This window comes from Akebia trifoliata, chromosome 1, assembly GCF_017979445.1.
Source record: "Akebia trifoliata isolate Shusen 1 chromosome 1, ASM1797944v1, whole genome shotgun sequence".
Taxonomy (NCBI): domain Eukaryota; kingdom Viridiplantae; phylum Streptophyta; class Magnoliopsida; order Ranunculales; family Lardizabalaceae; genus Akebia; species Akebia trifoliata.
In genome coordinates this window covers 31403308-31460072 of record NC_141375.1, presented here as the reverse complement: position 1 = coordinate 31460072, position 56765 = coordinate 31403308, and the positions used below count along the sequence as shown (strand labels likewise).

General features: G+C 34.1%; 6 protein-coding genes across 46 annotated transcripts; 2 read left to right on the top strand and 4 right to left on the bottom strand.

Annotated features, from left to right (window-relative positions):
* The first annotated feature begins 8775 nt into the window (after positions 1–8775).
* Positions 8776–13505, top strand: LOC147411750 (nudix hydrolase 2-like). Its single transcript, XM_086452017.1, has 8 exons — positions 8776–8992; positions 9781–9846; positions 10021–10158; positions 11372–11449; positions 11538–11588; positions 11706–11740; positions 12347–12455; positions 13091–13505. Exons 1-8 carry the CDS (start codon positions 8804–8806, stop codon positions 13271–13273), a joined length of 849 nt encoding a protein of 282 aa, XP_086308143.1. The 5' UTR covers positions 8776–8803; the 3' UTR covers positions 13274–13505.
* A 3996-nt stretch (positions 13506–17501) lies between these two features.
* LOC147411749 (Galactose oxidase/kelch repeat superfamily protein) lies at positions 17502–19750 on the top strand. The gene is made up of 2 exons (XM_086452005.1): positions 17502–17654; positions 18469–19750. Exons 1-2 carry the CDS (start codon positions 17619–17621, stop codon positions 19411–19413), a joined length of 981 nt encoding a protein of 326 aa, XP_086308131.1. The 5' UTR covers positions 17502–17618; the 3' UTR covers positions 19414–19750.
* A 1496-nt stretch (positions 19751–21246) lies between these two features.
* FLA1 (FASCICLIN-like arabinogalactan 1) lies at positions 21247–22672 on the bottom strand. Its single transcript, XM_086451992.1, has one exon. The coding sequence runs from the start codon at positions 22603–22605 to the stop codon at positions 21394–21396; it is 1212 nt and encodes a 403-aa protein (XP_086308118.1). The 5' UTR covers positions 22606–22672; the 3' UTR covers positions 21247–21393.
* Positions 22673–25316: 2644 nt separating this feature from the next.
* Positions 25317–34360, bottom strand: BAM4 (beta-amylase 4). 2 transcript variants are annotated; one of them, XM_086451973.1, is made up of 10 exons: positions 34111–34360; positions 30431–30559; positions 29283–29529; positions 28602–28822; positions 28449–28526; positions 28215–28374; positions 27307–27560; positions 26787–26856; positions 25977–26045; positions 25317–25770 (listed from the first exon to the last, which is right to left on the bottom strand). In XM_086451973.1, the coding sequence occupies exons 1-10, from the start codon at positions 34281–34283 to the stop codon at positions 25618–25620; spliced, it is 1554 nt and encodes a 517-aa protein (XP_086308099.1). In that variant the 5' UTR covers positions 34284–34360; the 3' UTR covers positions 25317–25617. The 2 variants fall into 2 exon arrangements, with proteins under 2 accessions (XP_086308099.1, XP_086308107.1); XM_086451981.1 differs by having other exon boundaries at positions 30465–30559; positions 34111–34126.
* An 11227-nt stretch (positions 34361–45587) lies between these two features.
* Positions 45588–46963, bottom strand: LOC147411746 (nuclear transcription factor Y subunit B-3-like). Its single transcript, XM_086451962.1, has 2 exons — positions 46776–46963; positions 45588–46518 (listed from the first exon to the last, which is right to left on the bottom strand). The coding sequence occupies exon 2, from the start codon at positions 46476–46478 to the stop codon at positions 45831–45833; it is 648 nt and encodes a 215-aa protein (XP_086308088.1). The 5' UTR covers positions 46479–46518; positions 46776–46963; the 3' UTR covers positions 45588–45830.
* A 1605-nt stretch (positions 46964–48568) lies between these two features.
* LOC147411745 (DEK domain-containing chromatin associated protein) lies at positions 48569–56544 on the bottom strand. 40 transcript variants are annotated; one of them, XR_015180917.1, is made up of 14 exons: positions 56527–56544; positions 56006–56087; positions 54962–55543; positions 54837–54870; positions 52406–52485; positions 52153–52228; positions 51889–51948; positions 51751–51820; positions 51077–51678; positions 50884–50959; positions 50122–50557; positions 49789–49974; positions 49285–49315; positions 48569–48984 (listed from the first exon to the last, which is right to left on the bottom strand). XR_015180917.1 is itself a non-coding variant. In XM_086451817.1 (14 exons), exons 8-11 carry the CDS (start codon positions 51639–51641, stop codon positions 50501–50503), a joined length of 288 nt encoding a protein of 95 aa, XP_086307943.1. In that variant the 5' UTR covers positions 51642–51678; positions 51751–51820; positions 51889–51948; positions 52153–52228; positions 52406–52485; positions 54837–54870; positions 54962–55543; positions 56006–56196; the 3' UTR covers positions 48569–48984; positions 49285–49315; positions 49789–49974; positions 50122–50500. The 40 variants fall into 40 exon arrangements, 1 of the variants encoding a protein (XP_086307943.1); XR_015180916.1 differs by lacking the exon at positions 56527–56544 and adding an exon at positions 56398–56415; XR_015180928.1 differs by lacking the exon at positions 56527–56544 and having other exon boundaries at positions 51077–51289; positions 51570–51678; positions 56006–56200.
* Positions 56545–56765: the final 221 nt, after the last annotated feature.

Sequence of the window (56765 nt, the reverse complement as noted above, 5' to 3'; positions counted from 1 at the left end):
TTTAAAATTAAAATTCAACCTTGAATATTAACATTCTTTTGTCTTCTTTTCTTTTTTTTATATATATTGTTTTTCAAAGTAAAAAGAAATTTTTTTTCTCTACTACAATCATGTGACATCAGATCATGTTTCTGGATGCCACAAGTGAGCTCAATGACCTTAGGTAAGAGTCAAAATCTAAGTTAGTAAGGTTAGTCGAATTCAAAGTTATTTTTTAAAAAAAGACTTCACTCTTTTTTGTCAATTTTTTTTTTGTTGACCTAGGTAGTATGCTCACATTGGTGGGACTAAGTCTCCATAGGGACCTGTGTTGAACCCGCAACCCCGTGTGCCAATTTTATCCAAATGCTGCACTCAATTTCGAACTCACGGCCAAGATGAGCATACTCTTGTCGCTACGTCTTTTTTGTCACTTTGCTATGTACAATCAAATAGAATTCATTTTTTTTAATTAATTCAATTCTTATGACCATTCTTTAAAAAAAAAAAAAAAATTACATTTCCTTGAGAAGGAATTCTCCAGCAATCATAACCTATGGGAGATTGTGAGCCATAGATACAAAGAAAGATTTCAATATTGGTTTCTCGTCTCATGTAATCCACTGAGATTGAGTTATTTGATGTCTCATTTTTCAATGTTTTCTACAATGCTATCAAATCTCGTTGGATCTTGTAAAATGGATGCGTCCGAGAAATGTAAAAAATAGTTGTCACTTATAAATATACTCCGAATGCGTCCCCCCCTCCCCTATATATATATGGAGAGAGAGAGAGAGAGAGAGATATGTTTGCAACCAATGTTAAGTAATCACATTGGCTATCAAAATTTGTCCTATACGGATTAAAAGTTTTTGAATTGGTCTGACTTTTTGGGAGGGTAATCTCTATGGTGAGGAAATCTTCACAAAAATAAATAAATAAATAAATAAAAATCAATGTGAAACTTCTAATCACATCAAAAATGATTCAAATGTTGAAGAATTGTGGATCGTTAATTTGTAAATCACTTTTATTAGGTTAAAAGTTTTAGAATAGATTGATATTTTGTGAGGATGACCTCCTCACCATAAAGATCATCCTTACAAAAAGAAAAAAATAACAGCTCAATTCCAAAATATTTAACCCAAATAGGACAAATTTTAGCTCCCGACGTTGGTTGTCACATTCAAGGGCCATATAAGAAATCAAACATTTTTAAAGGGGCTAAATTTTGTTTACAATTATTCAACTTGTAAATTGTGGTTAGAAGTTTTATTATGGGCTGTTTTTTTTTTTTTTTTTTGTGAGGATGATCTTCTCACTCATAGAATCATCCTCACAAAAAATCAGTCAATTCTGAAACTTCTAACCTATATATTGAAAAATGTTTCAATATTTGATTTTTTATATAACTCTCGACACAAGCATCTTCTCGAGTTAAAGGGGTAAAAACAAAAAAAAATACAGTTGATTTGTGTAAATGTGGCAATCTGAACACGACTAAAAAATAACACAAAATTAGTGGATTTGAGTCAAGCCTAATTAGGTTTGCGGTATTATTATAAATTTTTAAAATTTAAGAAGTAAAAAGAAAATATAGTAAAATTATAAGGAATAAAGTATAGAGAAAATAACGTGGATCCCACAAAAATATAGTTTAATGGAAAGTTTAAGGGGATAAAAGTGAAAGAAATAAAATTGAAAATGATATTACTAAAGAATTTTGATGTTAAAGGGATAAAAGATGAAAAAAATAAAATAGGTAAAAAATGAAATATAATGAAAAATTATGAACCATTAATTTGTAAATCATTTTTTATAGGGTTAGAAGTTTCAAAATGAGGTTCTTTATTTTTATGAGGTTGATTTCCTTGCCATAGAGATCACCCTTACGGAAAAAAAAAGCCCAATTTGAAACTTTTAACCTATGTAAGAAATTTGTTGGCTCCCAACAAGATATTCCTAATGTGGGCTGCCGAACAGGACCATATATATGGGTCAAGCTCACCAGCTAATGATATAACAACATGTTTGGTCCTATGCCGATTGGAAATTTCAGAATTGACTGAGTTTTTGTAAGCATCATATCTATGATGGGGGAGATTATCTTTATAAAAAATCAGAGATTAAAGACGATGCCGTTAAATTTGTCATTTCTCCCTGCCATACGTATGCAACTATGAACAAATTCTTGATTCATGAAAATGTGGATTGACTTAAAGGGCCTCTAGAAAATGAAAGTTGTCATATTCTTTCTCACAATGTATGGTGGGGTACAAATTTTGTTTTTCATTAATTATTCTACAATATTTGTAAATGTTTTCAAAAAAATTTTTTGCATTATTTTGAGTCTATGTGCTACCCATTTATTCGTCTCTTACTCAGGTACAGATTACCAAAAAAAAATTAGAAAGTTATTAAAACAATCTAATTAAATTAATATTTTTAAAAAAATTGAATTCTTTAAAATTATCAAGAGGAACTTAAAATGTAACTTCAAGTGACGTTTTTATTGGGAATTATAGAATTACACTCATGAAAAATGCCACTTAAAGTGGCATTTTTTCACCCCCACTTAAAAATGCCAATTGAAGTGCCATTTTTTATTAGGTATAATTTTTTTTTATTTCGATTTAACCGATGAGTTTTTTTAATTTTTTTTTTTTTTAAAGCTGTTGGGTAACCATTTGAATTTATACTTCACCCTCATTTCTCTTTATACACATATGCCACCCCTCATTTTTTATTATATCTAATTCTTAACCTCACTCTCTTGTTACGCTCGGTAGTGGAAATGCGCGAATGTTACCTACATCACTAGCAATTAAGGTGGTGTTTGTTTCCACTTCAAAATGCGGATTTCAGTGCGTTTACGCTGAAAATCTGTGTTTAAGACGAAAATCACCGTTTGTTATAAAATTGCGTTACGAAATTGTGTTACAAATTTGCGTTTTTAAACGCAAATATGTGAAGCAGATATTAGCCCCTTTTTTACGTGTTTGCGGGAGAATTTAACATCGAATAAACGATTCATATGAGAAGACCGTTTTGCCCCTGCCCTCATCTCTATTCTCTCCATCGACAGAACCTCTCTCTTACTCTATCTCACTGAACTCTCTCTCTCTCTACTTCTCTTCTTCTCTTCTCTTCTCTTCTCTTCCCAGACAGCTGCGCACAGCTGTTCGGTCTCACACAGATCTCGCACATTTGTTCGGTCTCGTATTTTATTGATTTTCTGTTAGCGATAGAGAGAGAGAGACCTGAATCTCGACTTTGAATTCGTGTTTGATCTTGAGTTCCTCTCCTTGTCCCACTTTGTTGCTAATTTTCTTTGGTAGAAAGACAATGAGGGCTGCTTCTGTTATTCTCATTCTCCTCCCATAACCAATAGGTGGGGATAATTTTTACTTCTAATGAAATGTGTATAAAGAATGAGCTGCCATGTGTCTTAACAGAGACAACTCATGACACGTGTCATTCACCCAAGAGAAGGGACATTGAGCCTTGACTTAAGTCCCTCATTGTTTCGAGTACATTCAGTAGGATAAAACTAATTTTTTCTTTTACTTTGAAAAAAAAAATTGATATTGATTAACCGGTCCATTGATAGTATAATGATACTTTGTTAAAAGTAAATATGTGATTGATGGATTACTGTGACACAGAAGGAGAGTAGAAAAGTGGCACTTTGTAGTTTATACCATTTTGTATTTTTGTTAAGAACAATAATTTTTTGATGCCCTTATGACATATGCTCGTCACATAATTATAGATCATTTGCCTTGGAATATGTGGAATTATAAATCTTTTTCTTATGTATCTCGATAAAAATTATTAATGATTTTGTAATGAGGGCGTATGTCAGAAGGGGGTATCAAATTATCATGACTCGACTTTATTTTTTCACTTTTACCCCCCTTAACCCAAAAGAGATGTCCCTCCTATAATTTTACTATATTCTCTCTTTTGCCCCTTCAACTTACTTTATTATTTTTCATCTTTTATTAATTTAATATCAATTTTTTAATAATAATTTTCCTTCAAGTTATAGTTTCAAATTTTATAATATTTTCCTTCTAATTTTATTTTTTTTCTCTTTTACCCCCCTTAACTCGAGAGAGGATGCATGTGTAGTAGGCACGGGTAATTTCTACTTGTACTATATTTTTTAATTGGAATAATTGTATATGACACAAACGTCTTACCATACCCCTTTTATCAAATTATAGTTTCTTGGGACCCACTTTATTTCATTTATTCTCCACATCCCTTAATTTTATTATATTTTCTCAATTATCCATTTTATCTATTTTATTATTTTTCATCTTTTACTCCTTTAATCTTCATTTTAAAAAAATTATTCATTTTTAAGAGGAGATGCTACAAAAATTTCTATAGAATTATAAATTTTTAAATTTTTTTTATAGAATTATAACTTTTTAAAATTAAAAAAATTATTTTTATAAATTTTTTATATTTATATATATTTAATTTAATTATATATTTATAAAGGTATTATGATAATTTTGATGTATTTTGGGTGCATAATGTTGGATTGGTTATTATGCAGGTATTTTGTTTGTTAAGAAAATTTCATATGTCCATTTTTAAGAGGAGATGCCGTCAAAATTTCTATATAATTATAAATTTTTCTATAATTTTTTTTAGAATTATAAATATTTTAAAATTAATACAATTATTTTTTAATTATTTATATAATTTTATTATATTTATATATATTTAGTGTAATTATATATTTATAGAGGTATTCTGATAAATTTTATTGTATTTTGGGTGTTCTATCAATCTTAAGGGTATTTTGATCATTTTACCCTAATATAGTAGATTTAAAAAACTGTATCAAACAATAATTACTAGATTCTGGTTAACAGCACAACATTTTTACAAAGTTCTATCAAACAAATTTTTCAATATTTCAGCTTTTGACAGCAGATTCTGACAGTAGAAACTGACAACAGAAACTGATAACAGATTCAGGCAGTTAAATCAAACGGGACCTATTTGAATTTATTTATCTTCATTGTTTTAATTTGTAATATTCAACAAGAATTCTCAACTAGGTCAGTTATTAGAAGAGAGAAGGACGTGGTGACGTGACAGAAGTGAGGGAGGAAGAAGAAGAGGGGAGGGATGGGAGGACGTGGCAACAACAACAAAAGTAAGGGAAGAAGAAGAAAAAGAAGACGGGGAGAAAGAGAGAGAGGGTGACCGACGAGAACAATATTGAGGTTGAGTGTGACGGTGAATTAGATAGTGATGGGGGTAAGGAAGAAGAAGAAGAGATGAATTCAAATTTTAATTTGGGGGTCAAAAATAAATGTGGATTTCACTATATCATCCATTTTGTTGGATTTTCGAATATGGGTGAATAATAATTTTTTATATAAAAAAAATACAATTAAACACAAAAGTATTATTTTTCATGAAAAATGACTTTTCACGCCCATTTTCCATGTGAAATAAAAAATAACCATAAATACAATGAACATAATCAAGAGCAGACTCGTATCGTCGCAATGGACATTTTTCAAATAAAAAAAAAAAAAGTTCAAAAGCTGTGTTTTGACTTAAATCCTGATTCCTCACAGGTCTCGCAATTGATCTCATGTGATGACGTATCAGATATTTAGCTTTTGAACGGAGGCTACGTTTGTAATTGCACATGGCCCTTACCTGTAAACAGAGACCACGGGCTGCGCGACTTCTAAACTGCGCACGACGTATGGTGCGCGTTTCAGTAGATGACGTGGAATGACAATATCAGATTTGTGAAATTCCGACATTACCCTTGTCAGAACCGGTTTTTTTTTTTTTTTTAATTTAAATCATTCTATAGTGGGCTGCGCTTTTTCTACTACGAGCACAACTACAACTTGTAGTTCTCGCTTTAACAACTGGACGTGGACCCATAAGGGACTCTACTTTTTAAATTCCTATATTACCCTTAATTATGCCAGAGTTAGTAAATAGTTCCGTATGTCGGTGGGTCTGTTTTTGTAATTTCATTCATCCAATTATCACTCTGTATCTTTCACTCACCTTCGTCTACTCCAGTTTCCAGCCAGTCCACGAAGGATATTTAGAAATTACAAGCTCCTTTACTTGCAATGCGCACCATTCTTCTATAAAAGGAAAATGCTCTTCAATTAGGAAAGGCGTAGCGGGAGTTGGACTAAATAATTGTTTAATGAGTTTGTTTCATTAGTTGTTCAGATAAGTGAGGCCAATGTTCTTCAATTTCGAAAGTTTTCGAATCGAAACCCACGAAAACGTATCAAATCGAAAGAATTATAAATTATAGGGTTGGGATTTCTAAGATCACTTCAATTTTGAAGAATAGGTTTATGAGATATATCTCCCAACCTTTGCTTCAAATCCAGAAATCTTGGTGTTTCTACAAATCAAATCTTCTTTCGACTTCCTTTCCTTTTGGCTTATTAAGAGGTACATCTCTTGATTCTCTCTGTAATTTCAGTTTAATTTCGGCTCATATGTTGCTTTTATCGGGAAATTCTATGCTCAAGTACTGATTTCGTAAGAATTTTTGTTTATTTCAATGAACTCTGCTTATCTTGTTGAAATTGCTGCTCTAGATGCTTCACAATTGTTTGTTTTTTTTTTCTTTTTAACAAAAAAATGTTAATCGTTTTGTTACTTAGCATCAAAATGTTTCTGGTTCACTCAGTCTGTTTGTGCTAAGATGAGCTTTAACTGTTTATTGGTGGAATAAATTGCAGAAACTTGTATAAATTATGAGACATGGTTTTAAAACTCAATATTTCGTCTCGGAGTCGGAGATAAATCGTTTAACTCGGTTTACAATTATTTATATGCAAATAATTATAATTTTTTATTTTTTATTGTAAAATAAATGGATTAGAAGATGCTTAGTGCCTTAGTCACAAGATCATATTTTTATTTATATAATAAATATTTAAATTATAAAAAATATAATTATTTTAATAAAAAATACAAAAAAAACCAGTTGACTTGGCAAAGTTTTTTATGAAACAAGTGATATTTGTTAGAGAATAAGATGCTCTGTATTAAGATACATGAGATACACTGTATTATTGTTAGTGTATCTCATCACAAATGGAAGGTTGTGATGAAGGATATTCTAGAATATATATTGATATTTAGAATATATCAATTGGAATATTCTAGAATATTTATATTAGATAGTTTTCATATATCTTGGTTGATGTAATGTCTATAAATATCCTATTGGGGCTTTTGTAATATTCATCAAAGAAATCTCTATAAAATTCAGAATCTCTATTTGGTATCAGAGCTTAAACTCCACTGAGCGCACATCGATCTTAGTGTGCCGTTCTTCGGCGATGACGCCACCGCCATCGCCGAACCTTAATCATTTTGTTTATATTATTAGTATTTTTTTTCAATAAACCACATTTTTCTATGTTTCGGACCTAGATTTCTTTTATTTTCTTCGTTGTTATTATTCTAGGTTTTTTGTTTTTTCAATAAAAATCACAACTCTTTCTTATCTCTACAAATCTCCCAATTTCACATATTCATGTTACATGATCTCATTTTTTTCCTATCTAAAATCTCTCCAACGAGAGTTTTTTCATTTAAATTGTACAATCCTACTTTTTATGCTTCTGGGAAAGATCATTACAGATTTGGTCTAATAAGCCACCGGCTTCAACAAACTCAAAAAGAGCGGGATGCGACAGTAATGGACTTCATAGACAGATGGTGACCACCAACAAGCACGATGGACACTTCGACGATCAATGAACATATCCATTAATGAGATCAAATAATTCTTCAACAAAATCAAATTTATATTCTTTTTTCAAAGGACCTTGCAATTGCGGGAGGATGTTAGAGAATAAGATGCACTGTATTAAGATGCATGAGATACACTGTATCATTGTTAGTGTATCTCATTACAAATGGAAGGTTATGATGAAGGATATTCTAGAATATATCAATTGGTATATTCTAGAATATTTATATTAGGTAATTTTCATATATCTTGGTTGATGTAATGTCTATAAATATCCTATTGGGGCTTTTGTAATATTAATCCAATAATTCTCAATAAAATCAGATCTCTACTATATTTTCAAAATATGGCCCGAGACTTGAGTTATATCGGTTATCAAACGAGACAATGTGCGAGACAGTTCACATTGAGTATCTCGGTTTGAGATTTGAAACCATTTTATCAGTCTGTAGGACTGACAAATGCATGAATAAAAAGAAGCTAGTAAGGAATTATTTACTCGAATTATCAATTAAAGTATTAGATTAGTTAAAGTGGAAAATTATGTCCTGTAATAATCATGGTTTTAAATATTGTTTGAGACCGAGCCTGAGTCATCTTGGTATCGTCCATGAATGAGACGAATAGACAAGGCATCTCACTAGACAAGCGAGATGAGTCAGACGATATTATGAAAATCTCATCCGAGCCAGTAAAACTTGTCCAAGTCAACTGGGATTTTTATATTTTAATTAAATTTTTTTAAATTTAAATATTTATTATCTAAATAAAATATGACTAAATATTTTCCAATCTACCTTATTTTATAAAATATTATAATTATTTTCATATAAATATATATTAGTAAATAATTGTAAACCGAGTTAAACTATTTATCTCGTCCGAGACAACTTGGTCCCGTCCATGAATAAGATGAGACGTCAAACCAAGTTTTGAAACCATGGTAATAATACTAGTTGTTTGTTCTAAAACTTAGAGAGAGATGAATTTTCTTGTTCTCCAGATCTCAAGGTTCGAGCTGTGAGTTGATTCAATATCAGATCCATGTCAAGTTCAATAAGTTCATCATCAATGGTGGAGCAAGCGGTGACTGAAAATGGAACACTTCAGGTTGAATTGCTTAATGCGGCGGACGATGAACATGAGGGTATTATTGTAAGCATAGAGGAGCCTATGGATTCTGATATCTTCATTTCTTCACTCAGAGCTTCAATGTCTAATTGGAGGAAACAGGTTGTTATTGCAATTAAATTTATTTGTTATTGTTTGACTATTTGAGTTTTGATAACTTTATCCGCTAATAAGAAACAATCATGTAGATGTTGCCTCTGATATGCCTCTTTGCTTGTTATAAACTCATGTGACAAGAAGGTGAGAGGGGTTTTTGTCTATGGGTCAAGGTGATTGAAGTTCTTTAAAATTGGTTATCAAAAATAAATCTTTTAAGTTGGCAGTTTTTAGGCCCATCTATATGCCATATATTGCATGAATTAGTTGACTCAATTTATTTGTTCTTCGAAATTCAAACTTGCATAAATTATGGATGCTTCAAGCTTGAATTTCATGAGTTTATTGCCCTAGGAAATGGATCCAAAGATCACACAAATTCCACATAAATTTTGAAATATAATGATGTTTGATACATTCAAGATACTGGGTAGACTGTCCAAATGGTTTACTAATGCCATAGTTTAAATGTGGTGCTTATGCAAGGGATGGGTCCGACGTGGAAGATATCCCACACCTCTAGGAAGTTTGTTCAAATGATCTTAATCCCCTAAACAATGCATTATAGACCCTTATGTTTTCTTCTGTTCATCCTAACTTTCTCTCTCCGATGAATACAGTGGAATGAATGATACCCAGACTGACTTAAGCAGTCCACTGTTTATTTGCTTATGTCAACACAGTTCAATTTTATTTTATTTTAGCATCGATGATGTTGGAACCCGCAAGAACATTTGAGGGGGCCCCTCTTTTTTTTACGTTGGTTCTGACCCAGTTATCTTTTGGTTTTGTAGGGGAAGAAGGGTATTTGGATTAAATTACCTATTGAACTTGTGAATCTTGTTGAAGCTGCAGTTAAGGTAACTAATTTTCTGAATACTTTTCTTTAATCTATATGTTCAACTGAGAAGATTCGAAAATATTCTGGGTTATTCTATTTATTTTCTCGGTCACATTTTTTTCATTAATGTCATTTGATCTTCTGTTTCATCCATGGACTTGTGTTTTCATAAATCTAGTATATTGGTTTGCAGGAAGGATTTTGGTACCATCACGCAGAGCCAAAATATTTGATGCTCGTATATTGGATTCCTGAAACTGTTGATACTCTCCCGGCTAATGCAACACACCGTGTGGGAATTGGTGCTTTTGTGATGAATGATAAAAGAGAGGTATTCTTTCTTAAGCTATCATTAACCTTCCAAATAACTCAGTGTATTTCAAGCCATAAAGTAAAGAGGGTCACTCAAGTCATTAAACTTAAACCGTGTTTCTTTCGTATATGTGGCATACCCAAAGGATTGGGACCCATCATTCTATCCATTTTCTGAAAGGGGATTTTCTAGACAAACTCCTCGGGTCACATGATCTTAACCATCTGATCTGTGTTGAAGTATGGCTCAAAACATATTGGGCTCGGTCCAAATATGTGTATTTTTGGGTCGGTTTAAGGTAATTGGGTTGGGTTTGTAACTTATGTAAGTAGTCTACTTATATGGTTATTTTAAAAGGGGTTTTGTTTTCTTTTGTTGTAAGAAGTTTAACTTCAAGTCTAAGTCTTTTCTAGAGTATAGAATAGAGCAAGAAAGAAACCCAAGAGAGGAGAGGTTGAGAGGTTTGGGAAGATTGACTTCTATAAGAAGTTGAAGCTAAGTGATAAAGGGAGTCCTCGTATCGATTTGCCCCATTTTCTTCATAGTGAAATTGAACTCCACATACCTCCGTGGATGTAGTCTTTGGGTGAACTACGTAAAATCTCATGTTGTGGGTATTGTGATCTTACTCTTTCTTTGTGCGGTTGTTTATCTTCTTTGCATTTGCTACTATTAGTTGGGTTATCCTTCATTGCCATTATTAAAAAGGGTCTTGGAAGGTGTAGCATATAAGGTATTTGGTTAAGTACCCAATAGGTGTTTGATCAAATTACTAAGTAAGCTTCACAAAGGTGTTCACATTCACAACAATCTGTGTATTCTTTCGGATGGTAAAACGTAAATTATCATCCAATCAACAAGGAGGTCTAAAGATAAGATGGTGGATATTGCCGTCCAACCAACTAGGAGATCTAAAGATAAGATGGTGATCTAATTGTGTCAATTGTTGATTTAGATCCAGCTTGATTATACGTTATATATTATGACTGAGGCTGGGAGGAAAGCTTTCTCCCTCCAACTATTACTTGATTGCTCCATGTGTGTGCGTTTGTGCGTGCTTGTGTTAAATTTACATAAATCTTTGGCTCTTCTTTGTCCGGGGCTTACCTTAACATAAATCTTTGGCTCTTCTTTAAGATAGACTGATTTAGATCTCTCAATACATTTTCTATTGTGGTGACCTTCTTGTGGTAGCTCAGTTGTTTTGTGTGCAAATGCCATTTCTTTTTAGGTTCTGCTAGTCCAGGAAAAGAATGGATTTTTACGGGGTAAGGGCATTTGGAAGTTCCCTACTGGAATCGTTGAGGAGGTATAGGCCATGGAATTGAGGAAGTCTTTTATTTAGTAAAGAATGTGCATATATCTTATCACAGTTAATTGTGTTCTTTCACATACAGGGTGAGGATATTTGTACGGCGGCACTCAGGGAAGTCAAAGAAGAGACAGGAGTATGTGATAAATGTTCAGTTTATAAATTCAAGTGAATTTGAAATTGTGCATGTTTTTATGTCTTCATAAGCTGGTGTAGATGTTGTTAACAAGATTTCAGTTTTCTAATGTCACAGATTGACACAGAATTTGTGGAAGTACTAGCATTCAGGTACTAAATTTTCTTAGTATCTGTAGTTCCTTGTACAAATCAGCTTGTTTTTTTTTTATTATAAAATTTGGTTGTAGATGTGACTCTTTTTATAGTAGTGTTCAACTCAAAACCACTTTGTGTTATTTCCTTAATCCTGAACCAAGGTCCCTGTCTTCTTGAGTTATGTTCTCTGAAATGATATATTGCATAAATGCATAGTGTTAATTAATAATTACCATCCATAAACCCATTATTAGGCTCATTCAATGGGTTTCATCTAAGAGATTTTATAGTTAAACAATCAATGTGATCAGACCAGCTCAACCATGTTATAAAATCATTCTGTTTGATGGTCGTGAAAAAGTGGGCATGTGATGCACATTCCTCAATGGTCCTCTTACCTGAAGTCATCTTTGTTGTGATATTGCAAGCTCTCGAACATTACATTTCTGAGCATTTCTAGATGTGTCATATAGAATAAATGCTAGGATTTAATTCACATCCCATTTTCTGTTCTCAAAAGTATATATGGATCAAGTAAAATATAAGTGTAATGAAAACATCTAGTTCCGATGAGTTCACATTTTGAAGCTTTTTCAAGCTCTAAATTGGTTTAACTTGCAGGCAGTCTCACAAGGCATTTTTCGACAAGTCGGATTTATTCTTTTTATGCATGCTGAAACCCCTATCCTTCAGCATTAAGATTCAAGAATTAGAGATCGAGGCAGCACAGGTAAATTTTGGTCAACAATGGTCGGTTATACCATTTTCTTTCACAATTTAAAGCAAAGATTGGTACATCTTGCGTTAAAAGCACGTAAATGTTTCCAAATCCCATCAATTGGCTAATTACCCTTTACTTGTAGCCTAATTTTGAACAACTTCTTTCCAAACTTATGTTTAACGCTCTTGACAAGAGAACTCCAAGAAGAAAAAGAATCATACGAGTTACACTTGTTAGGCTTGGGACATGTGAAGAACGTGTTCTTCCTGTCCATGTTATAGGACCCCCACCTATGATATCTCCTCAGTGGCTGAGCCAAATAATCAAACTGAGAAGATGGTCTTGACTTTCCTTTATACAGACATTTCTCCTGAGGTTCTAGCTATATCTTGTTACAATCCAAAGGAAAAGAGAGATTGTTAGAACAGGCCATCTGGATTAAACTTTTGACCCAAAATATTTAGGTGGGAATCATCTAATTGTGTTTCCCAAGCGCTTGCATCGTTTGTGTCACATGGCCTCCCATCCTGACACTACTATTTTTCATCGAAGATATTAGAAATTCACTATACTTAACTATAAAAGGTCAACAGTAGCTAATGAACAATCCTCACACTTTTAACTACTTTTTATCGTTTTTTTAGTGGATGCCAGTTGAGGAATTTGCAGCTCAACCTGTTTGTAAAGATGGACTCTTGAAGTACATGCTCAACGTTGGGTTAACAAAGATCGACAAGGGGTATGCCGGATTTTCACCAGTGCTAACAACATCAGCTTTTTCTAATCATCAAGGCTACATGTACCTGAACCACCATGATCTGAACTAGTTTATAAGTTCTGGTAATCAGAGCCTATGAACAAAAAAAAAAAAAAAATCAGTCTTCAATAATTTTCTGTATATTAATTAATTAATCTGTGTACCCTACTGCTTCCTCTTAGGGAAAATTATTAAGTTTGATTTTCTATATATAATTGATATGTTTCTGTATCCTGATGTATCCTCCAAGGAAGAAAAAAATTAACAAATGTAATTTATTAATCATATTTCTTCTTTTTTGCTTGTTGCATTGAAAAAATTAAGTTATTCTAACCATCTGATCTATCGTAAATACTTGACATATATTACGACCATTTCCTACAGTTATCTGCTCTGGGTATAGGATACATCTAAGATTAACTTTAAGAGAAGACAAATTAGTATATCTGATATTTATTTTTTGAGCCTTGCCTCAGTGACTCGGAATTACACTCGAAGTAGAACTGCGTGTGTGCAGAGAACCATCGATTTTGATGAGTGTATTAAGACTTGTATCTTGAGAAAAAGGATTTATCAATTTCTGCACACTTCAAGTATTACTACTTTGAATGTTATTTCAAGTCACTTTAGCATTTTTTATATTTTTTTCATGACCAAATAGTTGTATGAGTTCAATTTTTATTCCCATCTGGGTTTTGTTGTGTTTATTAGGGCTTGTGATGTAGTCCGAGTTTGTTTTCTTCCTCTAGAGAATGACAGAAAATATTTTCTTAATTGTAAAAAAGAATACTATAGGACTTGTAAATGGGGAAAGTAGCAAAATGATCTTGTAGGAGGCAAAAATGACCAGTCACTCATGTTTATAAAATATTTTTCAAAAGAGTCATATAAACCCATTTTGGTATTTATTTATTTTTTGCAAATGGGTATCTGCTAAACTCCACATTTGTGACTTTTCATTTTTAGCGCCTTATGGATCTCTAATAGATGACCATGTTTCTTACAAAATAGAGTATAAACTATAAAGGCAAATTCAGCTAAATGGGAACCTTTTTGGAAACAAATTCAATTCATTAGTATGAATTTGAAAATAAAAACGTATAAAGTTAAATTCCATCTAATGTCCATATAGCAGACATCTTTTTGAGTCATGATGAACTGACTCAAAAAAGGATACTCAAAATTCACTCAACTGATGTGGCATGTGCATGGAGCCATAGATTTGTTTCCTTGGGAAACATGAGGAAAAGATCTATGATCCTGTGCAGTTGAGAAGATTCCAAGTGACCTTTTTCGAGTCAGGTTATCACAATTCTATCTTTTTTTGGCCAACATAAATAAATATCAAAATGGGTATATGATCCTTTTTTTGATAAATGTTTTAAAAACGTGACTGAATCCTTGTTAGTAATTTGGAATATGGCAAAAATTTGATATGCAAAAAATTTGAGTTCGATTTGATTTTGGGTTGAAAAAATCGTATCTAAAATTCGAAAAACAAAAGATATGCAGTATATACTTTATAAGTGTATTATTCAGCTCATTTCAAATATTCAGTAATATGATAATGATGGTGATGATAATGACATAGTGGTGATGGTAACAATGATGGTGGTGACAACGATGGTGTTGAGGTTATTGTTTCATTGGTTTATAAAAGAAGAATAGAGTCAAGGGACAAATTCTTAATTTGAAAAATTAAGATGATATCTCAAATAAATATTGAGGGACAACCAACGATACAAAAAAAAAAAAAAAAAACAATTATCTAGAGAATAATATTTTCATTGAAAAAATAAAAAATCATGAATTTTTCATGAATTAAACATGAGATTCTAACAAGAAGCACAAATCTATTACTCCCAAACTTGTCATGTCATGTAGTCAATTGAGTATGCCACATGGGGTAGTCATATTATCACGATTCTTTTCTGAATATTGAATTCAGACACTTTTTGGTTAGCAGGAAAGTTTTTTTCCGGAAGTCTTTTTTTTTTTTTTTCCTTTAGTAATGAAAATTATATTTTCTATGAAATACAAGAACTAATTGAACTTTATAGACTATAAGTATGATCTATTGATGGAATTACAGTCAATACGTGTAGGGGTGTCAATGGATAGCCGAAATTCGAATTCGAAAAATCGGATATTATCCGAAAATTTCGGATATCGGATTCGGATTCGGATGTCATTTTAACATCTGAATGAGTTTCGGATACGAATTCGGATATTGCGATATCCGATTCGATAATATCCGCTCCGATAACAATATATATATATCATGTATTTATGTTTTACAACGAAACTTTTATATATGTATATATATGTGTTATGTATTCGTTTCATACAACGAAATCTTATTTTTTAAACTTCGTCTTCTCTAACAGTCTAACCCACCTCCACCTTAATGGCTAAAGCCGTAAACAACCGGACGACGTAACGGCAGGTTTCGATCGAACTTCGTAACCAGTATCTTCTCCTGCCGGCGAGCATCAGGTACGTACTCTCTCTCTCTCCGATCAGATCTGAACCGGTCGAAGTGATTTTTCGAAAAAATCTGTGGGTTTCGTCGTTTCAACTGTGCGAACTTCGACAAGTCTTCTCCGTCCGGCGAGCATGCAGGTAATATTCTCTCTCTCTCTCTCCGATCCGAACCGGACGAAGTGATTTTTCGGAAAAATATGTGGGTTTCGTCGTTTCGAGTTCGACTGTGCGAACTCCGACAGTGAGGATGATGGTATTTGTAGGATTTTTATCGAATCGGATATCCGATATATTTTTCGGATTCGAATTCGAATGTTTGTTAGGGATATCCGATCGGATTCGAATTCGAATTCGGATAGTATCATTTATTTTCGGATATAGTACTATCCGATCGGATAGCTATCCGTTGACAGCCCTAAATACGTGCACTTCTGGGGAAAAATCAACTGCACCGGAGCCACAGATCAACCCACACTCGACAATGACATGAATGTTTATCTTTTTTTATATTATATAAAACAAAATTGACGTTATTTGGAACTACCCCCACCATGTTTTTGATGAATATTTGATATACCCATGTATTTTCTCTTAACCTCAGTCTTTCTTTGATTCACTAAAGAAGATGACCTAAATACCCTCATTTTCAAGTTCTAACCTAAATAAAAATGAGTACTGATAATATGATGGACTTGATGCACGTTGATGTGGAAGTACATAAGTCATTAAAAAAAAAAAAAAAAAAGATTTCTCTCTCTTGCCTACTCTTTGCCCGCATATTTATTTTTTTAGATTTCAAATCTTAAAAAGGATCGTTGGGCCCACATTGATTATCACATTGACAATCCAATAATACATACATTTAGATTTCATGAAAATATACATATTAAAAAAATAAAAATAATTATTTTTCGAGCTTGATCCATCGTATTTAAAACGGATGGCTATTGAGGACCTACATTTAAAAATAACATTCAACGATGAAAATAACTACATATTTTTTAAAGTTCATATAATTTTATCCTCTACAATCCCATTTCATCGGATCATGATTTTAAATGTCACAAAGTGATTAGACCTGAAAGTTTTTAATTTTTTCACAATGGACAGGAGAGAGAAAATTTATTTTTCTCTTTTTTATTATTTTAATAAGTTATGTGCTTCCACGTCAACATGTGTTAATTTTGTCCATCAAAAGTCCGTCAAATTATTAGCACTCAATAAAAATTCCTTTATTTTTCTTTCCTTAATTTGTCATCTTCAACTATTGAAAAAAAATCTTTTACCCTCGTACTCGACATTCGATTCTTTATACTTCAACTCAAAACCTTGAGAATGAGAGGATTTTTGAACAATAGAAAACAATGGAATTATTTGGGTAAAAAAGTCAAAAGCTCTTTTATAAAGATCAAGGCAAAATAAAGCATTGAACACAAGGTTGAAAAGGTCATAAATAATTTATCAAGCTCAAGGAGGACGGACATTTTGGAGAAGAATCAATGGTTTTTTTTTTTTTTTGTCTAGCGCCAAGAGGTTGTTGAGGATGAAGAAGGCATTTAAGTCAGTTCATGAGTCTATTAAAAAAGACAAAAGTCAAGGGACATGTCATATCTCATAAGGTTGTGTTTTTTTAGGAGTCAACGGATCCAAACCCATTTTTTATTTGAGTAAAATTTAAATATTAACTTTAAATAGTATTATATGGCACAAACCATGCCCTCTCAAGGAATCCACGTCTTGTATCAAATAAAATATTGAACCAAGCCAGACTACCCATAAACTTTACAACATTTACGAAAAAACCAGTTCGAATTTTCTTCTTCTCCTTGGGGCATTTTGGGTAACTCTGTCTTATATAAGTTCTAGGTTGAGATTAGAAAGCAAATCATCAAATTTCACGACTGAGCGCTTAAGGTGAATCAATCAAGTTTATGGTGATGACGCTCTTCCATGGCAAATGGGTTAAGGTTCGATACATCTGCTCTTTCAGTTTTAGCAAAATCTCTGCTAGTTTTAGTTAAATCACCTCTAATTTTAGAGGAAATTTTATAACAAAATTAACAACTTCAACTGAGATTCTCATAAACAACAACGCATTTAGCGTTTTGTTGTGATTCTTCTTTGATATTTGTGTTTGTTATGGGGTTAATTTTTAGTTGACTTGATTTCATTGAAAGAAATCTTTTAATCTTGGACTTTCTAACCTCAAACAAGGTTTGATGCTGAACGGCATCAAACATACGGCTGCGATTGGAGGAAAAACACAGGTTTCTTAGAGATCAGAAATTGTTTCATAGAGATTAAAAACTCTCCGTCAAACTAACGGCAAAGATGAGAGCATATTCTTTTGAGAATCCCAAATTAAACGTATCTCTAACCCGTATGTTTGACACTGTGCATCAAATCTCGTTTGATGTTAGAAAAGCACAAGGAAAAAAAAACAAAAGTTTCTTATAGATACCATCTACTTAGGGATCTGAGTTGTGATCTTTAGGTATAACATCTCTTTTCAGCCGTTTATTTATGAAGAGCAACGGTCTATAATTACCGGATCATTCAATGATTTTGTAGGCTATGCTGTATAGGATCATAGTCTACGTAATAGATAAAGATTGGTAATTTATTTTATTTTATAGTAAGTCTTTACTATAGTATATATTCCGTCTACTCCTTTTGTCCTACAAGTTTTTTAGAGATTCTATTGGCACACCGAACTTTACTTATAACATACAATCCTTTAAAGTTGGTGTGTTAATAGAAGTTCTCTTCTCCTTGTTTCAGCTTGGGCAGAAAGAGACTGGACCAGGTGCAAGAAGCTCGCACGCGATAACAGTGGTTGGACAAAAGGCTTACGTATTCGGTGGTGAACACACGCCACGTGTCCCCGTTGACAATAAACTCCACGTGTTGGACCTTGAGAACTTTACATGGTCCGTCGCTGATGCGACTGGAGACATCCCTCCACCACGTGTCGGTGTCACAATGGCTGCAGTTGATGGAACCATTTATGTCTTTGGTGGCAGGGACAGTTCCCACAATGAGCTCAACGAGCTCTACTCTTTTGCCACGTGTACGAACAAGTGGACACTACTCTCTTCCGGAGACGAGGGTCCCGTGCATAGGAGCTACCACTCCATGACGGCCGATGGTCAACGTGTCTATGTATTCGGTGGGTGCGGTGTCGCCGGCCGATTAAAAGATCTTTGGGCCTTTGACGTCAAAGAAAAGCGGTGGGTAGGATTTCCGTTACCGGGAGATGACTGTCGAGGAAGAGGTGGGCCCGGTTTAGTTGTCTCCGGTGGGAAAATATGGGTTGTGTACGGTTTCGCCGGCGAGGAAGTAGACGACGTACATTGCTTTGACCCGGTCAACGAAAAGTGGGTCCAGGTGGAGACAACAGGAGAGAAGCCTAGTCCTAGAAGCGTGTTTTCAACGGTTGGGATTGGACGATATATATTTGTGTGTGGTGGGGAAGTGGATCCCAGTGATCAGGGACATCTAGGGGCCGGAAAATTTTCTGGCGAAGTATATGGGTTGGATACTGAGACCGGAATATGGAAACGGTGGGGAGATGTGTCAGATTCCAGTGAACATCCTGGGCCACGTGGGTGGTGCGCATTTTCGGCAGGAAAGAGAGATGAAAAAGAGGGGTTGTTGGTGTACGGTGGGAACTCACCGAGTAACGATAGGCTTGATGATATTTTCTTTTTTACCCCAAACTTTTGATGGAGTTTGGTACCCGTTGATGATGATGTAGGTGGGCCCACTGTGGAATTGGGTGTGGTGATAGAGTGTATATATAGTTATCCTCCTTTAGGTGGGTTGTGCATCTTTACCGTATGTTATCATGACTTTTCAGAGTTTGATTATATGTGAGGGCTTCGTTGTTTTATGGAGTATGATGCGGAGCATTCTATATGTAATATAAAATATAAAGTGTGGGCTAAGCATCATGAAATATGTGGCTTTAGGGCAACAATTTCTTAAAATCGTGGGTTCTTGTTTTTTCACATTCTTATTAATTTGTCCATAAAATTAAAAAAATAAAAATTTTGTTTTTATTTATTATGTTGCACATCGAACCCTCCAAATAGAATAACCCATCAAACTCCTTGGGAATAATATCCTCACATATATCTTGACTTATTATGGGAATCTTGGGACAATACATGTGCGGTTGGGATGCAATCTTGTTTTTTTAATTTAACAAAGAAATAGAAACAAAATAAATATACCCTCAAGACTTCATTTCTAATTGCCATAAAAAGTAAATTCAAAATATTACTTTATTTCCTTGTACTTGTTTCTCCATTCAATTTTGGTGAAGTCTGTCTTTTGTTGGTCAAATTGTTCTCACATGTACTTTCATTATCAGATCAATCCACATCTTTTTCTTTTGTATTCTTGTGATTCTTTTTATTCAGAACTATTGTCACCTTATGTTTTACAATGTATTAACATAATAGTTGGGACAACTATAAACATTTCAAGAATATATGCATTCCTAATTTTACTTTTTTAATTTCTCTAATCTTCCTTCTCAATTTGCTTGTTCTATTATCAAATTCCTAAGTTTTAACCTTTCAACTCCCTTAAATATATATAAGTAAAGTGACCTTATTACTTCCTTATAATTCAAAAAATAATAATGAAAATGAAAATGCCACCTTACTTCTAAAACAAAACAAAAAAAATCATTTCTATGAAAATACCCTCCTAAATTTTTTTCAACCTTGGCAAGCAAAAGATCTCACTTAACATTATAAAAGAGAAAAATTACTTAGTAGACCCTGCAACAGGCACTTCTTTCTAAATGCACCCTGAATTTTAGGATGTTATCTTAATAACCAAATTAGTAAAACCTCAAATTCAAAATTTTGAGATCGATGATTTATAATTGTTAATCTCGATGATTGTAAAATGACAATCTTAACAATTTGAATAAAGGTTTGATCACAATCATTTGAATTATTGATCTCTATATTGTACATTGCATATCTCACCGATCGAAATGATGTGAAGTGTCATTAAGAAAGAAAAAGTTTATACTAATTTTGTAATTTTGACATCCTCTTGATGGCATATGATTATCTAATTATATATAAGGATAGTAATGAATGCACACGGTCTAGATTTGAGGCAGACGTGGTAAGGGAATAGATATCTGTTTTCTATGTATCCCAATAAAAATGATCTATGATTCAGTGTCCTTCCCCCATCAGTCACGTACCCAACCTCAGTGCAATCATCACTACTCTATATATAATTCATCATATTTATATGAGCGTGCTGGGGGCAAGATTTACTGTGATACTCACAATTCTGATGCGAACATTTATACATAATAGTAGATGATTTTTACTCGTATCGCGAGAAAATAAATCTATAATTAAATGGACATCCCACGTCAGACTTGTGAGAATCGCAGTAAATACCCTGTGTCATTCTAACATTTTCCTATTTATATTTTAGTAATTAATATCATTAAAAAAAAAAAAAGCACCGAGAAACTACCAAATAAACAAGGACGATCTTGATTAGCAAATCACACAGCCTCTATGACCAAAATAAGTTAACAATCTTTCACACAATAAACCAAACATTTCATAAATACAAACAATATCAATTAACTAAAAATAAATGAAATCCAGTCTCATTTATTAAAAAAAAAGGAAAAAAGAGAGAGTAAAGTTTCAGAAACAAAACCTAAACCACCAGCAATGATCCCAACCACAGACTCAGAACCAGTAGAATCCATCTCCAACCGTCAGATCTCGAACTTCCATTGTCATCCGCCTTCTGATCTGCTGGCTCACCATCTGGAGCAAACGGCTCAGGCGCAGGTGCAGACATATCTCCCTTCGGTGAATCTGCCTCTTTCTTCGGTGCAGGAGCCGGAGCAGGAGACAGCGACGCCTTAAACAACTCTCGAGGCAACAACACCTTATCGATGGAGTAAATTGCTACTGGTTGTTCGTCAATTAACGTCCCCGTTATCTTTGCTGTTACGATCTTCGTCTTCAACGTCACCATCTCTCCGTCATTTTGCACGACAAAATCGTACTTCTTATCTCCGTCAGTCGCTAATGTGTTCATTGGTCCGTTATTCGATTTCAACATCACCATTGACTCATAAACAGGTGTTCCATGGTACAACAGTAACGACGCTTTTCCATCCGCCGTTAAGTTCTTATATTTCGGCATGAAATCCTTGAAAACATCGTCAGTAGGGCAAAACACCGTTAATCCACCAACAGCGTTGTCTTCAAAGGTGCTCACAGCACCTGTAATGGTCAATAAGTCAGCGAAGACTTTACAACCTTGCTTCGACATCAGAGCCGTTATATTGAGCTGGCTAGGGCCCGGCGTAGGAGCTTCGGCTTCAGGAGATGGAAGGATCTTGCTGATCTGGATTACAGAAATATTGTAAGGGATCTCTTCAAGAGACTTAACGAAGGTGGCGCCGAGGTGACCGCCGTTATCTTCGGCTCCAAAGCCGACTTTTCCGCCTTTAAGATCAGTAATGTTGACGAAACCAGATGAGCCAGGAGCGGAGCCGGTGGCTTGGAACATAGTGGCGGCTAGAGCTGTTCCATTAGTGATCTGGTGTAGCTTTTTAGCGCCGAAGTAGTCAAGGAGGATGTGAAGAGCGAGAACATTTTTAATGGCGTAGATGGAGAGGTGTTTGGAGAGGAGATCTGACATTCCAGCGTTGTTTACTGCACAGACGGTGATGGTTTGACGAATGTTGATCTCTGCTGCGAGATGAGTGATGGTTAAGTATTGGTTGAAGGTTGAGAATTCTGGGTGTTTTGCGAGGATGTGAGTGATATTGTGCGCATTGGCGGCGTAGGATAAGAGTAGGAGGAGAGATGCAGAGAGGAGAGAAGCATCAGTGAAGCCCCGGAAGAACTGCATGGCTGCAGAGAGAGAGAGAGAGAGAGAGACGGTTAGGAAGAGTTGAGACTTGTATATAGAGTGTCAGTCAGTAAGTGAGATCTGGATTTTGGTATTTTTGTTGTAATAAAGACCTGGAATTTGTATAAAATTACAAATGAAAGCCATTACTTTCCAATCATTTAAGTAGGTCGCATTCAATATGAACGAACATAACTCTGATTGATCATGATCACTTGTTAATTCAATCCTATCCCAGTTGGACACGTGGCAATGAATGGGAAATTGGAAAATTTTCACATGGTGAGTATAATACAGAAACGATGATTCCGTCTAATTGACCCAATCAGGAATTTGTACGTGGACATGGAGGATGTTTTATTTATTATTATTTTCATTGATAGAATATCAGTAACCAGTAGTCAACTAGTTGGACTGGTGGATGGAGTAGGAGTTATTTTTATTAAAATAGAAGGAGTTTTTGGTAATAAAAGGTTTAACAGTAACGTCTAAGCGTTACTATCAAGGTGGCTTCGTCTTTTTTTCGTTAAAAAATATATATATTATTTATGAAAAAAGAAAAAGAAAAAGAAAAAAGCGATTGGGATCACGTGGTTTGGCATCTCTTGATCAGGAAATCAAGGCCATAAAGTTGAGGAATAGAAATATCATACCCAACATTAAACAGTACGTGGTGAGTCCCACGCCCTCATAGACATGGCAGTTGGTGTAACGGAAAGTGAATGATTTGATGGTTGGGACCTTGTAAAGAGTTGAAAGCTTCTGCACCAAAGTGAAGCCTTGTTGCATATTTACAATCAGATATCGAATTAAACTAAATTGCAAAAGTGAGGCCAGACCATCTAAGCCGTTGATAAATTTATGATTGGTTTACTATCAGTTCATGAGGTCATTTCGTGGATTACTTGAAAGTACGAGGGGAGTGTTAGTGCAAGTGAGATGCGTCAGCAACACAAGGTTGGATACGTGACCATGGTTAAGGTGTTGCGCCAATCTAGCTCCGCATTTTTTTACCTTGAAGAGAATCATTTTTCTTATTAACTTTCTAAGGTCTTAAGTCTTACTAAGTATTGTTTTACTCAAATGATTACCATGTATTAGAAATCCAACACCACAGTCCTTAAAGTTTCTTCAGATGAAATTACATCACTCCCAAACTTAAATTTGAAACTCAACAGTAAAAAATAATTATTTTGTGGAAGCTTTCAAGTGATTAAATAAATAAAAAATAATTTGAGATGGGCCCACCTTTTGTTAGTAGTAGTTGTGTTTTGTCATCTCCACAAGAGGCCGTGGTTGATGACTAATGAATTCAGCTAGACAACGGATAAGGAGAGAAATCATAGAGTGGCCCAATCTTTATTTTTCTTTCTTGCTGGAGAATTAAATGATGATTTCGAACTCAGCCATTCTAACACGGATTTGATTAAATTCCACCTTTCATTCATAGAAAAGATTTGAAGTATCAAACTACTCTTTCACCACGTTACATTACTTGAGATTTCCATTCACGATTGCAATACTTTCTGATGCTTTGTGATGACTAACAACATGTTTGTCATTTTGATTTTTTTTTTTTTTAATTTTTATTTTAATGATGAAGTATAATATCTTATTTTTACAAGTGCCAACTTAGTTGGTAAAATCTTTGGGTGATGATACCAAATACTTAGGTTCAAATCTTGTCAGTAATGAGTTACTGAACTCATTAAAACTAAGTTTATCGATAAAAAAAATAATAAATAATAAATAATATCCTATTTTTCAAAAAGATAAGTTATTTATAATATAAAAAAATGATGTCATCATCTTAATAAGGATGTAACTTTTGATCTGAAAGTTACTTTGGCTATCATTAAATATGCATTTTGAGAATCTCATAAAGTTCTACACTATTTTTCAAATTTCACTGTTTTATTAATTTTAAAAATAGCAAATTTTATCATTTTTTAAAAGCCACAACACTCAACTATTTTAATACTTGTTTTGTTCATTTATTTATTTATTAGACAAGAAAGATTAGAATAAAAAAACACTTCGAACCTGTGCTGCAAGAAAAACCTGAAGGAACTTGAAAATATTTTTGTTAAATAGAATCACTTGAAAATACTTTAATTAACTGAGAATTATGTCACCTATTTTCTTTCTATATGGTAAGATGTAATTAGATTGAGTCGTGATAAATGCATGCAATTTTGGTACGCTAGTGACATGGCAAGGGCAGAGAACAGATCTTTTTCATCGGGATACACAAGAAAAGATGTGCAGTTCTGTGCATTCATCCTTATACATTTACATTTGATCCAAAAACAAGCATTAATACCTTTTGTATTTAAACTTGAATGATTAAGGTCATTTGTCACTCCAAAACCACGTTGGTTATTTTCAAAATTACAAAAGTATCTTTTTTTAACTTTGTAATCTTCAAAACCAACCTCAACAAATATTTTAAATCACAATTAACCCCTTTCAGATACATGTGCGTTTGCACATGCCACCTTCTGGTTTAAAGTAATAAAAATACCTTGAGTACTTGTGATAACTTAAGTTAGTAGAATAAGAATATTTCTTTTGGAAAAAAGAAAAAGAAAAAGAAATCAAAATCACAAGCAAATGAAAGGTTTATCTATAGAGATAGTGTGGACTCCACATTAACTCTTAAATTGTACATTACAGATGCACTTGCAACCCAAATGCCCAACTAATCAATAAGTGTGAAAAGTTTTTCTCATTAATATATCTAATCTTAATCTGATACAACAACAATCCAAAGATTTGGGGTTGGCTAAAAGAATCCCACCTCTCTTCCACTCTGTTTAAAGCCAAATCCTACGTTATTCGTTCTTTATATGCAATATTTATCAACTGAAAAGAAAAAGATACAAATGTCCGTATGTTGTAAGTTACTGTGAGTATACCCCTTTGAGAAGAAAAAAAATTGAGGGTACAATACAATTATTGTACTTGAAACCATTAGGAGATAAATTAAATGGGTTACTTACTACATGTGCTTTACAAATCTGGGTTCATCTTCATCCCTCTTACAAAAGGAACAAAATTGTTCCAATTCTCAACCCTGAAAATCTTATCATTCATCCTGAAATAAGTAAATGATGTCACGGCTTCAGCCTGATAACAATTCGCAATTATTTGCCATAATCCGGCCTGCAAGTACAACCATCAAATGCAATATTTCAGAAAATAATAGAGAAACTTCGGGGAAGGCAGAAATAACTAAACACATTTCAAGATAGCGTATGAGCTGGATCAAAATCGAAATTGCGGTGCAACTGAAAAGCAGATCAAGCTTCACACATGCTATATAATGAAAATGATGACAATTGTACTTATTATAAGGTGAAAATATATACCTTGTCAAATCTTTCATTCGCATTACTCCCTGTCAAGTGTATTGTTCTTTTCTTTGACACCATCCGTATCTGTGATTCAGGACGGTAGAAGATATATAAGAAAAATAGAAGCTATTTCATGAAGTGAGCTGTCTTAAGAACTTCCAAGAAACATCGTCTTAGATCAAAATTTTTGTTTCCAACCATCCCTCAAATTTCAAAACTAACGATTCCCCTTCTGGTTACTAACTTTAAGTTCCAAAACATCAGGGCAGATTCGAAAAGTTCCAAATACATAGCATTAATGAAAATGAGTTCCGAAATTTGAAGATAATTTAAACATTTAAGAAAAATTAAAAAAAAGAAAAAGAAAAAGAAAAAACAAACAAATGCCTCCAGGTTAGTTGGGCACCGGCTGCAAAAGGTTTAAGAGGATTTTTTAAGGCGAGTTGGACAGAATTGGATAAAGGAACAAGATTCGTACAGCCGAACCCCAAAATTTTCAGTTGACTTTGATTATGATGGACCTAATCAATGAACCTCCAGAAATGCTCACCCCAACCCAAAAAAATGAAAAAGAAAAAAGAAAAAAGAACCACATATTTCTCCCCTGCATTATCTTGATTCTTCAGAAACCCCACTACAATATTGACAGCATAAGGCATTGAATTTCTCTATTAACATCAATTTTAGCTAGAATGACATATCTTCGTGAAAATTAAGAAGCCATACTCAGGAAGAGCGAGTACATGAGAGACTAAAAATATAACAAATCAACCAGAAATAAATAATGAAGTAATTTCAAGTTTTCAGCTGTAATGGAAACCTTACCTGTCTCAGTAAACCTTCAGGGCTGCAACGATAGTTAGATGGGGTTTCCTTGTCAATCATTTCTAAGCAGCTAAATGCAAAAAAAAAAAAAAAAAAAAAAAAACCCAGAATGAGCTCGTGTAATGAGGTGGGTTTAAGAAGCATTATCTTTCAATAATGAGCTCGCATATAAAGATTGGTTGATGGAAAACATTATCTTTTAATAATTAGCATTCATATAAAGGTTGGTTAATGGAAGACATGATAATTGTGATCTTTTCTCTAGCAAATCTTCCAAGGACCCATTGAGTGGTCGGACCAGGGACGGATTTACAGTGGAGGCACTTGCCCCCACAAGAATTTTTAAAACATAAAATTTATATGGCTATCACGACGGATAACAAAATCCGCCACTATTGTCCAGTATCTTATTTGCCCCCACATAGACAAAGTCCTCGCTCCGGCCCTGGGTTGGTCCACCCATTGCATGGGTAACAAATTAACAAGGGAAAATTTATAAATTTCTGATTTAAGAACTTACGAGATATGCAAAGCAGCTCCATGACGAGACAACACGGAAGCCAAAGGATCATACCCATCCCTTAGAGCAGTGTTATAGTAACCTGCTGTAAGTTCAGCAGGATGCGACTCTGTCTGGTACCACCAGTATATTCCACCAATTTTAGCCACTAACAAAACAGAATCTGGCCCATTTTCTGGATACTTCTTCAACAAGTTTGCAGCCTTCGCGAGAATAGCATCTGCATGATGGATCAGCCTTCCACTGTACCATTCCTACAAAGAGACGAGAACACTAGAAATCATTTTTTTTTCAAACTTTCTTGAACTAATAATTGCATAGTACATGAACGTGCGTTACATGATCCTATAAATATCTATCAATATACCTTCCACTAAAAATGTTTGGGAGTAGTTACCATACACATCTGATGACATACTACAAAATAGTGTATTTAAGATGTGTGCCAATCATTTAGTTACACAATCATAACTTTTCTTCTTTTCAATATTTCAAATTTTGCAAGATCTTACAAATATTCTATATTTAATAGCATGGTAAGAGAATCAGTTTCAGAATGCAACCTTCCCATAACAGACAGCGAGTGAGATACCACTTGGACATGTATTTTCGAACAAAAATCAATGGAATATATAAATAGAATATATTTAATAACAAAAGCTGCACAAAAATTAAATGATATATGACAATAAAATACACAAATAATAAAATGTTTATGCATGAAAATATATAAAATCATTTACTGAAATCAATCTTACTCAAAGTGACTAGATTCTGTCCAACTCTAATAAGCCAAGTCTCTATAGGTTGATTATATCACTACAGTAACAGAAGATACATAAAAGTTTCTGTAATATTATTTGCACTGAATGTTGATGTTACAAAGAGTACTTTCATTGAGTACATACAAGAAAAAAACGACCGTAATCAGAGAGAAAGCTTTCCTCTCCCTCTTCAAAGAAAGGAATGCCAGATGGAAGACTGTTGTAGCAACCCGCATTCTGTGGACCATTGTCTCCCCACTCAGGTTTTCCTACATCACATGCAGCCCTTTTCAGATCCTCCATCCTGACCAGAAAAGGAAACATGTCAAAAAATGAAAATGTAATATAAACAACGGGTCAAAAAAATAAAGGACTCACATGTACTTATCATAACATTGGAATTCACCAATCCCTGGGAATCTCCATCTACCATCATAAGAGGGATGGGAAGGATACCTGCAAAAACATTCCATAAGAATGCCTTCCAAAGGTTTCAAACCATGAATAATGGTTTAATTGAAAGAGGAGTACCTTAGCTCGCCAGAAGGACCAAGACCTATGCTTACTTCTTCAATTACACGTCCCATAAGTGATTCAAACTTGTTCAAGAAGCTTAACATAAAATCTTCATAACATTGGAGAGCAGTCCGACCACAAAGTAAAGGGATTTGGTCCACTCCTAATGTAAGATAATCATCATTTGAGAACCCATTTTGGTCTTGATAAAAAATATTTTTATTTAGACGACCAATCTGAAAAGTGAAACGCCATATTAGCAATAAAAAAATCATGGTCCTTTCAATTGTCACAATACTCGGTCAAAAGTCTAAAATGTACTTGTGCTACAGTATAGCCACCCTACAAATTACAAACGAACAAAACCAACAGCGTGGCAGTAAACGTGGTGTGCATGCAATGGGTCCATCATACAAATGAATCTCCTAGGCCCAAGTTGATTCAAACTGTGTTTCAACCATTCAATCCATTGTGTTCTTATATGGTGTAGGAACAATATCCTAACCAGTCCATGATGAAGTCTATAAACTAGATGGTAAGATTTATTCAATCCGTTTCTGGCCTAGGTGACCTCCTGATGGACCCATTAAATGGTGTCCTATTAAACTTCAGATGCACCATACCAATTACTATGCTGTCATCTAAATCAAAGGATAACTTAGATTTCTTCAAACAAAGGAAATAAAGTACACTTACCTCAACAATCCACAAAGGAAGACTGATACCCCCTTTCCCATTAGATGATTGCATGCACGAATGGAAAGACAATGAAACATGCAACTTCAACCCTGAAGCTGATATCAGCTTGAACAGCTCTTCATAAAGAGACCAATCATAATCAAAAGGAGAAGATCGCTCTACAATTCCCCACCAAACCTCAACTGTGATTCCATGCACACCTGCTAACTTGAGTGCTTTTAGAGACATAGTTAAGGCCTTTACTCTGCAGCAACAAAGAGTGACAGATAAATATGTCACCAGTAAAAAGGGATAGGGAAAAGAAAAAGGAAAAAATGATGCTTGTTCTCTAATTTAACAAAGGGTCTGTTGGGACTTGGGAAATTAGGAACTGCCACTATTCCTACATTTCCTCAAGACCAATAAAAGAATTTAAATTTTAGGGCATGTTCGATTGCCTTGAAAATCCTTGTGGAAAATCATTTGCGCTGCAAATCTTGTTTCACTTACGTTTGACTGCAAGGAAATCAGTCTGAGGTGAATAAAAGATTTGCCCACAAATTCCATTTTTTCATTTATATGGCAAACCATTTTCCCATCATTACCCTTTGGTATGAATAACGCCAACCTTTTGGGGACCTGAAATCAGAAAATAACTCACTTTACCCTCCGCAAAACGACAGCAATACAGCCAAGATGTTGGGCAATACCAACAGTCTACCCACGCTCTGGTCTCTCCTTCTTTATGTTTTATTTTATAGTTTTTACACGTTGAAGAACTATTTAGATTGATTTAGGCAAATACACTTACCAATTTTTGGTATGAATATGTTAATTCTATTAATAAAATAAAAATTTTCCCAAGATTTCTTGTCTAGGTTTCTAATGGGTAGCTCAAATACGTAAGAAAAACCAAGGATTGTGTGTTGAAAGAAGAAACAATGAATTTCTGGATGTTCAAGGTGATAAACTTGTAAGAAACATCAAGGATTCTTCATGTACACTAAAGCGCAAGTAAAAGATTTGCCCTGCAAATCTCTTACACGCATGTAACTTGAGTGGCAAGCATTTTCCCAACAATCAAACATGCTCTTAATGAAAAATTGAGTATTTTCCTGGAACAATTATCATGAAACACGTGAAAATAAAAAATATATCAGATGTACTTTCTGATCCTTGGAACTCCGGAAGTATCAATACCAAATGCATCAATTGGCATCATCACAAATATAGGGACCCGCTTCTGCTTTGAAGACTCCAATATCGTTGACTTGGATTTCTCTCGGTCATCCATGCTGCAAATCATTAAGTTCTAGGTCAGATATAAATGAGGAATCATTTTCCGTGTTATAAGCCTCCGAACAAAAATGTAGCAATTGGACATTGAGACTGTGGGATCAAACTCCACACACAATATAGGGGAATGCTTAGACACCAAGATAATCATAAAAAATAAGGATACGATGAGATAGAGAACATATAAAAGAAACTGTTTATCTTGGTTTGTGAATGTTGAGTGAGTAAAGGGCCTTCAAAGTTTATCCATTGAAGCACCTCGACCAATCTTGCATTTTTCAATTTTGAGCTCATTGTAACAGACCAAACCTTTCCATGAGTAGCACTCATACGTTACTCAAGCTAATACCCCGATGCAACCCAAGTCAACCTTCCCCAATAAGTTCAAGGAATTCCCTCGACTCAGTAAGGCACTCACCACATGTATCAAGTTTTCAGAGATCAATATAGAAAGTGAGCAGTTTGGCAACGCAATAGTGCTTCTTACTCTATGGAACGTTAAGGCACAAGCTCGCCTGTTGGCGAGGTCAGGTTCGTATACTGACCTGTACTCGTATGCTACCGCTAGGCTAGCTCGTTAGTAGCTTATAATTAGCAACTAGTTCATATACTGCACTAGCTTACTAGCTTGTGTCTCATTCTGTATTCTACATTCGCCTGGAATTTTCAAGCCTAAAGTAATGGCCCGTCTACGTAGATCTCGAAATGCAAGCTTTTGGCTCTACTTCTTGTTATGCTGACTTGTCTCTATGTTCTCAACTCAAAGTGGTTTGGCTGGTCCCAAAGGGTGGATACAAAGGAGGACATTCTAAAAAACTCTACCACTAATATTTGTTGTCAAAGGTTTTGCCTAGGCACCACTTCCTTAAATAACACATCCCTTGTCCAACTCAGGATACATGTTGTGCCTCTTTGGTGTCATCATGCAGCCACCTCAAACCCTTATATCTTGAACCGCTTCCTTACATCATACATCTCTTGCCCAACTCAAGATAGATGCTGTGCATCTTGGGTGTCATCATGTAGCCACCTCGAGCCCTTTTCCAGGCCAACCTACTTGTTCACACTGCCCTATTGGCCTCAATGAAAATATCATTCTCCTCTCTCCGTCGTTTATTTGTGACATGCCACATCGCCCAACCTACCTATGCATATTGACCTCAAATTGCGTTCTTAGATCCTTCATCCCTCACCCATCTCAAATTGTATACCACGTATCCTTGGAGTGATCACGTTTTCTCCTCAAGTCCGCATTGGCCCATGACCAATCCGACTTGCCGGTTTTCACTTCCTCTAATGTGTAACGTACCTAATCTCTCCAAGTGTAGTAGCCATGCACTACTTGAGCTAATCCTTGATGTAGCCCAACTAAGCTTTCCCCAATGAGTCCTAAGAGTTAACTCGTTAAAGTGCTCACCTGCTAAAAGAATACTCCTTCATATGCAAGGAATGATAACTTATATTATTCTTAACTATAAGTGGTTTAGTTGATCTAAGAAGGATGGATACATATGAGTGACCCTTGCCCTTTATAAGGACTTAAAGAGATCATTCAAAAAAACTATACCCAATACTTACTTCCCTATAAATCTAAAACTACTCTACTATATTCCTACAATGAAACCTTCGCATATAGTATACAAGATTACATGCAACACTAATGATACCTTAGAGGATCCCCTTGATTTTCTCTATATCCTTCTAGACTTCTCTAGAGTATTTTATATTTATCTATCAACTTCTAGGGGAGCAGATCCTTTGTAGCGCGATTCTCTTATAGTGCTTTGTAGCTCTTATCAATGTTTGAGGGTGTGCCACGCCATCAAGAATATTGCATCCAATCATTTTAATTTTGAAGTTCAATGGCTGTCCATTTTCAACACTTGATTAAAAAAAATTTATTTATTTTTATATATATTTTTAAAAATCTTATCTAAACCATGAATCCAAGATAACTGTGTTGTTATTTTCTTAAAATGTGATGTTCTATGGACCATAGAACAAGAGTTACAGAGGATTTGCTCCCCACCTTCTCGAGCTTTCCGGGACCTTCCGAAATTTTCTATCTTTCACATGATTTGGTGTCAGGGAATCCAACGTGATAAAATGGGAAAAATATATCATCCTCAGACAGCTAGGATTGCCAATAAGTATATCATGATATTTCTTTAATTTTTCTAATCTTAAATCAATTGTATTGATCTCTGTTTTCAAATTTCTTTATAACTTTAAAAGAAGACTGAAAATGAGAACCTAAAAAAAAGAAAATTTCATTATAAACAAAACTACACAGACAAAAAAAAAAAAAAGTAGAACTAAAAATGAGAAAAAAAAAAATTACAATGAATTTCTAACCAAAACAAAATGCATTAAAAAATTCGTTAAAAATCGAATTTTTATATTATTAGTGTGTATTTGGTAACACTTCTGAAGTCTGAATGGAGGTGGTCCACCTTTAAAATTCAGACTTTAGAAGCTCTATTGTTGTTTGTTTCGATTGAGATTTCAAAATTAAGAACCAAAATTCAGAAGTTTTGGTTCAGCAATGGGGGGACGCTGGATGAAACTTCTAAATTCTGAATTTGTTTTTTATTCTTAAAATACCCTCCTCAAAACACCGATTTCTATCACTTATTCCTTCTTTATACAAACCCTAAAACCCTTATTTTTAACTTTTCTACCTCTCATTTCTTTTCTACCTCTCCTTCCTCTACCACAGTGCTATAAAGGTCTCTCCCCTTTCTCTCGTTTCGTATTTTAAATTCCTATATTTTTCAATCCGAAATTAACACAGTAAGACCTCTCTCTATCTTTGATCTATCATTTTCATCCATTAATGAACATCTCTTTTTCTTCTAACATCATATGTTTTATACATGTAATTTCGATCATATGCTTATAATTTAAAAATCTCTAAGATTTTTTGAGTGTATGGGGTTTAGATTTTGTTAATTTTGGTATTTCAAAAAAAAATGATTGAGATTATTAGGGTAGTAATCTTGGTCTTGGACAATTTTTAAAACCATAGGATACTAGTGCCTATTCTAGGAATAGCTCAGAATTATCTTTTCCATGGATGATGAAGAGGTGAGTAGGTAGCTCACAATTTATTAGAATTACAAAAGGGTAATATTGTCAAAATGACCATTATGTTTTAAAATTATGTTTGTAACCAGAAGTTATTAAAAATCACAAACAAACAACTTTTCGAGAAACAAATTTCAGATTTCAGATTCTAGATTTCAGACCTTGGAAGTGTTACCAAACATACCCTTAGAATCCTAAACTAACCTCATAAAACAAAACACCCAAATAAAATATCATATATAAATGAAAATACACCAGTTCAGCAACACAATTCGATATATGTGGAATAAAAAATGAAAATTTTGACCTCCATAAGCCAATCATTTTCAGATTCAATTACAAAGATCGAAAAGTTTCAACAAATCTATTTATCAAGAATTTCTCAACAAAAAAAAAAAAACGAATAATTCCAGAGATTAATTAAAGCCCACTAATTTTCTGAGATTAGAAACTAAAAACTTACCTCAAAATGCAACAATTTCGAGCAATAGGTGCCCATTTGTAGAAACCACGTTTGAATAAAGAAACCACAGAAGCATTTCTGATATTTTTTCTGCTAATTTTCCTTCTATCAAAAAACCCTTCTCTGAAATTCCTGTTATAGCTTCTCCTCTCAGAACATTTGCAGGTGAACATTTGAAGATCAGATCGAAAAACGATCGACTGTGAACCCGCGTGAGAACCAGCTTTAACTTAAGAAATAAAACTACAATTGTTTTTTTTTTTTTTTTTTTCAAATATATATTTATTTGAGTAAATCTCAGATCCTCAATTAAATGCTCCCAATTTTGTTGGAAATATCGAAATTGCCATTTAGTTTCAAATGAAGGAAGTTTTTATCCTAATTAATAGTCGCAATCCAAAACGGTGTCCCGTTCATATACATACAAACGATGTCTACGTGGCACGTTTGGATTGTTAAAATCAGATTAAGCTGCGTGCACGGCTTGGTTAGGAGAACGAGGTGTTTTAAACACCAACTAACGAGTGCCACATAGATACTGTTCTTATAAAATGTGAACGGAACGCCGTACTGGATCCTTAGTCTATGATTAAAGGCTCAAAATGTAACCAAGTGTTACACTCTTAAGAACCCACTTGTCATAAAGATTACTATTGTCATTTAAAAATCTAAATATAGATATTATTTATAGTAATTTAGGTGATTTAGACATGCTCCCCCACGCGTTCGGTCAATACTCAATGATGAGGATGCCACCTTGACCAAGGTTTTGTCTAAGTAGACTCATCCACCGTCTAAATAGAAAATAGAATTGTTATTGGCATCCCAATTTTTACTTATCACATCCCAATTTCTTGAATTATTTGTCACACCAGATTAAAATACACTTTTCAAATACTACAAAGAGTGAATTTCTATTTCATGAAATTTCGAGTTTGGAAATTAAAATGAATAATACATTAAAATTTAAATATGAATATAAATTAGGCATGTTTTGAAAAAAACCCAATTACAAAAACTTAGTTCAAATTATTACTTTAGCATTATAAAGCATTGTAACACATTCAAACAAGTTGTTTACAAATAAAAATATAAACAAAAAAGAAAGATTTTATAGTGTAATAAGTAAAAAAAATTGGGGTGTTAATAATAATTCTCTAATTTTTTTGAGATCCTTAGAGAAATATGGGTAGTCTCGTCTTTTCAAAACTAAATTCTAATGGAAGGAGAGGAAAACAGAAAAAAATGACTATGAAAAAAGAGAAATATTGATCATAAATATAGGTTGCATTATTGGAGTCCATTAAATAATTTAGTTTCATATATTTTATTCTGATGTAGGAAAATAGTTAGAAATTTGCAAACGTGGAAATGTTTATTCCTGAAGGATAAGAATGCCAATCAGACCAAATACGTGTTCAATGATAGGAAGCGGTTGGTGAAAGCTGAGTGTTGGGTTCACAAATGATTGATTTGGTCTCATGGTTATCCAAACACTTGATGCCACTTAGATCAACATCTGATGGATGTATAAAGCTTTTTGGAAATTTAGATTTTGGAAGGGAAACTTCATATTTGATTTCAAAACCAAAGGGGATATTTTACAAGGCACTAATATACATATATTATTACGGTGTGCACTTCATTGTATGATTGTTCTTCTTATTTCCTGTCATGGACGCCAGTGTGGATGCACCTCTCCTAAGATAAAATCCTTGATCTCAATCATCTATAGTAATCTATTTTTGAGATCCTCGATAATTATTTTTTACTTCAAAACTCGATTTAGAATAATTGATTTACATATATTTAAATTAAAATAATTATAATTTTTTTAAAAGATAAGATAGGTTAGAAGATGTTTACTATATAAAATAAAATAAAAAAAAGTAATTGTTTTAATCAAAATATCACCAGAGACATCTTGTTTATCTCGCGAGATGGACTGCTTGTACCCTGCTCTACAATTTGCGCTTATTAGATGTATTTCGACATATGGTGATTCTTTCGGGCGGTTTAGGTCTCAAACAAACCTTTGAAACATTAATCCAAGTCCCAATAATACTCACTACTCGAGCTAATTACACATGGTTTGTATCTAATTCTAGATGTCTTTTCTTGTTATTAATATTATTTTTGCATGAAATCTGATTTCTATTTCCAAAAATAAAATGCGTTTAAAATATATAAAATACATTATATTGTACGAATAGTGTTTGGGCTCATGTTGATTGGGTTGTATTGAAGAAGGGCTTAGCCCAATCAAGACCTAAGATCCGGTTAAGCCCATTAAGCTCAAAACTGAACCTGCATAATTTGAACCCAAACCCATGACTAGGCTTGAATTAATGGGTATTTGACAAGGGGAAAAGGTTTATTTTGAAAAAAAAATTACTAATTGAATTCAGACTTCTTTGGAGGTCATCCATCCCACTCATGGTTTTAAATCTCATCCAATTTGTCTCGGTATTGTCCACCAACGAGACGAGTTGAGAAGTCATCTCAAAGACATGGTTTGTTCTAATTTAAGACATTTTTTTTAAAATCTTGTCTAAGACAACTCAAATAAATCAGATATCTCGTCTAAGACAATTCAATCTCATTCACATGGTTTTTAAACTCGATATCACATCTTGTCTCGTTCAGCTCCGACACCGAATCGTCTCAGATGAGTTTTCCGATACGTTTAAGATGTCTCATGAGACAAGTCAAAAAATTGAACGTGAGTCGTAAATTTCGGTCAAAAAATGACTTTGTGAGTTAGTCTTGTTCAGCTCTGATACTAAATTAACTCGAGTGATACATCTTGATCTCGGACAAATTTAAAAACCATGCTCGTTCATGGACAAGACGTCAAAACGAGTCTTAAAACCATGATCCCGCTCCTCTCGTGTGGGTGCAGAGAATTTTGACAAAACAATGCATGCTTGTATGAAAGAGAAATCTTGGTGTGCAATTTTGCAAAGTAAACTCCCAGAATTTTTATAGCATACTTGTAAGGATATTTATTGTCATGTTTATTTATTTAGGCCACATTTGGAGCAATGTAGTTAGTTCCAACAAGCTTACAACAAGAAAAGGAAAATAGTGCCGAGGAAGATTTATTTATTTATTTTTCTTTTGAACCTAAAAGAGAGATATTTACATTTAGTAAATAAGTAGGCCTTGTGTATTAAGTAGGAGTGAAACTTGGTTTGGCGTCAAATCGAAACTATAGAAACAAAACCGACCTAGGTTGGTTCCACAAAACAATCGGACCCAATAGATTCTAAAAACAAACCATACCAAATTGAACTAAGGTTGATTTGATTTGATTCAACTACAACATATATATTTTGTAGATGCAAAAACTTGCACTACTTCGTGATTCTCCCTAAGTAAGATCTCTTGTCTTCCTATGGTCTTGGGTGGGCCTGCAACAACACCACTCCGACGACGCCCAAGTTAGGATTTAATATAAGAATTAGAATAATGTACTTTTTAAAAGAGAAATCTCATATATTTTAGTACGTTGCACCCATATTTTTATAAGGGTTTCCTTCCTTAGATCTTCTCCTTGATTTTCGTTTGAGTGGTTATACCCGTTTGAGAATTTGCCTTGATTTTTGTAGATACAATTATGTTCCTTATTCTGTGGGATTCGTAACTCCCTTGGAACTCAATTACAAGTAAGTTCAATCTTTCTTATCCCTCTGTTATTTCAGACGTTCGGCTAGTTCGGTTAATTTGGGTGTTTAGTTATGTTTGCTTGAGATTAATTACGACGTTCAACTATGTTTTCTTGAGATTGCCACATGTCATTTTTTCAAAAAATATCCTCCACAATTTTAATGACAAAAAATAAATAAATAATCAACAAGAAATATTTCACATAACAAGTCATTAGAGACAATAATGGTTGGGATTTCGTGTATGAAACTTGAACATAAAAAATCTGGTACATAGTATATATAATAAACTTAATATATAATTATTTATTTTATAAAGAGGTTGATACTCAATTTGATTTGGTTCAATTCTATGTCAGCCCTAAATTGAGAATGAATCAAATTGTTCGGCTCTACATTTTCTTACCAAAACCAAATCGAAACTTTTTCCAAATTGAACCAAACCGGCCTAAACCTACCGGTTTGGTTTGGTTATTGGTTTGAATTGGACCGAGTTTCACAACTAATATTAAATTATGTTTTCTTTTGAATTTTCACTAAGATTAGGTGAATTGTGTGGCTATGTTAGTAAGTACAAGAATCCAAAGAAGGATCTGAACTTGTTCTGCTTTTGACTCATTTTCAACTTATGGTTTTTGCTAAAAAATAAATAAAAATAAAACTAAAAGCTGATCAAACTCTAAACGCAAATTTTTGCTCTAGAACATATTTTAAAGGTGCAATTCTTATTAGGACTGTCAACGGATGTTTAACGGTTCGGATATAGCAATATCTGAATCTGAATTCAAAATTATTATCCGAATTCGAATCCGATTATTCTGTCAGATATCGGATAATATCTGATTAGAATTTGAATAATTTATATATTAAAAAAAAACATAATTTTTTCTTATCCAAGTGATTTTTCATTATTAGAAAAACCTATTATATATTATATTATTTATATAATAAATAAAATAAAATAAAATAAAATAAAATATTTTATATATTATTTTAATTCAATTATTATCGGATTCGAAATGTTAATATCTGAATCCGTATCCAATAAGGATTCGAATATATAAAATTATCCGAATTTGAATCCGATATATGAAATTTTTGGATAATATCCAATTTTTTGTATTCGAATTCAAATAGGATTGGATTCGAATTTTCGACTATTCATTGACATCTCTAGTTCTGGTTCAGTATGAATGGGAAACGTCCCTAAAGGCTAGTGATTGTGGTCAAAGAAAAGTCAATACATCTTCTTGATGTGTAAATAATAAAGTATCAAAAATCGAAATGATGGTCTCTCTTGACCATTTCTTCTCAATCCACCATGAAGAGCTGTTGTTAATTTCAACACTCATGTCCCCTACTTTTAACCCTTCTTCCAACACTTTCGCTCTCATGAGTGGATTAGTCAACCCAAATGAAATGATTTGTCAATATGAGTCTCAAAATATTTCAACTTACTTCTTTTTTCTTTTTTTCATTCATCAAGATCTGTGATCATAGTAGTTGAATAATTAATTAGAACATTTTTTTTCAAAGATTAATTTCTTACCCTTGGAATCTAAGGGTATGTTAGAGAATAAAATAAAATAAATACTGTATCATTGATAATTTGTCTAATCATAAATAGCAAGTTGTAATGGAGAAGTCTATATTTAGTACAGGGTTGTTGGGTTCCGTTGACTCAAGGAATAATACATGATATTAACCCTGAGAACACAAAATCCAATGATTTAAAATTATTCTCGAGATAAGTATCATAGAAATACAAGTTATTAGAATATGTGTAAAATCCCAATCGTCGGATGTTATGTAATCTACACAGTCAAGATCTTGTGTTTTTTCTTGAGTCAACGAAACCCATACATCAGAAAAATATTGATGTTTAAGGTACGTAACTTTAAATAGTAAGAATGATTTAACTTAATAAAGATCTTTATATGATAATTACTTTTTATATCTTAACTTGATTGAACATCCTATTACAAGTAATGATCATCTAAGAATTTCGATGACATAATCCCGAGGGTTGGCTCAATGGCAATTTCTGACCGATAAACAATTAATACCTATAGACCGTGAGTTTGATACCCAATATGAGCATTAATTCCTTAGAGGCACACCCCCACTTACCTAGTATATGTGATGTGTGAGTGTTGCAGGTATCCTAGGATTAGTCCTCAGACAAGACTATGGTCTATGAACTGGACAAAAGTTGAGATGTCTCCTGTCCACAGGACTGCTCAATTCTTTTTATAAAACAAAGAAGACATTAGCTATATTTTGTAAGTCCAAGAGATTAGTGGATGTAGATGTGCCATGTGGTATTAATTGGGTTGAGATAGAGTTTTTTCTGTGTCCATGGATGCATCAAATTTGAACTCTGATTAGGTTAGCTGAATTCAGGCCTTCAATTTAATTTTTTACCATGTTGTCCATTTATTCTGTATAATTCACTTACCCAAAGACAACATTGATTGGTGATTTATAGAAAGATCTATGATGAGAGAATAACTCCTCTTTTAATTTATCCTTCCAATCCTCACTAAATTTTGAGGGCTGTTTTATAGATTAGGATTTTATTGTCAGTCGGCCACAAAAGCCAAATGTGGAGGTTATAAGAAAAGATACTCTTTTCAAGTAGCCAAATATAGAAACGACAGTGGATATTTTTTATTTTTTATTTGTATTATTTTTTTAACTGACCTATTGCAATTTTTTATTGTAATAAAGTATGTATAAAATATAAATTGACCAAATATAAAACAATAAAACAAAAAACCTTAACTGAAATCCCTTTTATCACTTTATAGGATTTCACATTAAGGAAAAAAAAATCCCAAGTTTTCACTAATTTTTTATTTTTTTTTCATTTCAATGTAAAATTTAGAATCCAAAGAAAATAAAAGAAGAGTTGTGATAACTGGACTTCCCCACGTGACATGATCAAAATACTCTCCTGGAGTGGCATGTGCTAGAACCATAGACTTTATGTCTCGGGATATACAACTGCACATCCCTATAAATCCGTGCAATTGTGTATCCTAGTGAAAGAAAATCTATGATCTATGGTTCTGACACATCCCCCGTTGGGAGAGTAACTTGAGTATGCCACATGGGGTGTCAGATTATCATTTCTCGTAAAAGAAGAGTTTTTATTTGACAAGCTCCAAAACTAATTATTATTTAGGGAGCAAATCCTCTATAGTACCATTTTCTTGTAGTTCCATGCAGTGATCTAAGATGATTTAGATATCATCGTGTCAGCAAAACACTTAATTCACACCGTTTAAATCTAGGAATTCAATGACCATTCGTTTGTTTTCTCTTTGATCATGATTTAGAAAAAAGATTTTTGTGGAATTTTTTTTTTTTCAAATCTGATCTAAGCAACAAAAACTAAAGGATTTAGGTGTCATTTATTTTCAAAGTGACTCAATGAAGGCGGTAGAAAAATCACTACAAGGAACTACAGAAGATCCGCTCTTAATTATTTATGGGCTCTCCCTTAAAATGGGATCTAGTCTCTCCAAACCTTACCTTTTTAATTGCACCACAAATTTCCCACCCACAAAATTAATTATTATTTTTTATATAAAAAAATCATCCTTATGCATATGTATACAGGGGCATGTTCGTCACCCTATTATTTACCCTATGCTTTGCCTACATGTTTTGTCTTACAAGGGTTAGAAGTTTTAGAATGGGCTGATTTTTGGGGAGGATGATCTCTATGGTGAGAAGATCATCCTCACAAAAAATCAGCCCATTCCGAAACTTCTAACCCCATAAAAAATGGTTTACAAAAAATAGACAGTCCACGATTTGTCAACTTGTAAACATGGGGCTAGAAGTTTCGGAATGGACTGATTTTTGGTGAGGATGATCTCCTCACCATAGGGATCATCCTTACAAAAAATGAGCCCATATCAAAACTTCTAACTTGTGTAGGACAAAACACTTAAGTCAAAACGTTAAGGCAAATAGTAGGGTGTTGAACATTTTCCATATATATATATATATAAGAAACTAGCCAATTAAATCGATGAACTAATTTATAGCTTATTGATTGATCGTGGAATATGGTGATGTTTTTATTGCTTGCCCTCAAAATTTAATTTTCTTCAAAACTCAATGTCAAAAACAGGATAGGGTTTTTAGGGAGTTTGAAGATAGGTTTTGACAAACATCATTTGTAAATTCCGTAAAACTTTTTTACAAAACTTTCCCGAATTTATATGAATTAAATTCCCACTGAATAATTATTCAATCCAAATTTGTTATTATGGTTCAATCCCATTAAAATATTATCTTTAAAAGACTTTTTTTTTTTAAAAGCCCTTCCTTAATAATTATAAAGTTCACTTAATTATATTATGCCCAATTAGATATTTAAAAAAAAAATCCAATACAATCAATTAAAATCACTTAATTATGAAAATCATGGTAGATTCCCATGATTCTTTCTTTCAATTTATTTTATTTTTCACGATCTCATTTTAAAACAACACAAAAGGAAGCAACATTTTTCACTTGACTTTTCTCTACCATTAAAGTATTATTTTTTTTCAAAAATATAATGTTCCAAATTTCAATCTTTTTCTTCAAAATTCTCTGTTTTTTGTATTAAAAAAAAAGTGTAAGAAAGTCTATGAATTTCTAATATTTACAAACAAATGATGGGTATTTTGTATTTTATAAATGATATTTTAATAAGATCTATTTTTTAATTTATAAAGTTGCAAATAAGGGATGGTGTTGAGTTAGTCTAACAACAGACACTCATTGTCTTGTCTCTCTCCTTATAAGATTTTGAGTCTTTTCATCATTGCCAATGGATTTTGATTGAATCCTTAAATTTATCATAGTATCAGAGCGGGTCTTTCTCTCTTCCACATCATCCAATTCATATCTCCATGTGTTTTGGCTCAGTCCAACTCACATGTGCGGGGGGCATGTTGAGTTTAGTCCCACATCGGATACTCATTACTTTGTCTCTCTCCTTATAAGATCCTAGACCTCTTTACTCATTGCCAATTGATTTTGAGTTGGACCTCCAAACTTATCAAATGATCTTATCATTTGATAGTTTAATGAATAGGGATCTTGAAACTTGAAAAAGTAACATTAGGAAGAACTCGTTTCAACTTTAGGGAGAATATATTAATAGTACTTGAGTTTGGTGTCTTCCCCGTAAAAAGTAGTAAAAGAATCAATAACAAGTCAAAACAAATCAATAGTGATAGAGAATATTATTTACAAACTCCTTCGTTTTAAATTATTTCCTACTTTCAGATGAAAAGAAAAGAAATTTTTTATTTAAGATCAAATATTTACTATTATTTTGTTAGAAGGAAGAGTATTCTTGCCACAAATCAACATTAATTAATACTTTTAATTATAAAAGCTATATTATTTATTTGAAATTTCTTAAATTAATTATACAGACAATTCTAATTTTGTAAAAATATGAATTTTTATAACTTATGTTCAAACACAAGTACCTTAGGAGAGATTAGTAATGCATTTGAAATATTTTTTTATTTTTAAAATTTATTGGACAAATAACAAAATATACAACGACAGAAACTCCCAATTTTAAGGAATTTTTACCTTAGCATCACATGCATGAGAAGTCTCCTTTAGTTATAAGATAAAAGAAGAGAACTTCTCTCACCCCCACCAATTTTTTACATGAATTAATTAAATTATATAACCCACTAAATAATGATAAAAGAAATCTTTTACCATTTTATTTGAAGATAAATTCATTAAAACATAATCTCCTTTCTTCTCCATGGAAGAATGTTCAAAATCTTGAATTATATATATTTATATAAAAAAAAAAACATCATAAATTCTTATTGACTATCTAGGATTGATTCACCTCAATCTAATTGGAGAACATAGCTTGAAAATAAAAAAAGGATTATGCTGGAATAACATTGAAATACACATCGTGAGGGTCATTTCTGACGTAGATGTATATATATGACTTTCATCGAGATACACGTTCGAGTACGAAATGTCCTTCATAGGATGTGCATTTCAATGTTACTCCAGCAGAACTCAAATAAAAAATCATGTTAGGCAAATCTCTTTTTCTTCTTTTTCATAATGGGAATTTGGTATAGCAATAAAAGTTCCCAAAAGAATCGACTCTTCACGTTACCACTTACCCCAATCCATTTGCCTACGCCTACTTTCCATGCACACATGCGTTTCCCAACCAAGCCAACTTCCTCGCCTACTTTCTGCCATTGTTTTTAAACTCAAAATCTTGATATTCAACGAGTCGAGTAGACAACTCACAAGTTAACTTGGATGAGTTGAATAAAAATATATTTAAATCTACTAATATTTTAGAATAAAAAATTAATTATCTTTATTCTCCAAAAAAAAAAAAAAAAAAAAAAAAATCTAGTTTTTATGAGTTGAAACTAGGGGTGCAACTTAATTCGGTTCAAATAGATAATCGAACCGAACCTTAGAATTTGGATTGGTTTGGTTCGATTTCAGGTTTATAAAATAAAAAATCGATGAATTCGATTCGGTTCTCAGTTCATATAATATAAAAAATCGAACCAAACCAAAAATCGAACTAATATTAATATAAAATAAAATATTAGATTTATATTTTAATTTTTTACAAAACCCTCGTCTCTTTCTCTTTCTCTCGTTTCTGAGCTCTTGCCTCTGCGGCCTGCGGCTGCCACCGGCAGCCACCCGCTCATCTCTCTCTATGTTTGTGACGGTGTGACCTGCGACTGCCACCGGCAGCCACCCGCTCATCTCTCTCTATGTTTGTGACGGTGTGACCTGTGACTGCATCTGCGTCTGCGACGGTGCGATTTGCAGCTGCATCTGAGTCTGCGTCGGTGTGAGCTGCGATGGTGCGTCCCTCCCTCTCTCTCCCAACATTTGTGGCTGTGTCGACGGTGCGTCCACTCTCTCTGTCTCTCTCTCAGCGTCTGCTGCTGCGACTGTGTCGACGGTGCGTCCCCCCTCTCTCTCTCTCTCAGCTTCTGCGGCTGCGACTGTGTCGACGGTGCGTCCCCCCCTTTCTCTCTCTCTCTCTCTCAGCGTCTGCGGCTGTGTCGACGGTGCGTCCCCTCTCTCTCTCTCTCTCTCTCTCAGCGTCTGCGGCTGCGACTGTGTCGACGGTGTGTCCCCCCCTCTCTCTCTCTCAGCGTCTACGATTGCGGCTGTGTCGACGGTGCGTCCCTCTCTCTCTCTCTCTGTCACTCTCTCAAACTGCAAAACAATTTGACAATGGGAGAGATGGAGGGAATTTGGCTCTTCCTTTCCAACCCATGGAACCTAACCGAAATAAGATCGATTTGGATTGATTCGGTTATAAAACAAATCGATTCAGTTCGAGTCTGATTTTGCTCTAACCCGAATCAAGTTGCACCCCTAGTTGAAAACACGAATTGGTTCCATTGAGTTTTGAGGCCAGTGCTAGTGCTAGTGCTAGTGTTTTCTAGTAGGCATAGTGCTGCTAGTGTTTTCAAATAGGCAAAGTTAAATTGAACGAGTTTCACGTAAAAAACAACAAAGCTTTTACTGCAACTCTTCCATAATGCACGAGTTACTCACTCTTCTTCTATATGGATTTTAAACTTTTTTTACTCCAAAAGCTTGAAGAACAAACACGCAAAATGCCAGAATTTTCTACTTCAACAAATCAAAATTAAAACCCATTTCTTATCTTTCAAAATTTTAATTTTAGAATATCTCGAGTGCTTATTATCATACTTTTTATAATTACAAATCACAATATTTTAATTTTAAATCAGAAGAACTAACCCATCATCATCAACATTATCATTAGAGATTACATTTTATGTTACAACACATCTTCTCTCTCTTCGGCTCCTCCCCATTGTGATTGTATCTAATTTTTCTTCCCAAATTACAAAATACCCTAATTAAAAATCTTTCTACTCCAAAGTTAAAACAAAATAATAACCATAGAAAATCAAACCATCAACATCATTATCACATCCATCATGAACACATCATCATCATCATCATAATAATATTGACCTAAACCTACCTTGGTCTACCAGTAGAAGCCCCACCACCACCACCACCACCACCACCACCGCCGCTGCCCGAACTGCCCTTTCCTGACCCAGCACTACCAACGGCCATCTGATGATATGAACCTGAACCGTACATCTGTCCTTGATGATGTCCCATCATCATCATAGTCGACTGCATTCCACCGTACATCCCACTCCCATTGAAACCACCCCCACTGTTGACAGAATTTACAACACCGCCATTACCACCACCACCACCACCACTAGCACCATCTCTCTCACCTGGTCGACCCATCGTGGTCTTCTCTCCCTCCATCTCTCGAAACTTCTGAAGATATATCTTTAATGGCTCCACGTACTCTTCGAAACCTAAAGTGGTCATGGCCCAGAGAAGATCATCACCGTTGATTGTCTTTCTCTTTTCTCTCTGGCACTTATCTGAGGCTTCTCCTGTTATGAAGCTTATGAACTCTGATACGCACTCTTGTACCGTCTCTTTAGCATCTTTAGATATTTTTGCGTTTGCAGGTAAGGCTTTCTTCATGATTCGGCTTACGTTAGCGATTGGAAGGAACTTGTCCTGTTCTCTCTGCGAGAATTCGCTGTTCGCGTTGCTGTTATTCTGACCACCAGATTCATTGTCGGAATCCGCCATGAAATCCGACCAAATTCAAAGCTTTCTTCTTTTATTACTTCTGAAATAAGAAAAATTGGATCTTTATGCGAGACAGTAGAAGATCAAGAAATTACGGTTTCCACAATTTAAAAAAAAAACAGCGTAAGAGCTCCCAATCAACGAATTTGCTGGAAAAAAATTAACAAAATTATTTTTTTCGGCTACAAACAGACAAAATAATTGTATTTTTTTTCCCAAAAACAAGAAGTTTGTTTGTTCTTCAACATGCGATAAAACCTGAAAGAGAAACTAGGTTTTGAGATTGAAGAGTTTAACCAAATTCAGAGAGTCAAGGAAGAAATTAGGGTTTGTGGTACAGGCTTTGATAAGAAAGCGGTGAGAATTGTCTGTCTCCGGTAAGAGGATTTCTAGACGCCGGGAAAGCTCCAATCCGGAACGATTTTTTGATATATTTTTTTTTTTTCGTGTAGAGAGAGTGTTTGGTAGCGGATGCCGGGTCCGTTGGATCTTAGGTCTAATAACGCATCGTGAAAGACACGTGGATGGTCTAAGAACCGCTCGTTTCTCGATAAGTATGCTCTAGTTGTATTATCTCTTGCCGTTGATTGGTTGAGAGTTCGGAACATCTGGGCCGTTGAATACTCTGGCACGTGCCACGTTGGCTCTTGGTCGGTGAAAACCGGACCTCTAGAGAGTCTGCATTTGGGTTGAGAGTCTTCGGCTGGCTACAGATTTGGCTCCAGCTTAGCCAAAGCCACGTCAGATAGATAGACATTTTCCCATATATGAAAAGTGCATTTCTATCACATAAATTTACATTCTTATCCCTCCATCCTCACATGTGAAGTGAACTAGTTGTCTCATTGCCAATGGGTATGGGTCATACCCGTTTAACTGAATCAGAACGAATCTTAAAACCAAGCTTTAAAGCTTGTTTGTATATAATAATGTTGGATTTGGCCCATCATATTCAAGTTAAATCTGACCAAATTCAACTGAAGTATACTGCTAATAATCATCAAATCATCAAACTTTGTAATCACAGACTTGGATACATGGCTTTAAATCAAGTCATCTCAACTCTGGTTGTTTCTCAAAAGTCACTCCATTTTGCCTCATTGTTAAACGGGACAACTCGAATTAGTTTATTTGTGGACAAGATGGGATATGTCAAAACAAGTTTTAAAATCAAGATTGGATAGTTGATTATAAGGAAGAGAAGTTGAGTCCCTAGAGAAGAAATTTTTAAATGAAATTAGAATACATATGGGGAGTGTTCGGCTGACAATCTTAAGATGACAATGTTGATTGACAAAATTTGTCTTATATAACTTAAAAGTTTCAAATTGAGTTGATTTTTGTGAAGATAATCTCTATTGTGAATTATCATCGTATTGATTACTCTGTTAGTGGACCATCTTAATATTGATTTGGTCTTTAGATCGGACGGCTGTCATCTGCTTGAATTAGTGCAATTAAATAAGACCTAATATCCATAATTAATATAATCTTAGTGATGTTTGGGGGAAGTGGTAAGTGTTCCACTTCCACTACACAAGTGCATAATTTGTCTGTAGTGACGATGATTTTCTCTTCTTTACTTTACTAGCTAGGGCTGCTGCTGATGCTTTTATCCCATTAATAATCTTATGATCGTATGAAAGTGCGTGGGGACCACCACCACCACCGTCAAAGGTTTTCTTTAATGTGTGACCTTCAATTTTATCTACAAAATGTATTGGAGTGATAAGAAAGAAGACCTATAAATTAAAACAGTGTTTTTAAGTTAGTAATCTTAAAAAGTTTCCTTTCCCGGGGGATGAAATCAAACTGCAAATATTGATCACTGCGCAATAACGGATTCTCCCAACTGAGTTCCCATATTAAGAAGACAAATGGGGACCCCACCCTGTCGGATCTATTCTAATTATTATGGGGCATGATGCACCCTAACTTTTCTCAAAGTTGGAAAGTTCATGAAATAAATGGGAGCTTTGGGTCCACTCTTACACGTGGCTCACCCACTACTAAACCTTTTTATAAGAACCATTAAATCGATGGGGACCACTATATATACATATGATGCCATTGCCCACAAACATACCATGTGCTCAAAATTCTCCATTTAAAAAGAAACCATCATAGATTTGGTTCAGCCATGGTTATCTATGAACAATCAGATAAACAACAAGACAGTAACATTATCTATATAAGAGTATTACATTATGTTACATTGTATTATATGGAAGCTGGTCCTTCTAGGGAGGCAAAAGGGGTATCGAAGGGTAGTAAACAGTTGGTAAAGGAGAAGATAAAATATAATGTATCGATGTTCGTAGTATACTATAGTTAGGTTTCATACTTTCATCTAGTGTGATTGAGTCTCCACTTACTGGGCAGTAGGTTCTTGATAATCTTCCTTTTTGACTTGGTCATCTTTGTCATCCTCATTCTCTCCTGGCTTCCTGGATTATGATCTTTATATACGACTTTCTATGTGAGAGATCCGTGTCAAAATGCTTCGCTGAAAACAGGCAGTAGATTTCACTTACCCACAACATCAAAGTTTATCAAATGGGAGTAAATTATTCCTGACACCACATGTAAGAAACATGTACTGGGGTTCTGAACATTTTTTTTACATTTTACCAAAATATACTTAGTTGATGATTTTTTCCTCCTTTTTTTTTCTTTTTTTTCTTTTTTTTTGCTATGTAACATAACATTAATTGATGTACTATAAAGATGGCACAAGTGATGTTGATTATTGATGGTCCAGAAAACTAAGCATGTTAAAATGTACGTCACGGATTAGGACACGTACCTAATTGTTTGAGAATGTCGGTGAATGTTGCCTGAAAGAAAAATCCATAAAATACAAAGTCACATTATAAACGAAAACTGATGAAAAAACCAAACAAAAGATTAAATTGCACATGACATTAAAAAAAACTAATAAAAGTTGGGTTTAAATAGTTCTACTCAAATGGAAAAAGTAAAGGTTGAGCCAGGATATGAAGACCAGAAGTTCTCCCCTACCATAAACATGGCACATGGAATGAGATCAACCGACAATTCATTGAGTCCTACAATTGAAATCCAGGACAAAACTAGACCCAGTTTTATGATCCTAACCATCCAATCCATGCTATGCTGTGGGAAGATTGGAGTAATTATATGGCAGTTGGCAAATGGATATGTCCCCATGTCAGAATGTTTGGGTCATTGAAATTCTAAATCTTACCCTCAACTTGCAATGTACACTCAAGATTTCCTTCTGTCTAATGTTACTGATGGTTGTTACTGACAATGTTAGAAAGCAGCTTACCGTGTTAAAATCTGACTTCTTTCAAAATTTCAACAAATCACCTTCCTTATTTCATCTTCAGAGGGGACAGGGTCCACTGTGCATCTATCCTTCCTTTTATCCACCTTTTTACTTTCATGAAGCCATGAAAAATCTCAGGTCAGAAAGAAAACTTCAGTCCTTGTCACCTTTCTGTCCTTGTCTTCACTTCACAGATATAAAAATAAAATAATAAATGAGAAGCTTGAAACCAAAACCTTTTCCCCCTTTTTTGACAATAATAGCAAACACTTCCCCACTTCATTACAAATGAAGAAACATAAAAACAGAATATGGAAATAGCACAAGAATTACCAATTTTCTCCTTGTCTTTTTCCTTGGTTGATTTGTTCCAACTTGAGGATTTCTTCTTAACTGCTTCCTCATTTTTATTCTTCCTGGAGAATACTTTTGGACTTGTATCACCGTAATCATCATTCTAAGACTGCTTGGATGATGATTTTATTGGGGGGGGGGGGGGGGGGGGGGGGGATGAAGTTACGGGAGTGGCTTTCTTTGGGGTAACTAATTTTTGGAAGATTCCTTCTTTGATGATGACTTCCTTGAACCTTTTTTATGTTTTTCCGTTTCCTCTTCAGATTTGTCATTCTCCTCGCTTTCAGAATGCTCAGCAACCTCGTCTGGGAAACAACATTCTCATTTTCTTCATCTTCATCTTCTTGAGACTCATCCTTCATGTCAGGTACAATCTTCTTCTCTTTAGGAGTGTCATCAGTCTGTCTTCGTTTCTCTGGAATATGGTCAAAGATACAAAAATCATCACTAAACTGCATAATCTTCTTGACAATCAATTCTATGTTAATATTTTGAGTTTTTCTTTGTTTTCTTTTCTCTTTTAAACCCAAAGTTAACTCATAGAAATATGGACTGTTTTTCCAGAACACACGGGGCAGACCCAAAAGTATCATCATCTGTAATTCATTTTTGAAAGATAGCTGATAGAATCTGCAACTTTAAACTTACTAATCTATGGGAACATTTTTCCTATCAAGCAAAATTTACATCAAATCCACACATCCGCATAGTGGGGTTCGCTAGGAAAAGAGACACCCTTACTGTGAGCTTTGTAGTTGTGCCTCCAGACCTCGAAACTTCCTTTAATTTCTCTCTTACGCTTTTTAGCTTTACTTGACTGACAATATGTTGAGAAAAAGAAAAGAATATAAGACATCTGAGTCACACACACACACACAAAAAACCTCTCGAGTACCATCATCTAAAATAGTTTCATTCAAGCAAAAGAAAAAACCTGATCCTTTTCTGCAAGTAGCATGTCGGGTGTAGCATTTGAGGGGCGGCCAAAAATTCTAGTAGTTTGGTTACAATATCTTCCTTCATGTTAAAGTTTCAAGATCAGCTTCAACAGTCGAATAACATTCCAAAAGCTTCACAGTCATATGACCCAAATTATTCAGTTGGTGAGCAACTCATGGAAAGGCCATAACCTAAAAGTCGCATTGACCTGCTACTCTAAACATTCAGTCATGCAAAAGAAAAAAAAAATGGAGAGAGAGAAGGCTAATAAAGATGGCAGTCAAACAGCCAGAAAAGAAAGCAATCTCATTGGACGGCTACAACTCCTAGGATTAATTCCTTTAGATATAATCCGTCCAACAGGTATCGTATTGTTTAAAGATGGTGGTCAAACATCCTAAAAGGAAAGTAATTTCATTAGTTTGACGGGTACAAATATTGAGATTGATTAACCAGCATAAATATGTAGAAGTAATAATTCAACAAACCTTCCTTGTTGCAATTTTAGTAACATGCATATCAACAAATTGCAGAATCCCTACAGTTTCTCTTTGATGCATTTGTCAAATTTTCCTTTATTTAAGTTTTTTGCTTTTCCTGCAATTAAGCCAGAATTCAAATTAGGGAACCGAAGGAGATGCATCTGGCATAAATAATCAGAAAACTCACCATGAATATATCAAATCATCCACGTACTTAGACAATAAAGACAAGACAAAGAATTTGAGTCCACAGCTCCCTGAAACGTAGAACCAAAGGCTAAGATCAAAATGTCAGAATCTCTTCTATAAGTACGAATTTCTTTACCTCATTCTCATGCTACACAAAGCCAGAAAACTGTGACAGGTTGCTTTTGAAACGAAATGCCTACAAAACAAGTCACAAATGCCAGATTTGGGATTGTTCAACAAAAATCGACTAACCAATCCAAAACACAGAAGTCTGCAAATATTTAACAAGAATGGTTGAATCACCTAAATTCCACAAAAATTGAAAAGGAATGATAGAATGACGCTAGCATTACCATATTAATATATCATGGTTTCATCCTAGCTCTCCTTTTACATGTACCTGAATTCATACCATACAATTGGTGACCCACGCCATGGATAGAGCATAACCCCAAAAGTGCACCAATTCAATGTTCCTAACCATACAACAAAAATTCCTACGATAAAAGTCTAGTCCAAACCAAGAAATTCCAGACAACTTTAAGTTTCCAAAACTCGAAAGTAGATTTAATAAGAGCAAGCATTCATAATTACTTGGAACGGTATGAAACAAAATAAAATACAGAAAAACCACCAGTAACATTTGATATTACCTTTCCCCTCCTTCCAAAAAGAATCATGTGAAGCATTTTACTAGTCTCATCGATCTTCATTCTTGATACCTTGTATGCAACTGAAATATCAAAATATGAAGCGTTAAGATTCGAACTCTTCTGTTTCTCCATGAAGTAAACATCATGTTTTGAAAATCACAACCATCTAACAGAAAAGAAGTACAAGTGAACATCGATAGAGTGCCCATCATCAGATTCACCCACACCAACAGTGACAGGATTATAAACAAAAGTACGTGTTGCAGCAGAGTACAACTGATTATAAAACTTTCTAGAATGTGTTCCACCCGAAACAAAATATACAAACTTAAAAAACTAAGGGCAGAAAGATCAGATATACATGTAGGGATAAAACATCGCAACAAAGATAAATGGCCTATGCTGCAAATGGAAATTTATGAACTTCACACATGCACAATGGTGCAATAATCCAAGCACTGCCCCAAGTACCTAACTATTAAGGTCGGCTAAATGAATCTTTCTTTTCAGCCATCGTATGATCCTCAGCTAATGTGCATGCCTTCTTTTTTCAGCATCCCCTTACTTTTTAGAGTCTTCAACCTGCACCAGTGCATCACTTCTCTCTAGAGTCATCAATGGCCTTGCACATGAACATGATCCAACCATCTTCGATGGACTTGCGTTTATTTTTTCACCAAAGTGAGCAACTCCTTTTTAATTTCTAGCTTCGATTTAATTACAACTTTTTAAGGTGTCAAAGCTTTCACAAACTTCATGATTAAGGCCCTGCTTGGTACACTACAAATCATTTGCACTATAAATGTTTTGCAATGCGAATGGTTTGCGATGAATGATTTACTATTACTTGGTAACCATTGGGAAATCTCTTGTGAATCTTTTTTTGTGCTTGGTTAGTCTTTGCAATAAAAACTTTCATTGTGATTTTGCAAATGATTTGCAGTGCTTTATCTGCCACAAATCATTTGTTGAAATTTCTTAAGAATTTAGGTGATCCATGCAAATTATTTGCATTGTGTAACCAAGCACCACTATAATTGATTTCAGAAAATTATTTGCATTTGCAAATGATTTGCTACCAGGCAAGGCCTAAATCTAAAAAGTTTGCAACTAAAAATCAAGAAAAATTAAAAAAGGGATAGTTCGGTATTTTGCATAAGGGATCAGCTTTACGTCAGTACTGATCAAAGAAAAAAATCAGCTTTAAGTCAGTATTTAGTTGCTCTTGTTATATACAAGAATTGATTGCCCAAATTCATTTGCAGGTGCCTTAATACATGTTATTTGCATATGGCATAGTGTTACTCAATGAAACCAGAGAACCAACACAAAATCATAATTCTAGTGAGTGCTATTTTGGAGTCCAATGGCTTTAGAATAATCAAGATCAAGACAAAGCACATGGTATGTAACTTTAGTAATGGCACAAGTAGAAACAAAAGGATTCTAAGAAATATTATAAATCGACCATTTTCGTTGCCTTGGTTCTGAGATCCATAAGAATGAAGAGATTGATGAGACTTGTCCATAAAATTAGAAATTGGAGGTTAAAGTATAGGTGCGCACTTCTAGAGTGCCATGTGACAGATACATCACAATCAAATTAAAAGTAAGAGGAAACAATGTGTTCATAAATTAAGCATAGAAGAGATGTAGAGCTAAGCTAGATGTTTGTAAAGAGTGAGAAAGATAAAATTAGAAATGAAAGCATTCATAAAACCCTAATAAATGATAAATTAAGAGGAAGACAATTTAGACAGTTTAGTCATGCGCAACAAAGCCTGAAAACAGCTCCAACTAAAGAGAAATGTGCAAGTTGAAGGTTCTAAAAGAGATCGTATGTTTTGGACTACCAAACTCTCCATAATGCATACTCAAGTCTTATAAAAATTCGCCTTATTTTTAGTTCCACATTAATGTAACGAAACAACCATCACCATCATTATCTTCTGACATATCTCAAATCTCAAATATTGGGTTGATACAAATCCTACTTCTCCAATCAACTCTATTATTGGTCATATCTTCAGTTGAAGCATTTATCTTCATATCTTTTCATACTACCTCATCCATTTCATTTTCTCTGGCTCATCTGATCTCTTAGATGCCATGACTTACAACAAAGTACCCATCACTAGAATTGTTGTCAATCTTCTTTGTGAGGTTATACCTAAAAACCCTCGAATGTTATCATTTCTATTTTTTATTTTTATTTTGTCTTTCCTAATCTTATGTCTCATCCATCTAACCAACTCCATCTTTTCTATGCTCAATTTATGGACATTTAATTCATTGAGTGCTCAACATCCAGCTTCATAAAGCATGTTGGTCTAAATATAAAAATAAGGTTATATAGTTATACAATGTGAGCTTTCATCAAAATATTAAAAGGCAAATTAAAAATGAAATTAAAAGAATTACACAAACATACCATTTGGTATATCTTTTAGTGCAGTGCCCCGGCCCTGCGAATTTCAAGTGTACAAGAGAAACCAAGTTCCAGAAAATCAAACATGCAGAACTCAAGAACAACAGAAAAAAAAAAAAAGAGAACACCTTCCCGATAAGGATCTCGTTCGCCTGCTCTTTCTGGATAGAAGTAACCAACCTCTCGACAAACTTCCGCTCACATGCAGGACAATCAAGAGATAAAGCAGCAAGTGTAACTGGTTCATTACCTATTTTTTCCTTGCCATCCTCTTTTCCCTCAATATTCTTTACCCTCCATGCTTATTCGATCCTTTTTCCTCTTCACTCTCTTTTTCCTCCTTACTCTCATCAGACTTCTCGTCATCATTCTTGCACTCCTCTTCCTTGGACTCATTGTCGTCCTCCATTTTCACAGTTTCAACTTCCTTCTCTTGCATTGATTCATGGTCTTTATTCAAAGCCTCAGTTTCTCTATCTTCTTCAATTTCTTGTACCCCATTTCCGTTGTGATCCTCATTTTTTTCTATTATGGCTTCGCCTGTATGGTTAGGTGGGCAATTTCCATTTGCTGCCCTGTCAACTTCATGTTGCTTCCGCCATAATTTACCCGCACTTCGTTGCCAGTACTAATGAAACCTAAGAGCTTAACTAACTTCAATCCAAGTGTCTCCCATAAACATCTCCAAAATCAAAATCTTATATCAAATTCTGAGCAGAAACCAACAAGAGAAAATGTTACAATTATATCATCAACCAGGACTCTTAAAAGAAACACTAAAAGCTTAACAAAATGGGAATTTGTGACTGAAATTCCAATACCATATACTGAGTTACGGACCATAAATAGATCAATACGCAGCGCGAAAGCAAAAAAATACAACCTTTAAGTACAGAGGGGAGATCAAACTACCACTAATGAATCAAATAAAGTGGAAATCTAGGGATAAAAAAAAAAAAACCAGTCAGTTAAAAACAACTAGAAATTCTTCAATAGGAACAACTATATGGAGAAAAGTTATAAAATTAGACGAAATTTCAAAACCCCAATCAAATGAGAGTACGTTCCGCCATTAAAGCACCTTAAACCCCATAAAGATATAAAAATACCAAAAAACAAAGAGCAATATTTAACAAAAAAAAAAAATTAAAAAAAAAAAAGAAAAAACTTACAGAAGATTCGGAGATCCGAAGATTGGAAACGCAGATTCTCTCTCTCTCTCTCAAAAAGATGATTCTTTTTCCCTCCCTCCAACTGTCCAACATCAAAAGAATTGTTTAGGTAATTTGGTAATAACCCTCTGGGTTTTGGTGAATATATTAGATACCCCTACATTTTCTAAATGATGATGTACACTCTGACCTTGGTTTATAAGAGAGAACATAAATTTTACTTGAGTACCCTTATATTCAACCTCATGCAAAAATGTCTATTATCTCTACCCTCTTCAATCTTTAATATGTGAAACTTAAATAGTTATGTTGGACCGAAAAGGTTTAAAGGTCAAAATAAGAGGATGGATACCAATTATAGATGCAATTTCTTATGCTATCTCGAGATCTACATCTCTGATATTGATTTTGTTTGTCTTGAGCGGTGGGGGTGGCTGCACCACAATCTCTTCGACGATCTAATCAAAAAATAAATACAAAAATGAGCAAAGTTTTCCCCTATTCCCAGAATCAGAACATACCTTTTGTGTGTTGCTCCCTTTTTATTTATAGAGATTCTTTCCTGGTTTGCACATGATTTCCCTTGATATTATCTCCCTTCAAATCTGGTGTATCAATTAGAATGATTTTTCTTCCTTTTTCGGTCCAGATTCATGGAACTTTATTTTAGTAACGTCCACCTCAAATCTATGTAAATCTCTAGATTTTCGTCATGTTGATTCCGTGTATTTCAGGGTTTTATTTTAAATCCATTTCTCAA

Bases quoted from the DNA above. Each gene is read 5' to 3' on its own strand.
- FLA1 (XM_086451992.1), bottom strand. From the start codon at position 22,605: ATGCAGTTCTTCCGGGGCTTCACTGATGCTTCTCTCCTCTCTGCATCT.
- LOC147411750 (XM_086452017.1), top strand. From the start codon at position 8,804: ATGTCAAGTTCAATAAGTTCATCATCAATGGTGGAGCAAGCGGTGACT. The intron at 8,993-9,780 runs GTTGTTATTGCA...TTGGTTTTGTAG, and splicing joins TGTCTAATTGGAGGAAACAG to GGGAAGAAGGGTATTTGGAT. The intron at 12,456-13,090 runs GTAAATTTTGGT...TCGTTTTTTTAG, and splicing joins TAGAGATCGAGGCAGCACAG to TGGATGCCAGTTGAGGAATT.
- LOC147411745 (XM_086451817.1), bottom strand. From the start codon at position 51,641: ATGCATCAAAGAGAAACTGTAGGGATTCTGCAATTTGTTGATATGCAT. The intron at 51,160-51,569 runs GTTTGTTGAATT...TTTAACATGAAG, and splicing joins CTAAAATTGCAACAAGGAAG to GAAGATATTGTAACCAAACT. The intron at 50,960-51,076 runs GTTTTTTCTTTT...ACATATTGTCAG, and splicing joins TACTTGCAGAAAAGGATCAG to TCAAGTAAAGCTAAAAAGCG.
- BAM4 (XM_086451973.1), bottom strand. From the start codon at position 34,283: ATGTTCACCTGCAAATGTTCTGAGAGGAGAAGCTATAACAGGAATTTC. The intron at 28,527-28,601 runs GTACTCCTCTTT...ATGTTTTTGCAG, and splicing joins GGTCCTTCTGGCGAGCTAAG to GTATCCTTCCCATCCCTCTT. The intron at 26,046-26,786 runs GTAAGGTTTCCA...CCTGAATCACAG, and splicing joins CTGAAGGTTTACTGAGACAG to ATACGGATGGTGTCAAAGAA.
- LOC147411749 (XM_086452005.1), top strand. From the start codon at position 17,619: ATGGTGATGACGCTCTTCCATGGCAAATGGGTTAAG. The intron at 17,655-18,468 runs GTTCGATACATC...TCCTTGTTTCAG, and splicing joins TCCATGGCAAATGGGTTAAG to CTTGGGCAGAAAGAGACTGG.
- LOC147411746 (XM_086451962.1), bottom strand. From the start codon at position 46,478: ATGGCGGATTCCGACAATGAATCTGGTGGTCAGAATAACAGCAACGCG.